The following is a 72,089-nucleotide window of genomic DNA, read 5'->3' on the forward strand; positions in this document are numbered from 1 at the left end:
TCTTGTTTTTGCTGACTGTATAGAGCTTCTCCATCTTTGGCTGCAAAGAATATAATCAATCTGATTTCAGTGTTGACCATCTGGTTATGTCCATGTGCAGAGTCTTCTCTTGTGTTGTTGGAAGACGGTGTTTGCTATGACTAGTGCATTCTCTTGGTAAAACTCTATTAGCTTTTGCTCTGCTTCATTCCATATTCCAAGGCCAAATTTGCCTATTACCCCAGGTGTTTCTTAACTTCCTACTTTTGCATACCAGTCCCCTATAAAGAAAAGGACATCTTCTTTGGGTGTTCTAAAAGGTTTTGTAGGTCTTCATAGAACCGTTCAACTTCAGCTTCTTCAGCATTACTGGTTGGGGCATAGGCTTGGATTACTGTGATATTGAATGATTTGCCTTGGAAGCCAACAGAAATCATCCTGTCATTTTTGAGATTGCATCCAAGTACTCCATTTCTTCTAAGGGATAGCTGTGAAAAGAAGAGAACTGAAAAGCAAAGGAGAAAAGGAAAGATATAAGCATCTGAATGCAGACTTCCAAAGAATAGCAAGGAGAGATAAGAAAGCTTTCCTCAGTGATCAATGCAAAGAAATAGAGGAAAACAATAGAATAGGAAAGACTAGAGATCTTTTCAAGAAAATTAGAGATACCAAGGGAACATTTCATGCAAAGATGGCCTCAATAAAGGACAGAAATGGTAGGGACCTAACAGAAGCAGAAGATATTAAGAAGAGGTGGTGAGAATACACAGAAGAACTGTACAAAAAAGATCTTCATGACCCAGATAATCACTGTGGTGTGATCACTCACCTAGAGCCAGACATCCTGGAATGTGAAGTCAGGTGGGCCTTAGAAAGCATCACTACAAACAAAGCTAGTGGAGGTGATGGAATTCCAGTTGAGCTATTTCAAATCCTGAAAGATGATGCTATGAAAGTGCTGTACTCAATATGCCAGCACATTTGGAAAACTCAGCAGTGGCCACAGGACTAGAAAAGGTCAGTTTTCATTCCGATCCCAAAGAAAAGCAATGCCAAAGAATGCTCAAACTACCATACAATTGCACTCATCTCACACACTAGTAAAGTAATGCTCAAAATTCTCCAAGCCAGGCTTCAGCAGTACATGAACCGTGAACTTCCAGATGTTCAAGCTGGTTTTAGAAAAGGCAGAGGAATCAGAGATCAAATTGCCAACATCTGCCAGATCATCGAAAAAGCAAGAGAGTTCCAGAAAAACATCTATTTCTGCTTTATTGACTATGTCAAAGCCTTTGACTGTGTGTATCACAATAAACTGTGGACAATTCTGAAAGAGATGGGATTACCAGACCACCTGACCCACCTCTTGAGAAACCTGTATGCAGATCAGGAAACAACAGTTAGAACTGGACATGGAACAACAGACTGGTTCCAAATAGGAAAAGGAGGATGTCAAGGCTATATATTGTCACCCTGCTTATTTAACTTCTATGTAGATTACATCATGAGAAACGCTGGGCTGGAAGAAGCAAAATGGAATCAACTTTGCTGGGAGGAATATCAATAACCTCAGATATGCAGATGACACCACCCTTAGGGCAGAAAGTGAAGAGGAACTCAAAAGCCTCTTGATGAAAGTGAAAGAGGAGAGTGGAAAAGTTGGCTTAAAGCTCAACATTCAGAAAATGAAGATCATGGCATCTGGTCCCATCACTTCATGGGAAATAGATGGGGAAACAGTGGAAACAGTGTCAGACTTTATTTTTGGGGGCTCCAAAATCACTGCAGATGGTGACTGCAGCCGTGAAATTAAAAGACGCTTACTCCTTGGAAGGAAAGTTATGACCAACCTAGATAGCATATTCAAAAGCAGAGACATTACTTTGCTAACAAAGGTCCGTCTAGTCAAGGCTATGGTTTTTCCAGTGGTCATGTATGGATGTGAGAGTTGGACTGTGAAGAAAGCTGAATGCCGAAGAATTGATGCTTTTGAACTGTGGTGTTGGAGAAGATGCTTGAGAGTCCCTTGGAATGCAAGGAGATCCAGCCAGTCCATTCTATAGAAGATTGGTCCTGGGTGTTCATTGGAAGGACTGATGATTAAGCTGAAACTCCAATACATTAGCTACCTCATGTGAAGAGTTGACTCATTGGAAAAGACCCTGATGCTGGGAGGGATTGGGGACAGGAGAAGGGGACAACAGAGGATGACATGGCTGGATGGCATCACCAACTCGATGGACATGATTTTGAGTAAACTTCATGTTTGATGATGGACAGGGAGGCCTGGTGCGCTGCGATTCATGGGGTTGCAAAGAGTTGGGTATGACTGAGCGACAGAACTGAACTGAATATATATCTGGTAAGTTCTACCTCTAACATTAATATATATTTAAATTATACACATAAATTTTTGTGGTTGCTTAGTTGTGTCCTACTCTTTGCAACTCCATGGACTGTAACCCACCAGGCTATATCCATGGGATTTTCCAGGCAAGAATATTGAAATAAGTTGACATGCCCTCCTCCAGGTTTTCTTCTCAACCCAGGTCTCAAACCTGCATCTCCTGTGTCTCCTGCATCTCATGCACTGGCAAGAGAATTCTTTACCACCGAGTTACCTGGGATGCCTATATATGAATTTAGATGAAACATACAGTACTGCTATCTATAGACTCTATCTATAGTAGGTCTTCAGAATCTATTTATCATTCATGGCTAAAACTTTGTACCTGCTGTCCCTGGCAAACACAGCCACAGTTCTATTCATGCCTCTCTAACTGTGATGAATTTAAATTTTACCAATAAATGAGATTCTACAATATCAGTCTTTCCGTGTCTGACTTATTTCAGTTAGCGCAGTATCCTTTAGGTCTATCCATAATGTCTCAAATGGCTAATTGTCTCTTTTTTAGGGCTGCTTGTTCTTAGCGGCTCAGTCATGCCCAACTCTTTGTGAACCCATGGATTATAGCTCACCAGGCTCCTCTGTCCATGGGGATTCTCCAAGCAAGAATACTTGAGTAGGTTGCAATGCCCACCTCCAGGGGATCTTTCCAACCCAGGGATTAAACCCAGGTCTCCTGCATTACAAGCAGATTCTTTACCAGCTGAGCTGCCGGGGAAGCCCTTTTTAATTCTAAATATAATAATATATATTTTAATAACATCTATAAAAATAGATATATTTATTTTAAATATAATAATGTCTATTTCATGTGCATAATACATTTTCTCTCTCCATTCATGTCTCAATCCACATTCAAATTATTTCTACATCTTGGCTATCGTAAACAATGATGTGAAGAACATGAAAGGACACATCTAACTTGGACACCTTGATTTAAATTCTTTCAGATAATTACTCAGAAGTGGGATTATTGAATCAGATGTTAGCTTTATTTTTAATTTTTTGAGGTAATTCCATAATATCTTCCTTAGGGGTTGTACCAACATATATTTCTACAATACCCCAGAGCTCCCTTTTCTACAGTCTCAATCACATTTATTTTCCTTTTTTAACAGCCATATTCATAAGGAATCTTAGATATTAGCCTTCAATTTTCCTCCTCCAGTGGTTTGTGGTGATGTTGTCATATACTTTAACCCTACTTTTATTAAAACACACACCATATATACTATTACTTTTATTTTTTAAAATTTTACCTTTTTAAGAGTTTTCAAACATAGAAAATTGAGGCATTTCCCATTCATCCCCATATTTACCATTTTCAATGTCTTTCTACTAAGGAGCTAAAGATTCCCATGTGTTATTACTTTACTTCTGCCTGAAGGACTTTCATTAAATGTTACTTCTAAGGCTAGCATAATGATCATAAATTTGCTCAGGTTTGTGATCTGAAAAATGTTTTTTTGGTCTCCATTTTAGAATTATATTCTCACTCATAGAATTTGTTTGACAGATATTTTCTTTTCAGTACTTAAAATATTCCACCACCTTTTCTTGGCTTATTTTGAGAAATCAGTTATCATTCAAGTGCTTGCAGCCCTGTATAACACATGTACTTTTTTCACTATATACTTTCTTTTTAAGACTAGTAGAGGAATTCCCTGGAGGTCCAGGGTCCACGCTTTCACTACTGAGGCAGGGTTTGAGTTCAGGTTCCATCCCTGTCACCGAACTAAAACCCCATAATTCACGTACCACAGTCCAAAGAAAAAGATGGCTAGGAAATTGTTTGTTTGTAACGTGTTTGATGTGGTCTTTTTGATGCTTTGCAGTTATAATTTGTTGTGCTCTTGATCTATGAGTTGCAGATTTCCTAACATTTGGACATTATTTGTTCACTGATTTATTCAAAGATTTTTTCTTCCTTCCCTTCCTCACCTTCAGCACAATTATATATGTATTATATATGTACTATACAAAACATATGGGTTCCTTTTGAGATTCTCGTTGAACCAGCTCACTGAAGCACTGTTTCTTTCCATTCTTATTTTATTCCTCGTGATTTTTTATAGTTTTAGTTTGGATATTTTCAAGTTTCCTAGTCTTTTATATTCAGTTTTCTTTCAGGTTCCCTCATCTTTTTTCCTAAAACATGTTGTTAATTACTATCAGTGTACTTTTCTTGTCAAAACAATATTTTCAAGCAAGCTCATGCTTTCCTCTACTTGAATGTATAAAATATAGTTTCACTAAGCATTTATATAATTTTTTTCTAATTCTATTATTTCTGTCATATCTGAGTTTGTTTCTATTCATTGATTTTTCTCTTCATTGTGAGTTATTTCTTCCTTTTTTGGCCCACGCTGGCTAATTTTGATTTGGTGTCAGACATTGTTCTTTTTCCTTTTAGAGAGTAGTAGATATACTTTTATTCCCATAAATGCCATTTTTTTCCTGAGTTATTTAACCAGAACAATAAACCCAGTCCCTGATATGCAATCAGCCCCAGAAGCTGAATTCCAGAGCAGAAGTCCTTTAAACTTCTCAAAATGCCCTTAAAATCCTTCATAATCGGGCTGTTTTGATTTCTCTGATCTCAGTTCCAAGAAAAGTCTCAATTTAAACAACACTGTCCTATTTGCTTGAATATCATTATTAAGAGTATTATTATTTTAGTATTGCAGGCTGCTTCCATCTCATGGTCTAGATTACTCTTCTCACAGCTGTCGATAACATTGACTTCTTTATTTCCTTCAAGTTTTCACTTTCTTGCTCAGGAAGACATTTCCTAGAACATTAATATTGAATATTCCATTTCTAGAAAAATTTCCTATCCCTTTCCTCTAATTCTATTTTCTTCGTAGTATATATCACTATCAGACCAATGATTTATGATTTGATTATCATGTTTTATCTTACCTTCCAGTTAACATATAGTATATCTTCCATGAAGACTGAGGTTTCTTTTTCTTCATGGCCCAATTCTATTTGGATAAAAGAGTTCCTGACACACATTAGGCAATCAATAATTGCTTGTTAAATATACTATACTTATATTTTTTAAAGGGAAAAAACATTTACATAAACACTCTAAGGGATGTATTCTATAATATTTGCAGGCAATTTTTTAGCTTTAGTCAAATTTGAACGTGATCTAAAAATAAACATAAGGAATATTAAATGCACTGTCTGTGAAAATCTGAGGGAGGAACATTCTTGAGCAGAGGAAAAATGGAAATCAAAAACACATGAAACTTCATGGTGCTTTCAGGAAAGTTGCAAATGAGACAAAGAGTAGTAAAAAATGGAATGACAAATGTCTGCTGTGTGAAATTTGAATGCCCTTGAATTATATGCTATAGATTGTCAATATTACCTTACTCAGGATGAGAAGCCAGAGAAAACTATTGAGGCAGTTAAATTGCCTGATACATCTATTATTTTTTTCAAATGTAAAACTGTTGTGGAAAATGTATTTTGGAACTGACAGATAAACATTAGATTTTAATTTATGAAATTAAAGATACACTGCATATCTTTATCCATGCAAGAGGATGAACTGACTTACAAAAACAGTGCATTAAAGACATTTGGAAGAAGAAGTCATAAGTAGGACATCTTTCCAAAAGCTTAGCCGTCATTGTGAAGAAGCAATGTGATTTATTGGTAGCAGAGAATGAAGAGATGGTATCTGAAAAATAAGTGATAACTAAAGATAATAGTTGGAGAAGGAAATGGCAACCCACTCCAGTACTCTTGCCTGGAGAATACCTTGGACAGAGGAGCCTGGTGAGCTACAGTCCATGGGGTCACAGAGTCAGACACGACTGACACACACACACACACACAAAAATCATTGTAGACCGAGGGAATAAACAAGTGCAAACAAAACAAGTTAAGATATTTAAGAGAAAGAAACAACCACAAAAATAAGGTCTTAGAAAAGGAGAGGGAAGAAGATGGATACTCATAGTAGTAACTGGCCACTCATAAAAGCTTATCTAGAATTCAAAAATTTTAAAAAGCATGGTTATATGATTTCCAGTCTCTTTGAAATTAGCAGTAACAACTAAGAATCAAAGGGTGGCTGCTGAATGCAATGAATTCTGTCTGCAAAATTAAGGATTTACTGAACTCCATGCCACTCCAGATATTAAGGGTAGTTGTTGGAATGACAAAGTTGGTTTAAGTCAGGTCACCTCCACTGTGGAAGAAAAACTGATTTGATGAAGTAGCTCCATAGGTGAAAATAATTTGCTGGCAACAATTAAGAACAGATAAAGTCAGACATTATTTTTAAAAATGCATGTTGTTAAAATGTGATTTTATTTTGGTTATGATTTCTACTCCTCTTGTGTGAAACCTATAGGATGAAGCTATCTTAAGACATGTTCAGTTCACTTCAGTTCAGTTGCTCAGTCGTGTCCAACTCTTTGTGACCCCATGGACTGCAGCACACCTCCCTGTCTATCACCAACTCCTGGAGTTTATTCAAACTCATATCATTGAGTCGGTAATGCCATCCAGCCATCTCATCCTCTGTCATCCCCTTCTCCTCCTGTCTTCAATCTTTCCCAGCATCAGGGTCTTTTCTAATGAGTCAGTTCTTTGCTTCAGATGGCCAAAGTATTGGAGTTTCAGCTTCACAATCAGTCCTTCTAATGAATATTCAGGACTGGTTTCCTTTAGAATTGACTGGTTGGATCTCCTTGCAGTCCAAAGGACTCTCGAGAGTCTTCTCCAACACCACAGTTCAAAATCATCAATTCTTCAGCACTCAGCTTTCTAGTCCAACTCTCACATCCATACATGACTACTGGAAAAACCATAACCTTGACCAAATGGACCTTTGTTGGCAAAGTAATGTCTCTGCTCTTCAATATGCTGTCTAGGTTGGTCATAATTTTCCTTCCTAGAAGTAAGACATGTTAGCTAGTTTAAAATTGAGCCCCAGTGGCCAATGTGGACTTCCACATTAGTCGTTCTGAAATATCTGTGTAGGACTGGTAGTGTGTTGGGGTGATAAACTAAAGTCAAATCTTTAGATGGGAAGTTTGATGGCCAATGTACCACACTGGAACAGAAAGAACAACCAAAATCAAGACCTCTCCTCAGAGATAACCATTGCTCCTTAAAAAGAGCTCACCAAGCTGAATGACTTGAGAGCTCTTCCCAGGAAAACCCAACTTTTTGCTGTTGAGAGTTGTTGCAGAGACCCTGCCCTGGAAGCTCTGGGAGAACAGAGGGTGACCTCCCACTCATACTTGTTCCAAACCCATTGCCTGACCAGAGGCCACTGCTCCTGCTGAGATGCCTCTTTCTGGAATCCTCCTTGGTGTGGTTCTTACTTCATTGTCTCTACTTTGACAATTCTGTGTTGTATGCTAATAGTGTGTAATAAGCTAAGTGATTCACAAATTGAATGTTTGCTACTCTTTCATATACCTCCAATATATGATTCTTATCTGTATTACTTTGAGAAACACAAAATATCTGATTTAGGAGAAATTACTTGGTCAGTGGCTTCTAAATTCCACGTGCTCTAATCGTTCCTTATTGTTTGAAAGCAACGGTCTGTGTGCAGTAAATCTTACACAAGTGCATGTATTGAAGATAAAACTTCTCATAAACAGCTAAATAGCAAAAAAAAAAAAAAAAAAAAAAACCAACAACAGCAGAAACATGAATCCAGGAAGCTGGCAATTTATTTTAAACAAGTTAAGTTTTAGAATCAGAAGGGTCTGTTCTGCCACAAACAACTTGTACTTGACTTTTCTGGGCACTGTATGCTTTTTATATAGATAAAATTCTGAGGTAATAGAGAAGCAACAGAAAAAGCAACAGTGAAAACCAAGCATTTCAGACTGTGGGTTTAAATATTAATACCTTAAAAATTATTAAATCTTGGTGGGACTATTCATTTTAATTTAAATATTTCTTTCTTTGCTTTTTAAGAGACACTTATAAGCCTTGAGTTCATATTTTCACTTGTCATTTGTTAAATTCTTTAAACTGAGAACTTAAGGAACTATTGTGTTAGATATTTAGATAAAAATGCAAAATCAGACAGTCATGTTGAAACAACTTGATATTTTTACAACTTTTAGTATGATCTGTGATTCATGGGGTCGCAAGGAGTCGGACACGACTGAGCAACTGATCTGATCTGATCTGATGAATTTGCAGTTCCAACAAGCTCTTGGTGATACTCATTCTGACAGTCTCATATACCACACTGAGTGAAAGTGGATTAGAAAATATAACTTGTTTAAATTTTATATATGATACCATGATATTCAGATTTTAGTACACTTCATTATTCAACTACTATCAAAAAGTTACATTTTTATACAATTTCCTTAGAAACAGTAATACCAATTTTTTTCTACTATCCTGTATAATCATATTGTCACACAGCTTCCCTTGAGGAACACAAAACCCTAAAGATTTAAAGAAAGCAAATTCAATTCCAAAAAAAATACATCCAGTTACTATATGAAATATATAGTACTGAGCTCCATGGTCATTTGACTTTGAAATAAGAATTTTTTAAGTACAATCCTAAAAGAGTACCAAATTTTCCTGAAAATTTGACTATACATTAAGACTTAAAATATTATAACATTATTTTAATAAAAGTGCAATTTAATAATTTGGATATGTTTATAATCAATGATGATTCCAAGTTACTATGCCATTTATCATCATTTATTAGACAATGGTAACATTTTTATTAGCTGTTATATTTTTGGCATAGACTTATTCCACCTTGGGCATGCATTTTATGAAGTAGGATAGATGGTATTCTACAGAAACATTTTTTACTATTCCATTTATTTTCTAACTTGGATAACTCAAGCATAGTTTTCCCTTTGTCTTATTCACACATGTCTAGGCTAATGCTGGGATTAACTTTTGATAACTCATTTGTTATTTGGTCACTCTACCAAACTATCTTTTATTGTAAAAATCATCCTGTTAAGTTCATTTATAAATCTGTTCATTTGGTTATTTCTTCTAATTATTTTTATGGAATGTTTTCACCCAAATATAACATTAATGTTCTACGGTTATTACTTTAATTATTATCTCACTGCATTTTCCCTATGTATCGCCAATCCTGTTCATGATGCCAATTGTCTTCCTGTATCACACTGTGCATATTGTTCGCTGAACCCAGGGAAGGCAAGGTGAAAGCTAAGATGCTGGAAGAAAACGGGGAGCCATAGCAACTGCAGACACGTTTATTCTCTCCTGGCTGGCATGGCAGCCACAACACAGCCTCTGTCCTGGCTGATGCAGCAATTGTAGCAGCAGGCATAACAGAACCATAAAGGAGTCATAAGAGAGCCATAACATAACCTCATATAACATAACCATGATGTCACTCCAATGTAGTCCCAATGCAGCAGTAGCTAGGGCTTTCATGGTGAAACTCATACAGACACACACACACAGCAGCCCATGGCCAAGCGTACCTCAAGACATGCATGTGCAGTGCTGTAGGTGATCTCAGCTGTTACATAATCATTATTTACAAAACACGGACAAAGAGTGAGAAGCCAAGGAGCAAGAGAACCTGACCATGCTATATTGGCTAATTTGCTCTTTCCCTGCTGCTGCTGCTGCTAAGTCACTTCAGTCATGTCCGACTCTGTGCGACCCCATAGACGGCAGCCTACCAGGCTCCCCCATCCCTGGGATTCTCCAGGCAAGAACACTGGAGTGTGTTGCCATTTCCTTCTCTAATGCATGAAAGTCAAAAGTGAAAGTGAAGTTGCTCAGTCGTGTCCGACTCTTAGTGACCCCGTGGACTGCAGCCTACCAGGCTCCTCTGCCCATGGAATTTTCCAGGCAACAGTACTGGAGTGGGGTGTCATTGCCTTCTCCTTGCTCTTTCCCTACACCCTATTTATCTTAATTGTGTTCATTATCATCTATATACTATGATGCCCTAAGACACTTGACTATATCCCAGTAGTCATGTACAGATTGGAGAGCTTATACCATAAAGAAGGCTGAGTGCTGAAGAATTGATGCTGTCAAACTGTGGTACTGGAGAAGACTTGAGAGTCCTTTGGACAGCAAGGAGATCAACCAGTCAATTCAACCCTGAATATTCATTGGAAGCACTGATGCTAAAGCTGAAGCTCCAATACTCTGGCCACCTGATTGTGAAGAGCAGGCTCGTTGGAAAAGATCCTGATGCTGGGAAAGACTGAGGGCAGGAGGAAAAGGCGGTGACGGAGGATGAGATGGTTGATTGTCATCATCAATTCAATGGACATGAGTTTGAGCAAACTCTGGGAGATAGTGAAGGACAGAGAAGCCTTGCATGCTGCATTCCATGGGATTGCAAAGAATTAGACACAACATAGAGACTGAACAACAATCTCCTGAAAGAAAGTGTTAGTCACTCAGTTGTGTCTGATTCTTTGCAACCCCATGGACTGTAGTCTGCCAGGCTCCTCTGCCCATGGAATTTTCCAGGCAAGAATACTGAAGTGGGTTGCCATTCCGTTCTCCAGGGGATCTTCCCAACCTAGGGATTGGACCCAGATCTCCTGCATTGCAGACAGATTCTTTGCCATCCAAGCCATCACAGAAGCCACATCAATTTCATAGACATCTCTATATATTCATTTGTTTCCCAGATAATGTATAAGCACCTTAGTATAGCGTTAATATAATTTTCTTTGAATCCTCTGAAGTCAAAACCAAATCTCCAATCTAATTGCACTAAAAGCTTTTTTCAAAATTGTCATCTCATATTACATTAAAGTGAAACTGTAACATAGCATACACCTAAATCCCTTGATGGCTTAAAAAAATTTACTTCAAGAATCCTTCAGGGATTCAGCTTTGGGTTTCTCTCATTAGTATAAATTGATAGTTAAAGATCATCTTGTCTTTGGAGGAGACTGAAAACAGGAAAGTGCATATTAAAGCTGGCTCTGGATTGTATCCTTATGGCACCATGCTCATGAGATAGCAATATCTCTTTGTTGTGCTATGTTGTAAAGGAAACATCTTGACATTTTCAAGAGCCTGATATTTGGCTTTGGAGAACATTCTATCATTCTTTCTTTATATAAGGATAGAAAAACAAGCTCTGGTCTATTAGTTTTATAAAGCCATCTCCCTGTCATGAAGTTTAAGATTATAGACAAAATAAGAATGCCACTCTAATGAATACAGTCAGCAGTTTTTATTTTGAATGTCACACATATTTCACAACTTTCTATCTTGTTGAGTACGATTTTAATACATCTTGTTGAATATATTAATATAACACTTTAATGTACTATTTCAACCTAAACTATAGGATATGTTAAATTTCAGTGTGGTTTATGTTTTCATTTACATTACACTCAAGTAGGATCATTTACATTTTTATTCAAAATCTCTTGTATTCACTTGAGCCATATTATTGCTTTAAATCCACTCCGTAATATCACCAATATCTATAAAGTTTCTATGTTTCAAAGAATAAGGAAAAAATAAAAGTAAGAAGAAAAGAAGGGGAGGTAGGAGGTGGGAAAAGATGGGAGGAAGGAAAAAGGGAGATACAAAAGGAAGGAAGAAAGAAAAATGCAATCAAACATGTTTGAATAAACCTTTCATGTGACTTAGCAAAGTAATTCTTAAAAGCCAGACTTATTCCAACGGTTATTTAGAAAGAGTCTCCATAGCTATGATACTTAGAAATCAAAATGCCAAAATCACTTGAATTATCTAGCTGTCTCAAACATACTTATTTCTCTATGATCCAAAGAAAAAATACAAACAAACAAAAAAATACAAACAAAAAGAGGATGTTACTAGCTTATTGTTTGAGTACCTAGAACCTTATTTATTGTCTGAAAGTCTAATATGTACTCATTAAAATTAATTGTATTTTAACCTCAAGATAAATTCAGAATTTATGTGTTATTTCTAACATGGTGGTTTTGCAAAATTACTTTGTCTTTAAGGTTGACATGAACTTTCCTATGTTATTTTATTCTCATATCTACCTTTGCCAACTCTTTACATTTTTATTTCCATCATTAAAAACTTTATTTTACATAAATAATGCTCACATTAGTTATTCATTCCTATTTATTCAATCATTTTATCTACTATCTCAATTGCTGAAAAAGGAAAATTTAATTTTCAAAAGATTTTAAATGTATTCTTTGAATTTGATTTTCCAAAGTTCAGTTCAGTTCGGTTCAGTCACCCAGTCGTGTCCAACTCTTTGCAACCCCAAGAACCGCAACACTCCAGGCCTCCCTATCCATCACCATCTCCCAGAGTCCACACAAACCCATGTCCATCAAGTCGGTGATGCCATCCAACCATCTCATCCTCTGTCATCCCCTTCTCCTCCTGCCCTCAATCTTTCCCAGCATCAGGTTCTTTTCAAATGAGTCAGCTCTTTGCATCAGGTGACCAAATATTGGAGTTTCAGCTCAGCATCAGTCCTTCCAATGAACACCCAGGACTGATCTCCTTTAGGATGGACTGGTTGGATCTCCCTGAGGGTCAAGGGACTCTCAAGAGTCTTCCCCAACACCACAGTTCAAAAGCATCAGTTCTTAGGTGTTCTTTCTTTATAGTCCAACTCTCACATCCACATATGACCACTGGAAAAACCATAGTTAGCAAATAGTATATTTTGGCAGAAAAAGATCACTTTCTCTAGATCTCTTTTCTATTCTAATTTTAACACTATACTAAAGTAAAATAAATGTGATTGCATCTTTTCCTATGTCATGACATGGTTTAAAGATCTGAACAGTGCCTGCATCTTGGAAAATTTCATTCAGTTCAGTTCAGTCACTCAGTCGTGTCCGACTCTTTGCGACCCCATGAATTGCAGCACACCAGGCCTCCCTGTCCATCACCAGCTCCCGGAGTTCACTCAGACTCACATCCATCGAGTCAGTGATGCCATCCAGCCATCTCATCCTCTGTCATCCCCTTCTCCTCCTGCCTCCAGTCCCTCCCAGCATCAGGGTCTTTTCCAATGAGTCAACTCTTCACATGAGGCGCCCAAAGTATTGGAGTTTCAGCCTCAGCATCAGTCCTTCCAATGAACATCCAGGACTGGTCTCCTTTAGGATGCACTGGTTGGATCTCCTTGCAGTCCAAGGGACTTGCAAGAGTCTTCTCCAACACCACAATTCAAAAGCATCAATTCTTCAGTGCTCAGCTTTCTTCATAGTCCAACTCTCACATCAATACATGACCATTGGAAAAACCATAGCCTTGACTAGACAGATCTTGGTTGGCAAAGTAATGTCTCTGCTTTTCAATATGCTATCTAGCTTGGTCATAACTTTCCTTCCAAGGAGTAAGCGTCTTTTAATTTCATGGCTGCAATCACCATCTGCAGTGATTTTGGAGTCCCCCAAAATAAAGTCTGCCACTGTTTCCACTGTTTCCCCATCTATTTCCCATGAAGTGATGAGACCAGATGCAATGATCTTGGTCTTCTGAATGTTGAGCTTAAAGCCAACTTTTTCACTCTCCTCTTTCACTCTCATCAAGAGGCTTTTTAGTTCCTCTTTAATTTCTGCCATAAGGGTGATGTCATCTGCATATCTGAGGTTATTGATATTTCTTCTGGCAATCTTGATTACAGCTTGTGCTTCTTCCAGTCCAGTGTTTCTCATGATGTACTCTGCATAGAAGTTAAATAAGCAGGGTGACAATATACAGCCTTGACATACTCCTTTTTTTGTTTGGAACCAGTCTGTTGTTCCATGTCCAGTTCTATCTGTTGCTTCCTGACCTGATATAGGTTTCTCAAGAGGCAGGTCATGTGGTCTGGTATTCTCATCTCTTTCAGAATTTCCCAAAGTTTATTGTGATCCACACAGTCAAAGGCTTTGGCATAGTCAATAAAGCAGAAATGGGTGTTTTTCTGGAACTCTCTTGCTTTTTCCATGATCCAGCGGATGCCGGCAATTTGATCTCTGGTTCCTCGGTCTTTTCTAAAACTAGCTTGAACATCTGGAAGTTCACAGTTCACGTATTGCTGAACCCTGGCTTGGAGAATTTTGAGCATTACTTTACTAGCGTGTGAGATGAGTGTGATTGTGTGGTAGTTTGAGCATTCTTTGGCATTGCCTTTCTTTGGGATTGGAATGAAAACTGACCTTTTCCAGTCCTATGGCCACTGCTGAGTTTTCCAAATTTGCTGGCATATTGAGTGCAGCACTTTTACAGCATCATCTTCCAGGATTTTAAATAGCTGAACTGGAATGCCATCACCTCCACTAGCTCTTCTAAATACTTCACATTCTGAATAACATCCAGTGTTCTTTATGTGAATAAATAAGAGAAACTGACAGATAAAAAGCAAGTAAAACAACATACTGTGCTTCCCTGGTGGCTCAGTGGGTCTCAGAAGAGTCGGACATGATTTAGTGACTAAATAGCAGCAAAAAACAACATAGAAGTCACTATATCACTCTTCATGTCTTTATTAAATTTTTAGCAGAGATGTACTATTTACTTTTCAGGTGCAATATGGTTCTGCAATATTGTATCATTCTTGAGAGAAAAAGTTCAAGAGAAATCTATTGTTTCTTTTACATTTTTCAATTGTTAAATATCAATTTTATAAATTCTTTAATTATTAAATATTCCTCACAATATATTTTAATTTTTATGTGTATAATTCAAATATAGTTCATATTTAACTTGCTGGCTCTGAATTCACTGGCATACAATTGAGCGAGGGGATTATAGCAAATAGAGCCAGATTAAGCTCTTATTTTCTTTTTAATAGAATTTTGGGACAATTTAATTGTTTCATCCAATTCCATTTCTTATAGCAGACACACAAAACAGCCTGCATTTTTGATTGGTTGTTTAATAGTCTGTCGTTTATTCTTTTAAACATTTCTTCAATCTGTTCCTTAATCAACATCATCAGTGATTTCAACAAATCAGTCCTTATAATTGTACTTTCTTTCACACACCCCCATAAATGGCAATGCTGTCTGCTATTTTACTCCACTTTAAATCTTTCTCTGTAATAATTTTTCAGTAATTAATACAAAATTCAGTGCTTCCACCTCACATGCTGATGAAGAGTCTTCCATGCCACTCTCAGCCCCCAAGAGGAGACATAAAATGTTTTGCCTCCCAGAAAACTCTACCCTCAATTCTTGCCTCTCTTTCTCTTGAACTCAAAATTTTTGCTCCTCATTTGGCTACCCTCTCATTTTCCTGTCTGTTCAGGCTTCTGACACCTTCCTCTTCCTCACCTCCTTCCTCTGTGACTCCCCTCATTTTGTAGGACATAGCACTACATTTACTCTGATCCTTTCCTAGATGTCCCTGCTTATCTGATTTGGTTGATATGAACATTTTCCATATTCTCATAACATTTTGAATATACTACCACTACAATATTTTGTTTAACTTATCTAGTATGAGTTTATTAGAAAATATGTTCCTGAAATCAGGGAATATAATCTTAATTTTCTGTATATCACTAGTATCACAATTCTTTAGCACATTGTATGATCCATACAAGTTTGACAAGGAATGAATGAATTATTACTTTATTATATCTACTTTATCAGGATTCAAATAAATTTAGGTTTTTATTCACTATCTTTATTTTTGTTCTGGTGGTTGACAAGGTGGTCCTCATATAAGTATATGACAAAATTGAAAAGATAAATTCTTATTAACTACACTGATGGGATCTAATTCTTATTAATTACAATAAAATATCTAATATATTTGTGTTCTAAGCTACTTTTTAGTAACCCCTAATGTTGTCTATTAAATTTTTTCACACAAATATTTTGCTCAAGTTAGATCACAAAATTTTCTGGTGAAAAATATACTTTCATACACACATACTGAGATGTATTTGGCTCAAAATCAAAATCGAAAAAGATTGCTCAATAAAGAAGTGGGGTAACAGAACGGAGTACTCTTGAATATAAAAATCACTGGAATAAAAGTCAATGCTTCCTGACTTGAGTCCAATGGTGTCTTTATGCCCATCACACGACTTCCTTGAATCCTCTTCCTCTTCTGGTAAAATTAGAGAACATTCCACCTTGAGTATACCATGTATCTAGTTACTAGGAAAGTCATACAAGATTAGTGGCTTTACTCCAAATGCTAACATATGCTCTATTCTGAGTTTAAAATTGCAAGTAACTGTCTGACATGCTATGAAAATATTCAATGTGCATCTACCATATGATAAGGTTATACCATTCCTCTGTCTTACCCGAGACAAAAAAAAAAAAAAATTGTCTTCAAAGATCCTTGTACAAATAATATTATAGTATCTTTATTTATAATAGTCCCAAACTAGAAACAGCCAGGGTGTCGTTCAATAGCATTTTTATAATAGATGAATCAGCAATAATTGCAACAACATGGAAAAACCTCAAAAACATTATGTCATGAGACAGAAGCTAGATGTCATACAGTATATGCTCTATGATTACATACAAATGAAAACAGAAAAAAAATGAATTATTGATCATTTCAGATTAACTGACATTTTCTGAGAGAGGTGATCAAGTGGGACAGGGCAGGAGGAAACTTCATGGGGTGATAGAAAAGTAACACACTTCGACCCTGGTAAATGATCCACCTGTACAGTTAAAACATGTACATTTCATCACACATAAATAATACTTTATTAAAATACTTTAGTTCATGAATAGAAAAAAGAAAATTATCACTGCAACTGAAGCTTCATTGTTGTTATTCAATTTCGTTCCCATCCATAGCTCCTCAGAGGTAACAGGATTTTTAAATTTGTATGTAGGCCTCCAGGCATTATATTATGCCTGTGCTATACATGCATACAGTTCTTCCAATATATAACAGACATTTAGTTTAAAAGGGATTTTTCTGCATAATAAAGTAATATTTTGACACTAAAAATAGAGATTAATATATTAAATATGATTTGAGTTTCCATAAGAGACATTACTTTGCCAACAAAGGTCTGTCTAGTCAAGGCTATGGTTTTTCCTGTGATCATGTATGGATGTGAGAGTTGGACTACAAAGAAAGCTGAGCACCGAAGAATTGATGCTTTTGAACTGTGGTGTTGGAGAAGACTCTTGAGAGTCCCTTGGACTGCAAGGAGATCCAACCAGTCCATTCTGAAGGAGATCAGCCCTGGGATTTCTTTGGAAGGACTGATGCTAACGCTGAAACTCCAGTACTTTGGCCACCTCATGCAAAGAGTTGACTCATTGGAAAAGACTCTGATGCTGGGAGGGATTGGGGGCAGGAGGAGAAGGGGACGACAGAGGATGAGATGGCTGGATAGCATCACTGACTCGATGGACGTGAGTCTGAGTGAACTCCAGGAGTTGGTGATGGACAGGGAGGCCTGGCGTGCTGCGATTCATGGGGTCGAAAAGAGTCGGACACGACTGAGCGACTGAACTGAACTGAAGATTTCATTCATAGGTTTCTCAAAGCATATCAAAAATACATTGAATTAAAATTCTTTTTAGAAATAAAGATTAGATACATTTCTCATGTCATTCCTCATAGCTCACATTGCTAGTGTTGTTTTTTTCTGCCAGAGACCACTTTGTTTTAGACAGAAATTACTGAAATTTTCCATGTTATTTCCAATGAGCCAGTATTCACTAATCAACTAGTAACATTTATAAGATAACATATCTTAAATTATCTTTATTTCTTATTAACCTGCATTCAAGTTCTGTTTCCATCCTCAGGGTTGTTGACCTTTTTGATTACTTATGACCTAACTCTCTGTTCCTTCAACTTTGCACAAACTCCCTCTATACATTATCTTCTTTCTGGACTACCTGGTTCTTATATTTAAGGACATTTCTGTCTATAAGTGTCTTAATGAACTACTGATATAATCATTGCAATGTATTGAACATATGACAACACATATATGCCCACTGAAATAATATAGGACTTTCAGTATTTTAGAATTTCCTTTCTTTCTTTCTGTTTATTTATATCCTACAAAACTCATCTACTCCAGGTCTTTTATTTCTAAGTGTGGTAAGAGCTTCCTTTTCTTTATGTTCTCATTTTAGCTGTACATCAGTTCAGTTCAGTCACTCAGTCGTGTCCGACTCTTTGAGACCCCATGGACTGCAGCATGCCAGGCCTCCCTGTCCATCATCAACTCCCGGAGTTTACCCAAACTCATGTCCATTGAGTCGGTGATGCCATCCAATCATCTCATCCTCTGTCGTCCCCTTCTCCTCCTGCCCTCAATCTTTCCCGGCATCAGGTTCTTTTCAAATGAGTCAGCTCCTCACATCAGGTGGCCAAAGTATTGGAGTTTCAGCTTCAACACCAGTCCTTCCAATGAACACCCAGGACTGAACTCCTTTACGATGGATTGGTTGGATCTCCTTGCAGTCCAAGGGACTCTCAAGAGTCTTCTCCAACACCACAGTTCAAAAGCATCAATTCTTCAGTGCTCAGCTTTCTTTGTAGTCCAACTCTCACATCCATACATGACTAGTGGAAAAACCATAGCCATGACTAGACAGACCTTTGTTGACAAAGTAATGTAATCAGTAGCAATAGAAAATACTGAAATCATGATAGTAAGATCTTTGTTGTCTGTTCTTTAATCATTCTTCAATGATTAAAGAAATCAATCCCACTAGATAATTTTGTATTGTTGTATACTGTTTATATTTCAACCTAAACTTCTACTTGGAACTTCAAAGTTAACATTTATAAAACTAAGCTTCTAAAAGTATGCTGCTGCTAAGTCACATCAGTCGTGTCCAACTCTGTGTGACCCCATAGACAGAAGCCCACCAGGCTCCTGTCCCGGGGATTCTCCAGGCAAGAGTACTGGAGTGGGTTGCCATTTTCTTCTCCAGTGCATGAAAGTGAAAAGTGAAAATGAAGTTGCTCAGTCGTGTCTGACTCTTCGCAACCCCATGAACTGTAGCCTACCAGGCTCCTCATCGTAACTCCAATATAAAGGAAAATTTTAAAAATAAAAAAATAAATTAATTAAGAAAAAAACCACTAAGCTCCTAATGGTTTTCCCACAAACCAGATCCTCCCTCAACATCTGCCATACCAGTAAGTAGTAACTACATTATTCTAGATGATCAAGCCAAAAATCTGGAGTAATTATTGACCTTTTCCTTTCTCTCACACCTCACCTTTAATCTATTAAATTCTACATTCTCTAAGTTTCAAAGTATATCTAGAATGCTACCATTTCTCACTATTCCATCTGCTGACATAATCACATGCCTATATTATTACAGTAGGCTCCAAAGTGATCATATTTCTTCTCTTGCCCCTTCAGTCTACTTTTAGTAGATAATCCCAAATTGTCTTCTACTTGACAGCATCTTCCAATCAGTGTAACAGTTTTCTTAAAATCCTTTCAATATTGAAGAACCTTGCCTTATGGGTCCCATTTTCCCCTCTGACTTTGTTTCAACTAAATTTACTATTTTTCAGCCATGTTGCTTTATCCAATATTTTTCAAATTTGCCAAGCTGACTCATAAATCAGGGCCTTTGCAGATGTGTTCTTCCTGAACTATCTACAGTAAAATGTTTACTTCCTTCAAGTTTTTGCTGTTTTGCTTATGGAGACATTCCTTGGTCACACTATCTAAGAGTGACCACCTCATCCCTATTAATACTTCCTATACTCTTTCTCCAATTTTCCCCTTACCATGCATGATGATAAAACCAATGATGTGTTATTTGTCATGGAATCATCTCTCTCAGCCAGTTGAAATATAAGCTCCTTGAAAGCAGAGATTTTTCATTTGTTTATGGCTTTCTCCTAGATGCTTAGAAAATTCCTGGCGTGTACTCAAGAATTACTCATGAAATAAAGAAAACAATCTTAACTACATTTCCAACTTCAGTATCTGTTCAACTATTTCATTTGTCACATTTATTAAAAAGTTCAAGTATGTTGAAGATTTGGGAGACCTTTTCACAGATAGTTCAAATCTCAACCAAATATTTAGGAACAGATTGTCATTTACAAGGTAGATAATGTGATAGAAAGGCATTTCCAGAATGATCATGGACATTTCATGGTGCCCTGGAAAGATTGTGGAATATGACAAGTCGAGAAATGAGGGCAGAAAAAATTCCTGAAAAGATTTTGAATGACCTTGAATTCTACGTTAAATATCTTGAACATTACCCTGGACAGTATACAAAACCTCAGAAATATTTTGATTCAGGAAAAATGATTGTTACATTGAATTTAGAAAGAAAATATTTTTGAGGAAGTTAATGGAAAATGCATTTTGGAGAGAACAGATGAGAGGTTACAAGATGTATTAGAAAGCTGTTGATAATTATCTAAGCAATAGAAGATAAACTGGCACGAAAAAATGTAGGTAGCATGTAGTTACCAATTCACTTTATATAAATTATTTCTAATTATTTTAATATTGGTTTTCCTGGTGGCCCACCTGGTAAAGAATCTGCCTGCAATGCAGGAGACCTGGATTTGATCCCTGGGTTGGGAAGAAACCCTGAAGGGAAAGGCTACCCATTCCAGTATTCTAGCCTGGAGAATTCATGGACTGTATAGTCCATGGAGTCACAAAGAGTCAGACATGACTGAACGACTTTAACTTAAGACTTAAGACAATATTATAAATTGGATTAAATATAGATAGTATTATTTGACAGATTCTGAAACTAATGAGAAAAGTTAAAAAAGTAAATACTTATAAAATTTACTGCTAGCTAGTAGGAGAGCTGAGTTTCCCAGTGTATTACACAGACTTGCATATGGCTAATCCTATTTTTAGAGTTGGCAAATGATAAGCAGTGAATAGGAAGAATGTATTTTTCACTTATTAATGAAATTTTAATTAACATTTCCAAAATACAATTTTAGATGCTTATTTAAAGTGGTCGTGACTAGAAGAGGTTCTGTGGTACGTCTAGGCAAAAAATAAACAAAAAAAGCCTTATGCTGAGCCTCATAGCTAGTATTAAAATGTGGAAGAGCTGAGCTACACAAACATGAAATATAGATAATCATGACATATTATAAATCCCACATTACCTGATATCATGTTCTAAATCAAACTGAGTAGAAGCATTCTGAGGAATATGGGGTACAAAAATTCGATAGAAAAGCAATTCTAATCGTCATGACTTCTTAGAATTCAAATTCTGTTCAGGTATTTCAAACCACAGAATTACCATATTATGGAGGAACAAGGTATAAATAGTGTTGTGCCAATCCATCAGAGATATTCCATTGCCTGGACTACTTGTCTTCCTTTTAGGAAACGAGGTAATATTTTCATTTATCTTTTTGTTATTCTATGTACCTTGTAATATTGTAAAACCTAATAGCATTGTTCCAAAAAGTATTTTTTAAAGAACTAATGTCAGTGTACCTTAAGATTCTTTGAGAAATTGTTTGATAGCTAACATAGCTAATGATTTATCTCCTTTTCAGTGCTTCTTAAAAAAATTAACATACAGATGCTAGAAATTGTTATACTGCTCTATCTTATGATGAAATGCCACAATCTTATTTTAAGGATGAGCTAATCATCATGAGGTTTTTGAAAATCCAGGGTGCTGCACATTAGATGTATGACCTCCTGGATCACTTTCCTCATCTGTTAATCAGACACGTGTACCTAACAAAGTTGTTCCCCAGACTAGAGAAAGAATTTACAACATACCTAGCACAATGTCTGACAATAGCAGATGCTTCATAACTACCACTATTTCTATGGTTCTCATTTATCAACATGATATAAGCATTTCTTTAACTCTTAGTTAATATTTGTCCATGTTCCAGTTTCTTTCATCCATGGAAAATAAAATATCTTAAGTAAAATTGAGGTAAGTGGCTATATATAATGAACTTATTTCAAAAAATTTAAATTATAAAATTTAATATATTTATCATCTTATTTTAAAACATTGTCATTATGAAATGCTTATAAAGTGAATGTCATGTGCATTATCCTGTAAGAGGAAACAAGAATATCTGGGATTCTTTAGTAGGAATGATAAATTAATAACAAAAGCAGGCAATGCTAATCTTAAGACAGAGAATAATTCCCATGCATACACATTCTCTAAATTTGCACAGGCAAAGATCACCAGCAAATTTAACAATTTTGAGTCAAATAAAATCTTGCTGTTTAAAAATAATTGATTTCAAATTTGTAGATCTACAGAGTAAAATACTATTATATGTCAAAAAGTCATTAGAATAACTTTATTTCACTTTTCAGTTCTTTGTTTGTGCACTGGAAAAGTTGCATTGATACGTAGTCAGCAAACCTTGGGGACTTATATGTGGTCATAGTATTAGAGATTGAGCTGGAGGGGATCTTAGAAATCAAATCTTCTTAGTTAAAAATCTCGTTTGGTGGTTATTCTGTCAGGTTCAGTGATGTTCAGTGACTTGCTCAAGGTTCAGAAGCCTGTCCCAGGCTGAGCTGGGATCAGCAGGCTTCTGAGCTGGGATCAGCAGGCTTCTTGTCCCCACCACAGTGTTCTTTTCACCTGCCAATTCTTCCCCTTATGAGGGAGGCAGGCTCCAGGTTTTGGCTCACCTGAAATCTGATTTTAAAAAGATTTCTGTTGTTTTTTGCATTTCTGATATGATTCTCCATAAGATTTAAGAAGAATTGTAAAAAAAATATATGGCATTTTGGTATAAACATCATTATTTTTCATCACTGTATCTTTATGTCTGGAATAGTACCTGACATAGCAAGTAGTCATTGAATAAGTGGATAAATTAATAAATAATTTAGCTATTTATACACAGGGTCAATTATGCCACTAATTTGGTATGCCCAAATGAGCCTCCACAATTTAGAAATTAAGATTTTACATTTCCTTCTCCAGGTTTTACATTTTGTTGTGTTAATTTCTTCTTGTAAAGAACTCATCGTATTCAAATCCATGTGTTTCTCAATGAATCTACTTTTATCAGTCTTCATTGCCCTTTTCTAATTATCTGAAGATAATTTAATACATAATTAATGAGGAAATGTGTGATTATAAGGAGAGTAAAACTGTTATTAATTAGCTTCTTGTCTATCTCACAGGACAAAGTAAACATGAAGTTCTTCATCTTTACCTGCCTTTTGGCTGTTGCCCTTGCAAAGAATGTAAGTATAATAAGATACAGATGAGAATATATTATGTAAATATAAGAATATTAAATTGTTTATAAGGATAATGTCAGGGGTAGACAGCAGGGAATAGAGAGGGAGTGTATAAACTTTGAAACCTATAATCAAAGACGGCCTTGGCCCTGCCTTATGTAAGTTATGAAGATGGACAAAAATACCACTTCTAAAGTGTTCTCCTCCTACGATTGGAAAGAGTTTTAGTTCAAAGTTAAAAAACGTACACTTTCTTCCGTAAACATTTGAATTTATTGGGGAAATATTTTCACTCCAAGAATCACTTCTTAAAAGTAAGAAACATGGAACCATAACAAGGACTTCTTTTAAAGTTCAGGAGAGTCACAGAGAAAATGTAGATTCCCAAACCGTCTCAAGCATATGTCAGAATTTCATCATTCTTGACTGCAGAAGCTCAGCAACAAGGATCCTTTGCAAATGATGTGTTGAATAGTGCTAACTTTAGGAGTTGGGCTTCCCAGGTGGCTCAGTGGTAAAGAACCCACCTGCAATGCAGGAGACTCCAGCTCCATCCCTGAGTCAGGAAGATCCCATGGAGAAGGAAATGGCAACCCACTCCAGTATTCTTGCCTGGAGAATTCCTTGAACAGAAGAGCTTGGCAGGCTACAGGCCGTGAGTTGCAAAGAGTCAAACACAACTGAGAGACTAAACAGCAACACTTTGAAAATGACTTGCCAGATAACCTAATGCAAAGTCAACCCTTCATTTCTCAAAGCAACATCTTCTAGTGAGAATGTTACAGAAATATTCATATCATACAATGATAAAGAAGGACTAGATGCTTCACATGAAGCGCTTTGAAGATACAGGCTTGTAATCTGTTAGCTCCCTCAGGAGCAACTGGGCTTCTTCCCTTACCCTGCAGTGTGTGCTGCCAACACCTCTCCCATGCCCAGTTCTCACTCAGTTCAGATTGGGCTTTTCTTGTGGCTCAGTTGCTAAAGAATCCGCCTGCAGTGCTGGAGACCTGGGTTCGATACCAAGGTTGGGAAGATCCCCTTGAGAAGGGAAAGACTAACCACTCCAGTATTCTGACCCGGAGAATTCCATGGACTACACAGTCCAGAGGGTCGCAGAGTCAGATGCTTTCATTCACTTTCACTTTTCAGATGTACGGTATCGTCAGGGTGACCAGAGTTCTTTGCTTCCTTTCCATTTCCACACCTCACACATCAATCTTGAAAACTTTGTTAGTCTCTAAAGCCAAGCCAAGAGCTTAGCTACAGTAAGAATTCCTGTTAGATGAATATAAGATAAAATAAGCTTCAGTGGTCAGTTTTACACCAAGTTTCATTGTTTCTTATTTATAATCTCCTAGTCTTAATTACTCTTCTCTGTAAATCAGTAATTGTCCTCAGTCTTTCCCTTAAGAGTAACTAAATCTAGCAATTAACAAAAACTAAATAAAACAAAATATCATGGTATTATAAACATTTTAAGATTCTGTAGCTCATGTGCACATAAATTATATTTTAAACTGTAATAGGGTAAACTAAGAACCCAACACTTCCTAAAAGCAAGAACTACATTAAGCTATAAAAAGGATTTGTTTGACATACAAAATGATTTGCTGGTAATATTATAGGATATAATGTTATAATAATAATGAAAAAATTCAACTAAACATCATACATTTCCAGAAACAAATTCCTAAAAGTCTCTTGCCATCAAAACAAACAGGAATAATGATAAAAACAAAACAAAATAGTGAGATACCTTGGCATTTTAAATCTACCATAAAACTGAGAACTGTATTTGCTTTTGTTTGTAGACGATGGAACATGTCTCCTCCAGTGAGGTAAGATACTTTAGTATCAACAGAAAATCTTTTAGGTTAGTAAAAACAGAATATGACCTAAACTATTGTCTTTAAAATAATTTTTCTCCAGTGAGTCTAGAACTGTAGAATTAGAGAAAACTGGAAGTGCGACCATAACGAAAAGGTATATAGAGAGGAATAAAGACCAAAAATCTTCACATTCAAGTCACCAAGATTAGATTAGTGCATTTTTTTCTGAAGATGTCTCAGTATTAATGAGGTATGTTCACAAGTCATGATGAATATTTTGGGAGTACAGTGACAGGGATCCATTCTATGTTTCTGCAAAAAGGACTAAAGCTCTTCTGGAGCCATATTCCATGCTACTTCCTAAATGACTTCCCAGCTATGGGTACATAATAGGTTCCCACCGTTACCTCCAGTGTCACCTAAGCAGTTTCTTGTTTTCCTGTGATGTGTTTAATCTCTCTTCAAGAGACAGAAAAAAATGTGATAATAATAATATGAAAAAAACACTGAAAATTGTACAGAGGAAATAGAAAACCTATTTTTTCTTCCCTGTGGATGATACTTAGTAAAGTTTTTGATTCAGATATTCATAACCCAAAGCACAACGCAAAATGAGTTAGGTATATGAAATATAATAGTTATGTAGAGGGTGTGAAACATCAGTTAATTTTGTTCAGTAATTCAGGAAAAGACTAATATGTTATCTACTCCATAGATAATGGTTGTAGATCGATATATTATTAAGCTAATATGAATTCAATTTAGGTAAATGAGTAATGTTGTCTTTCTTTTTCTAAGGAATCTATCATCTCCCAGGAAGTAAGTACCAAATTCTTAAGTCAAATATAATATATTTTAACTTTCTTTATTTAATCAAAGTTATAAAATAAATTTATTTATTTTGTAGACATATAAGCAGGAAAAGAATATGGCCATTAATCCCAGCAAGGTAAAGTTTGATTACTTTAGACTATTAATCTTTCACTGATGAGACAGCTTTTCTATCAAACATCGATCTCTTTCTCATTCAGTCAAAAAGAGAATTATGATTGTGATTGTGAAAATGGTGATGTTTTCATTGTTTTGTTTAAATGCTATATACTAATGAAAGGAATTCTGGGAAAAGATTTGAGAGCCATTTTTGAGCCACAATGTTAAAGCAGAATATCTTTGAAAGAATTTCTTGTTAAAGATTCATCATCTTTACTTTTCTTCCTTAATTCTGTACTCTTTTGTTCACAAAATCATATTTTCTTTGCTATAACTGTATGCTCAAGATGTATGTATTACACTACATTTCAATAAATGTTATATCCTTTTGGCTTTGTTTTCTTTTAGGAGAACCTTTGCTCCACATTCTGCAAGGTATACAGATTTCACATCTGTAGCATAACGTGAAGTAAAATATTATAGTATTTGAACTACACTGAAATTAACCTCTATTTGGAAAATATATTTCAAATCAATCAAACTTGAAAACCAAGATTATCTTTAAACAATGAGACCAAAATTAGTCTTCTCAATTCTATGACTAAATTAAATGAAGAAAATATATCTTTGCATGAATCAACTAACACATTTGATTCCCAGAATCTATGAAGAATGAAGAACTTATCTTTTAGTGTTTTTCAGTATCAAACTTATTTTATTCTTTTTTAAAATTCTTTTTCTGTTGCAATATTTTCTTAAAACTGACTCAATCAATTTATTATAGAAACAATACATATTTGCTTCCTAAAGCATGTCAGTTGGCCTAGTGATGTATTTTTCCTAATACACAATAAGAAATGACTATTAAAATGAGAAAGAAAAACCTATCCATGCCCTGCCTAAAGGTATCTTGTATATTCATTCATTCACTTGATAAATCTTTTATTCAACAAGAACTATGTCCCCAACATTATCTCAGTCTGTAGGAATACAATAATAATTATGAGACTCGCTGCGGATACAACAATAAGCACAGTAAACAAAAATAAATACCACTGTCATCAAATAGGAAATTCTTTTATAACTTATACAAAACTCATACAATGAAAGCGAATCCAGTCTAATGCATCTCTTACTGAGAGAGAAATTTTTCCTTTTATATTCAGGAGAAATTAGTATAGCAATGCTGTGGGGAAATACATCTAATTATTTTTCTTCTCTCTTTAAGGAAGTTGTAAGGAACGCAAATGAAGAGGTGAGAAATTTTTATACATTTGAACATTTTTTGTTCATATTACCAATATGTAATATTCTAAAAAACATGTTTAAATTTCCTTTTTTAGTAAACTGAAAAATGATTTATAAGTTGCTTCAAAATGACAGTTTTTCCCTGTCCACTTGAGTAATGTCCACCTAAATCACTGTGTATTCTCTTGAGCCACTTACATTTAAATATATGATCATTTTTATCTCTTCCACTTATTTGCTAAAGGTGATTAAAAACAAGCAGCCAAGAAGCCTGGTTGCATTGCTTTTATTTTAATCCTTTTAACTTATCATACTAATGATCATGTTTGTAATAAGAGACATATCCTGAGTAAATATTAACATGCAAAGAATAATGTTTGCATTTCTTCTGGTAACCAGATTTATATTGTATATATTATTTTTTTCAAGGAATATTCTATCGGCTCATCTAGTGAGGTAAGAGACCTTTTCTTTTAACATCAAATAGCAAGTTCATCCAAAATAGATTTTCAGCAGTGTGTAATAATTTGTTGTTAACATCGCAAATAGGGTGAGCAATGGAGAAATCATTTACCCAAACTTAATGTCATACTGGGGAGACTGGGAAGTGACTATCTACACCCTGGTGTACATAGGTGTTCTTTCACAGAGATATCAAATATCTGACGCCAGAGGAAAGAAGTAAAGACATGCTCTGGTATTGATAGAAATAGCCAAGCAATGAGTACAATGAGGAAAGCTGTCTGGGAAAGGGAGAACCATAGCCTTGGCTCAGAGCCTTGAGGCACAGCCTGAAGACTTCCTACTTAACATCTAGGAAGCCTGCTTTAGTGTTTTTCTAGGCCACGGGTCTGTCTGGAATGGAGAGCCAATGGCCTCCTATAGATACCAATGTGTCATCTAGAAAGGGTATGCTGGATTCAGTTTGCCACATCTCACTAGGCCGACTTTGTAACCTTGTTTGTCACCTGTCTACACTGCTTAAGCATTTGATATTGAATGAATAATGTAGAGTTGATGAAAACTTTAAAATTAAACATGTTTTCAGTCACATGTTATTTCTTTGAAACTGAGGACTCTGAATTTTCAATTTATTGAATCTCTAATAAACACTGTAACTCCAATATTTTGGCCACCTCATGCGAAGACTTGACTCATTGGGAAAGACCCTGCTGCTGGGAGGGACTAGGGGCTGGAGGAGAAGGGGACGACAGAGGATGAGATGGCTGGATGGCATCACCGATTCTATGGACATGAGTTTGGGTAAACTCCGGGAGTTGGTGATGGACAGGGAGGCCTGGTGTGCTGCGATTCATGGGGTCGCAAAGAGTCGGACCCGACTGAGCTACTAAACTGAACTGAACTGAATAAATACTGTAATTTCTCAGTAGTAGTAGCTTGGATTCTAAATATACTTAATGAATTGCCCTTTCTACTCTAGTACAATGCTAAGACTAAATCATGAAAGTTAAGTTAATCCTCCTTTTCTTCCCCTGAAGGAATCTGCTGAAGTTGCCACAGAGGTAACTAATTTTCATTCAAATAAAATGAAATTCATATCGCCCAGATTTGTTTTCTTTTTGTATATTTTTATAACAAGTGTTTTGTTTTCTTAACAGGAAGTTAAGATTACTGTGGACGATAAGCACTACCAGAAAGCACTGGTAAAGTTCTCATACAAATTATAACTTCAAGTAAACAGTCATCGTACCACTGCTTCTTCTCAAATGTTCACATAACTATTCCATCCCAGTTACAGAAAATTTTATGTTACTAAACAACCCTTGTTAGGTAAATTTGCCATGTTGTATAAATTATCTAATTAAATAAAGTTCTAAGAAACTTGGTTCTTCTATAATCTACTTTTGACACATAGAGAAGATTCAATACTGGAATAAATATTGATAATTTTCTTTCTCTCTAGAATGAAATCAATCAGTTTTATCAGAAGTTCCCCCAGTATCTCCAGTATCTGTATCAAGGTCCAATTGTTTTGAACCCATGGGATCAGGTTAAGAGAAATGCTGTTCCCATTACTCCCACTCTGGTGAGTGCTGCTTTTTTATATGTTGTTTCTTGTTTATTTGTTTTTCTTTTTGTTTTTGGTGAGGGATGAGTTCAGGATAAAGATTTGTAAAATGTCTAAAGATAAAATGTCCCAAAGAGACAAGTTTTAACTTAGAAAGTAGAACAACTGTAAAAATCTTATAGTCCAGAAATTAAATCACAAACAAAAAATAGCTCAAGTAAAGTAACAAATAACAATAGCAACCAAAGTGACAAATAAGTAATTTAATTTAAATTGAACATACCTGTCTTAAGAGTATGCTTCTATATCATTTTGCTTGGCTTCTCAAACAATTCTCTAAGAGGAGATAGTAATCATTAATTTCATGTAACAAAAAGATTGCTTTGTTAAGAAAATATAAAGAAATGAAGTAATTTACCTAGGTTCCAGGTTCTCTCTACCACTTTCTTTCATAAAACAGTCTGTTTTAAGGAATGTTTTCTCATATGAGGAATAAATAATGAAAGTTTTCATGGTCCTTTTTTTTTTTTTTTTTGGTTATAGAACAGAGAGCAGCTCTCCACCAGTGAGGTAAGGCATTTACCTCCAAAGGCAATAATCTGATAACTAGTAAGATATTATTGACTTATTATACACTGTACTAGACAGTCTTTGATGTAGTTGCTTAAGCAATAAATCTGGATTTACATAAAAATTGAAAAAATCTTTCCGATTGAAAAACTGGAACTTTAGATCCCTAAGAAAAATCTGGGGAAGGCAGAACAAAAATGTACACATTGAAGGATACAAAGATTGGATCTGTGCTAGTATACTTTGTCAAAATGCTATTACTACTTCTCTTTTTATAACTCACCATTAATATTGCTATCACACCATGAGACCTGGTATAGATCTTAAATTTTAGAAACAGAGTGGGAGAAATCCAATGTATTATTCTGAAATAAGAACTCAAATTAATTCACATCCATATAAATTGCTGTTATCCAAGTGTCTTCCTGCACATCACACATAATTAAACACATTTTCACATCACACAAGAAATTGCCTAGTTTTATTCCTACTTCATAACGAATAAAATATTTGAGAAAAGAGAAATAGAAATTTCATGCTGCTAAGTCACTTCAGTCATGTCCGACTCTGTGCGACCCCACAGACGGCAGCCCACCAGGCTCCCTGGTCCCTGGGATTCTCCAGGCAAGAACACTGGAGTGGGTTGCCATTTCCTTCTCCAATGCATGAAAGTGAAAAGTGAAAGTGAAGTCGCTCAGTCGTGTCCGACTCCTAGCGACCCCATGGACTGTAGCCCACCAGGCCCCTCCGTCCATGGGATTTTCCAGGCAAGAGCACTGGAGTGGGGTGCCATCGCCTTCTCCGAAATTTCATAAGTAAGACTAAAATGTATCATTTCAATTTTTTCTTAAGGTATCTGCCAACTCCTCTCAGGAAGCAAGTCAAAACCACTTACATTAAATACAGTTAAGAAATTACTTTTTATGTTGTTAGTTATAAAATATTATTTATTTGCATAAATATAATCAGGAGACAATGTGGTTATGCATACCAGTCAGATAAAATGTATTTATGTATTTATTGATTCATTGATGAGATATGTCATTCATCATTCACTTAAGAAATATGCATTTAGCCAGCATTATGCCCTTTACATTATGTTAGATTCTTGGGATACAACAGTGATTTACAAAGCAATAAAAATAAATTGAATTATTCTTTATAAAAGAGGAGTATTTCTAAATATAGTCAAAAGGAAATTATGTATAGACAATACAGTGGGAATTAAATGTCTAATTCTTTTATTTTTTAAGGAAAATTCAAAGAAGACCGTTGACATGGTAAGATATTATTTCTATAGAAGCTATTTTAATTAATATTTTCAAAATCTAATATCAATAATTAGGCTTATCTGAAACATTCTGCTTTTAATAAAATAGAGTTATATTTGTAAGTTATTTAAAAATATTATATTTCTCCAGCACTTAACTCTGTTCCTCTCAATTGTCTTGAATTCTTTCAATTAAGGCCTTCCATGTGAACAAGACTTTTCTATATCACAAAAGTTTTATATTATTTCCACTGCTTCTTTCTTTTTTTAATCAAATTTTTACTATTTTTGAACTAGATATTTTACTTCAATTCTTTTTTACCTATTATACTATTATTCTTTTTGTAAAATGAGAAAGAACTAAAACTCCACAAATGTTAAAATTATACTGCTAAAAATTCAATTGTCTTGGTCCCCAAATTTTGACTATTTTTTTATTTCTCCCAGAATCTTCTAATAGTTCATCCAGTGAGAAAATATATACTTTTAAAATAAACAACCAACTAGCTTATTGCACTTTTCTGCTGTTAATTATTTTAAGCACATTAGGTATTTGCTAATACTTAATTTTTTAACAGAGCCACATCAAAATAGCCAATAAAATAAAGAAAAACACATGTAAGAAAAATACACAGATTCAGAGTCATTTTAGAGATCTGAAAGGAAGTACATCCAAAGGGTTGAGTAGCTGTTCTAGCCATGCTTTTAACAATGTTCAGCTGGACCCTGATTCATTAATAACAGGCATTTTTCAAATAAGCCAATGCCAAATAAACATCCTGTCAACTGCCTTCACCATAGTTCTACCCTGAATCTCTCTGGTTGTTTAGGGGGTTGAATACTGGATTGGGTTATGAGTTGTGTAAATCACAGTTACAAGAACACTTGCTGTGTTAGAATGAGTCTAGTGGAAAAACGCAATGGGAAGACATCCCAGGAGAGGATGAAACATGGATTGTGGCCCACAGTCTTATGGCCTGAGGCACAGTCCAACATCAACCTCATTGAGAGCTTTAGGAGCATGCCTTACCTTTTCTTTCAATTTGGGAGTCCATACTCATTAAAAAGGGCTTCCCAGATGGCGCTAGCGCTAAAGAACCAGCCTGCCAATGCAGGAGACAAGAAACACAGATTTGATTACTGGGTTGAGAAGATTGACTGAAGAAGGGTATGGCAACCCATTCCAGTATTCTTGCCTGGAGTATCCCATGGACAGAGGAGTCTGGCAGGCTATAGTCCATAGAGTTGCAAAGAGTCACATAGGACTGAAGTGACTTAGCACGCAGGGAGGCACAGCCATTAAAAAAACAATGGTCTTCCCAGAAAGGATATGCAAGCTCTGCTACATACCTCAAGAGCCTGCTTTGTTTTAGTTTTCCCTCCTTCTCTCCCTCTCTCCTCTACTCCCTTGCTTTGCATCTGCTATACTCGATGAGAATTTGACATTATATGAAAAATATACGTAAATGGAAACTCAAAACATACTTTCAGTCAATTGTCATATGGACACAGAGAATGCTCTGATAATGCATATTCAAACTCATTAAATTCATAATAAATTTCTATAAAATAGCACTTTGTTACTTGATAGCAGTGATTTAGCCTTGAATTGTTAAAAATAATTAGCTCTAGTTCTCTACTGTAATGATGCAGACAAAATTACTGGTGGGCTATTCAAGTAAAGCTGATTTTCATTTTTTTTTTCCATAAGGAATCAACAGAAGTATTCACTAAGGTAAGTAATTTCTCTTCAAACAAAATTAATTACATGCTATCCTATAATATTTGCTTTTGTATTTATTGCAGTTTATTTTTATTATTAACAGAAAACTAAACTGACTGAAGAAGAAAAGAATCGCCTAAATTTTCTGGTAAGTTTTTATACAAACATTTGAGCACACTCAGACTCAGCTTGGATACCACTGAACCACAATCCTCTCAACAACAACAAAGCAAAACAAAAAAACTCACATTTTTTTAAACAAATTCTAATTTCTATAAGTCTTCCTTATACTTTATGAAAACTATTGCAAAAACATTCTCCCATTGTAGCAACTGTACTATTGCCACGTATCCACCCAACCCGTCATTCTAAAAACTCACTGACTTTTCATTTTGTAAAAATAGGAAATTATCCCGAAGACAGGTACCACTGTGTTTAATCTCTATAATAATCTATAGTTGTACCCATATAAATGGTTCAAAATAGAACACAGAGGAGAGGGATATTTAATTACAGAATGCTGCTGCTGCTGCTGCTGCTGCTAAGTCGCTTCAGTCGTGTCCGACTCTGTGCGATCCCATAGACGGCAGCCCACCAGGCTCCCCTGTCCCTGGGATTCTCCAGGCAAGAACACTGGAGTGGGTGGCCATTTCCTTCTCCAATGCATGAAAGTGAAAAGTGAAAGTGAAGTCGCTCAGTCGTGTCCGACTCTAGTGATCCCATCTACTGCAGCCTACCAGGCTCCTCCGTCCATGGGATTTTCTAGGCAAAAGTACTGGAGTGGGGTGCCATTGCCTTCTCTGAATTACAGAATAGGTGACAGGCAATATATTATCATTTACTTCTATAAAATAAATGACACTCAGAGATTAACAATTGGCTCAGTGTTGCAGATTCTACTGAGTTAAATCACACATTCTATATGACTCTAAGGACCAAGGTATTTCCACGAGGTATGGAAAAGAAGCTGCAATCTAAGACACTGTTAAGAAATTATCCCCTTGCCTTCTTACACAAATATTTTTTTTCTTTTTTTCCCACTTAAGCATTTTGGCACTAGAGATTGAAATAACCAAAGAATATTTTTAAACCTACCATTTATTTTATAAAAGTAAACATAATTTTATATGAATAAACTTTACTTTGCTTAAGTCTGTTTGGTATCATTTAGAATTTATCCAAGTAAAACTTTATTTGGTTAGGTCCAGGTGTTCTGACACATGGGATAATGGAATAATTATAATTTTCCTAGAAAAAAATCAGCCAGCGTTACCAGAAATTCGCCTTGCCCCAGTATCTCAAGACTGTTTATCAGCATCAGAAAGCTATGAAGCCATGGATTCAACCTAAGACAAAGGTTATTCCCTATGTGGTGAGTTCTCCCTTTTATTTTTAATTTTAAAATTGAGTTGTCTTTTGTAATAAAAATAAGATAGGGAAATGAAATATGGAAATAAAATTCTAAGTTCTAAAGTAAAAGCTAAAACAAAATTAAATGAATGTTCTAGGCTGGAAATTGAATTATAAATCATATAGGATGAATAGAGCTACAATAAGCAGAGAGAATTAACATGATACATTGTGCTTGCACTGGATTTAAATTTCATAAGTATTTGCTTATTTCAGTTGATTCTAGAGCATTTCCTGAAGGTGGGTCAGCATAGAAAATATTACTTCCATTTCACAAAAGTATCTGAAATTCCAAAAAGTAGCCCGACCAAACTCTAATTAACATTTCTCCTTTGTTTCATTTTTTAAAAAATGTGACTGAGGAAATGTATTTTAACATAAGGAATAAGGGAGAGAGCAGGAAATTGAACCTAGAGAACCAAGAATTTAATATAAAAATATAAGATTGGAATCCAGAAGACCGGACATAAATGAACTTTTGATTTGGGGCAAGTCGCTTCATTTATATGGATTTTTAAATATGATTTACTTCATTGGATATACATATAGCATTTAAAGATATCTTCCCCATGATTAGAGAAAATAAGAATTTAGTATCTGTAGTTTGAATATAATGTGCCAAAATTTTTTCTAAATATTTCCACAGAGTTGTAAATATTCTTTTTGTTTGTTATTATAAGCAGTTAGCTAAAACATGTTATTTCTTTCTCTTTTAAAGAGGTACCTTTAAGATTCTGGAATTAACTGCTTCTACCTGGTTATGGTAAGTAGCTTTAGTCTTATAATTTAAACAATAATTGGGATTTTTGTGTGAAGGATGACTAATATTAAGTAATATACATGCATGTTAAATTGCTTCAGTCATGCCTGACTCTGTGTGATCCTATCGACTATAGCCCACCAGGCTCCTCTTCCATGGTATTCTCCAGGCAAGAATACTAGAGTGGGTTGCCATGCCCTCTTCCAAGGAATCTTCCTGATCCAGGGATCGAACCCATGTCTCTTACATCTCCTGCATTGGCAGGCAGGTTCTTAACAGTAATGCCGTATGGGAAGTATATAGCTTCAACTTTAAGTCATACTTGGTTTATGAAATATTTTAAATTTTGCTTATACCTCCTGGATTCACAAATGTAAGTGATCTGTATATTTGCATGCATTTTATAAATATTTTGAAAATAAATTATAGAGAAGGTTCTCTATAGCTGATGATAAATTCAGTCAGAAGCAAGAGTTCTGGGTGGAAATTGTCACAAGCATAATGGTCACAGGGATGTTAACCTGTCACCTTAGAGCTCAGACCCAGAATTTCAGTTTGGTGAAAGATATGCACTACAGTTTTCGTACACGAGTTAGCTTAAAACAAGCATTATTTTCTCTGGAAAAAATCATTATTTTTTTAAACACATAAAACCTACTTCTCCTAGTGATTCTCTTTGACATTTTAAACATTGCCTGAAAACCATGATGAACAGTCATGGAAACAAGTATACATCAATGTTGCTTTTTTGTGTAGTCACTTTTTCCTTGATATTGTCCTTGCAGTATATAAGTCATCTCCAATCTCAGCATTCTGTCTCACTCAAGATTTCTTGTTCTTTGTATGTGTTCTGCAATGGGACAAAGTAGGTTTCAGAAAAACCAGTAGTAACAGTGGTAGTAATTTATTGGCCTTGCAATGCTTGTCACAATCCTAAGCCCTTTGCCTATATTAAATTTCATGTTCACAAAAACCTACATCAGATCAGATCAGTCGCTCAGTCGTGTCCAACTCTTTGTGAGCCCATGAATCGCAGCACGCCAGGCCTCCCTGTCCATCACCAACTCCCGGAGTTCACCAAGACTCACGTCCATCAAGTTAGTGATGCCATCCAGCCATCTCATCCTCTGGCGTCCCTTTCTCCTTCTGCCCCCAATCCCTCCCAGCATCAGAGTCTTTTCCAATGAGTCAACTCTTCACATGAGGTGGCCAAAGTACTGGAGTTTCAGCTTTAGCATCATTCCTTCCAAAGAAATCCCAGGGCTGATCTCTTTCAGAATGGACTGGTTGGATCTCCTTGCAGTCCAAGGGACTCTCAAGAGTCTTCTCCAACACCACAGTTCAAAAGCATCAAATCTTCGGTGCTCAGCCTTCTTCACAGTCCAACTCTCACATCCATACATGACCACAGGAAAAACCATAGCCTTGACTAGATGGACCTTTGCTGGCAAAGTAATGTCTCTGCTTTTGAATATGCTATCTAGGTTGGTCATAACTTTCCTTCCAAGGAGTAAGTGTCTTTTAATTTCATGGCTGCAGTCACCATCTGCAGTGATTTTGGAACCCAGAAAAATAAAGTCTGACACTATTTCCACTGTTTGCTCATCTATTTCCCATGAAGTGGTGGGACCGGATGCCATGATCTTCGTTTTCTGAATGTTGGGCTTTAAGCCAACTTCTTCACTCTCCACTTTCACTTTCATCAAGAGGCTTTTGAGTTCCTCTTCACTTTCTGTCATAAGGGTGGTGTCATCTGCATATCTGAGGTTCTTGATATTTCTCCAGGAAATCTTGATTCCAGTTTGTGTCTCTTCCAGTCCAGCGTTTCTCATGATGTACTCTGCGTAGAAGTTAAATAAACAGAGTGACAATATACAGCCTTGACGAACTCCTTTTCCTATTTGGAACCAGTCTGTTGTTCCATGTCCAGTTCTAACTGTTGCTTCCTGATCTGCATACAAATTTCTTAAGAGGCAGATCAGGTGGTCTGGTATTCCCATATCTTGAAGAATTTTCCACAGTTTATTGTGATCCACACAGTCAAAGGCTTTGGCATATTCAATAAAGCAGAAATAGATGTTTTTCTGGAACTCTCTTGCTTTTTCTATGATCCAGCGGATCTTGGCAATTTGAACTCTGGTTCCTCTGCCTTTTCTAAAACCAGCTTGAACATCAGGACATTCACGGTTCACATATTGCTAAAGCCTGGCTTGGAGAATTTTGAGCATTACTTTACTAGCATGTGAGATGAGTGCAATTGTGCGGTAGTTTGAGCATTCTTTGGCATTGCCTTTCTTTGGGATTGGAATGAAAACTGACCTTTTCCAGTCTTGTGGCCACTGCTGAGTTGTCCAAATTTGCTGGCATATTGAGTGTAGCACTTTCACAGCATCATCTTTCAGGATTTGGAATAGCTCAACTGGAATTCCATCACCTCCACTACCTTTGTTTGTAGTGATGCTTCCTAAGGCCCACTTGACTTCACATTCCAGGATGTCTGGCTCTAGGTCAGTGATCACACCATCGTGATTATCTGGGTCGTGAAGATTTTTTTTGTACAGTTCTTCTGTGTATTCTTGCCATCTCTTCTTAATATCTTCTGCTTCTGTTAGGTCCATACCATTTCTGTCCTTTATCGAGCTCATCTTTGCATGAAATGTTCCTTTGCTATCTCTGATTTTCTTACAGATATCTCTAGTCTTTCCCATTCTGTTGTTTTCCTCTATTTCTTTGCATTGATCACTGAAGAAATATTAAATTTCTTGTTCACAAAAACCTACATAGCCAATATTATTAGCCACGTTGAGATAAGGAAACTGCTGCTGCTGCTGCTAAGTTGCTTCCGTCGTGTCCAACTCTGTGTAACCCCAGAGACGGCAGCCCACCAGGCTCCCCCATCCCTGGGATTTTCCAGGCAAGAACACTGGAGTGGGTTGCCATTTCCTTCTCCAATGCATGAAAGGAAAAATGAAAGTGAAGTCACTCAGTCATGTCCAACTCTTCGCAACCCCATGGACTGCAGCCCTACCAGGCTCCTCCGTCCATGGGATTTTCCAGGCTAGAGTACTGGAGTGGGTGCCATTGCCTTCTCCTAAGGAAACTGAGCCCCATGGAAATTAAATAACTTGTTCATGATCATCATGTAAAAGTGGAAAAGCCAAGACTCCAACACAGATTTCCAGTTCTAGGATTCAAACACTCCACTATTAATGTCAAGCTACAAACAAAGTCCAACTAGGGGATTTTTTTAGAACACTTTTTTGGCTTTAGGTTATGTTGTCACAAACTTGATTTGCTTTGTCATATCATTTTTTCCCTCCATATGATGAAAAGGATCAGACTACTTCGCAAAATAATTTTCTGTGAAAAAAAAGAATAACCATTATGAATATGAGCTGAATATTCAGTTGTGTTTAATAAATAGCCTTTTTCACTTTGCTATCATTATTTATATACTTATTCTGCATTTAAAAACAATGATTATGTGTTCCATAATGTGAGAGACATGAAGGAGACAAGAATAAGGTACCAAACTTATCCTCATTAAGCTCTATTCTAGACAAAGTCACAGAAATGCAGTACAAGGTACCAGATGCTAAGTTAGAGACATCAGAAATATGTGGTAGTACAAAAAGATCCAGTGATGCACCAAACATAAGTCCTAAAGTAAGTCCTTTCAGATAATTAGAAATAGGCTAAGCAAAGCAATGGCAAAGGGAAAAAAAAAGGTATCAAACTGATAGAAAAATGACAAAAGAAACAGAGAAACCAAAACTGCAAGTCAGTTTTAAAGAATTTAATAATTTTAGCAATTTCTTAACGTATCAGCCCATTGTCATTTTGCATAATGATTTTGTTTTATTAAAATCTAGATTTCAATTAGGCTAAAGGGTTTTAGGTGCAGGAAGCAATAACATTTTATGTTTAATAAATTATTTAGAAAATAAGAATAATTAAATGTTCCTTCAAAGTTGCTGAAGTGTAAATATTTACCACTTTATAAATAAATATAAATATTAATACTACTTTTATTTGTTGGGTTAAAGAAACTGGCTATCAGTTTTCACTCAAACATTAAATTATTTCACAAACAGTTATTAAAATCCTACCATGTGCTAAGTTATCATATTGAACACTAGGAAATATTAATAATAGTTACAAATAATAGCATTTTGGATACATATGTATGCGTGGCTGAATCCCTTTGCTGTTCACTTGAAACTACCACAACATTGTTAATCAAATATATCCCAATACAAAATAAATTTTAAAGTTTGAAAAAAAATAATAACATTCTGCTAAACTAGTATGGATGAGTATGTGTGGGTTCTGTATATAGACATACATTATTTCTTGAATATAGATCAATAGGTAATGTAGTATTCTGTTTTCCTTTTCAGGTTGGACTGGAAAATCTATCTTCTACAGTTTCATATCTACCACTTTACTTCATACAACCAGCATGTTTGGAGTGGCGCATCAATAAGACAAATCGCAGAGTATTTCCTGAATTATTTATACTCTCCCTGTTAGTTTATATTGAATATACTGGGTTTATATGGTGGTTTCATACAAACTTAGCTGATGATTATTTAAAATCCTTTCCCTACTCTTTCTGAGTTATAGAAATATTTTTCTTTCCCTCTGAAAATAAAATTTCAAGTGCATTCTTTGGTGTGTAATCATCATTTCCATCGTTCATACTGGCCCATGAGGCTGTGGATTATAATATTGTTTATTGTTTAGTTGCTAAGTCATGTTCAACTCTTTGAGACCCCATGACCCACCAGGCTCCTCTGTCCATGGGATTTCCCAGGCAAGAATACCGGAGTGGGTAACCATTTCCTTCTCCAGGGGATCTTTCTGACCCAGGGATTAAACCCTGGTCTCCTGAATTGCAGGTAAATTCTTTTCTGCTGAGCCACCGGGGAAGGCTTCATGGATTATAATATAAAGAGTCTTATAATATAAAAAAGTCCTAGCAGTAACTCTGAACCACCTTGACTACCATCAAAAGAACCATACACTTTCTGAGTAATTCAATTTTATTTCTCATAAATATTACTTATTATATTCTCCAACCACAGCTAGGTTTACAGTATTATTAAATCATCAGTCTACCTCTTTTTTTTTTTTTTTTTTTTTTTAACTTTGTGCTCATCATCTGCCACAGTATTAACCCCAAACGTTCACCAGCGGCTTCAGTCCTCCTGTCTCTGGTCACCTTGTCACACTAAAGTAGGGAGTCAGGCATTGGAAACATAAACCTTCCAAAGCCCCCTATTAATGGTATTAACAACTGGAGAAATAGCAAAAACAAATGGATTCATGCATGGAACATAAGAAAACTCTAGAAGGGTGACATATCCAAAGAAGACAGACGGATAGGGAACTTAAAGGAAAGTGAATTAAAGAGGAAAGAATAAAGATGAAAGCTATTTGAGCTTAGAAATTTCTGTGAAATATTTGCTTGTGATGGGAAGACATTGGAGGAGTTTTCATAAGCAAGTGACATTATATGATATGTATCTTTGATGAAAAGATTTGAAAATTGGAGATTTCTTTGATTCAGTAGACTACTCCTGTCCTTTAACCTTCTCATTGTACTCCATTCTATCCAAGCCCTCTTAACCCCACTTTTTTTCCTATTCAGGCTGAACACTGAAGGGTTTCTCAGAAGAAGGGTACACATGCCATATATTTTGAAAGAGTGGAAGGGGTAGAAGCTAAGAGAATTTTACTTTGTCTTCATAGAACACTCCATCCCTTAACACTCTGAATATATTCCATTCTATTTCTTATTCTCCTCACTTCCTTTCTTACACAGCCCAGACTTAACCCTTGATTTTTTTTTAATATCATTTTGATAACTCATGTAACTCTTCTGTCCCTCTGCACTTAGTGCTACTGGAAAGCATACAACCATGAACTAAATTTCTACTGCTACTTCATGCAAAGCAGCTGAATACTAAAGTAAGTTTGTTTTTTAAACATTTCTAAACATGTTAGTCATGAAAGACTGCTTACCAATCTTTGTTGTCTTGGCATTAGAGTTAGCTGCCTTCTTCAACTCTCTCTAAACTCCTAATTATCTTACTGAAAAAAAATTACCTTTCTACTGTATTGACAAATATTGAGTTTATCAATCCTAGACACTATCCACCTCACTAGCATTACACTTCACTAACTTGATCTCAATCTGAACATAACTTTAACTGTCTCCTTCAAATCTCAAGGGCTGTGGTGATCTTTCTCTGGTTCAAAACTAATAGCTCCTCTGGTGCTTTTTAAAATTTCCCTGTACTCTATCCTGTTCAGTGTTGTTCACTGGGCAAAGTAATAAAAATGATTATAACATCTGAAACTTATTGAACAGCTTATGTGCAGACTTCCCTGGTGGCTCAGATGGTAAAGCATCTGTCTACAATGTGGGAGACCTGGGTTCAATCCCTGGGTTGGGAAGATCCCCTGGAGAAGGAAATGGCAATCCACTCCAGTACTACTGCCTGGAAAATCCCATGGATGGAGGAGCCTGGTAGGCTACAGTCCATGGGGTCGCAAAGAGTCGGACACAACTGAGCGACTTCACTTTCACTTCCACTTTCAATTATCTTTATAACTATTAACAATACTCTTATATTACTAATAACTCTTAATACTATTATACCTTATGGATGAGGAAATTTTAGCAAAAAAAAATATGTTGTCTTCAGGGGCAACATTCTATTTGGATCTATTGATATTTATGTCCTGGTGATTCTTACAATTGTCTTTATTTAGCTATTTCTTACTGGAAATACACCATTTCTTTCTCCTACACAAATATCAATGCTCTCTAGGCCTCTGGCCACAGCCACTTCTTTTCAATTTCAACATATTTTTCCTAAATCATATTGTCCACTTTAAACATTTTAATTGCCACATACAATCGGCTGATTAAAATCAGCTCCTAATTATTTAGATAAATTCAGCTCTAAATTACTGTTCCCCAAATTTAAACAGATATACCCAGTTGACTTCTAAAACCCTGTCTATATTTGTTGGCTTTCCAAATTAAAATGTAAGCAATATCAGTGGCAATGTGTAAGCAGACATCAAGTCCTCAGTAATCAAAACATTATCTGACACTTGAATGAATTCCATATATTCCGTATACTCCACACCTAATATTTTATTTGTTTTGTTGTTTTAGTCGCTAAGTCGTGTCTGACTCTTTCTGACCGCATGGACTGTAGCCTGCCAGACTTCTCTAATCATGGGATTTCCCAGGCAAGAATACTGAAGAGGGTTCCCATTTCCTTCTCCAAGGCATCTTCCGGGATCAGGAACCCAACCTGAGTCCCCCGCATGGGCAGGTGGATTCTTTACCACTGAGTCATTAAGGAAGACTGATGGTAATATTTTATTACCACAGATTAAACTGGAACACAGTATTCATTGTAGCTGCTTTTTTCAATCAACAAACAATCTTCAAGGATTTGTCAAACACTATCTAGATGCAAGTTTATATTATGGGTACAGATAGATACCTAAAGGGTCTCCTATAATTGAAAAAGACTTAAAACATATGAAAGCAGGAAAACACATTACAAAACTTTGGAGATGGATTGCATACTTATGGTAACAATAGTTAGTGACATATCTTTGTTAAGTATTTCTCTTGTAAATTAAACATCTTGACATTTCCAAGAGCATAGCAGTCAATAACAACGAATAAAGTATCCTATTTCCATTATTACAAAATAGCAAGATATGTTCTGCTCTATCTGTATTCTGGTCACCTAGCATTTGTGGATATTAGCTTGTACATAACAGAAGAGTACTCTCATGTTTATTCATGTCTATTCTTTCCACCTGTCAAACATAATCTGCAGATTTCCTAACTTGTTGACTCACAAAGTAATGGACTTAATAATACTAATTTTCAGTGTAACAGTCAGAAATAGAGGGTCAATGAAGTTTACACGTGGGCTTCCCTGGCGGCTCAGATGGTAAAGAATCCACGTGCAATGTGGGAGACCTGGGTTTGATCCCTGGGTTGGGAAGATCCCCTGAAGGAGAATTCCAACATCTATATAACTGACTCTGGTCTGATGGCTTCTTTTTATCTTCATAATTTTTTCTTGACTTTCAGTGTATCTTGTAACTCTCTTTACTGAATGTCAGACATATGTTATAGCTCAGAATAAGATGAGGAAAATATTTTATGCTTGTATATGAGCACTTTTTGTTTCTTCTTTGAGGATTTTAGTAGTGGGATTTGTATTAATTGACTCCACAGAAAGAATATTATGCACTTGAAGAAAGGATTCTCTTGCTCTGAATAAACACTGCAGCCAATATTATGACTCAAGAGTGTATCAAGCTAAATAACTTCATGTTGCTCCGATGATTACTTGAGCACTGCCAACCAGTATGATATTGTCACACGAGTGTATGTTCCTTGGTTCTTTGTCTCGTCACAACAAAGATTTGGAGCAATGGACATTAAAGCCCTTGGTGCGTCACAGCTCTCGGTCTTGGACAAACCATGTTACAGCTCTTAGGCAAATCAGTGTTACAGCTCCATTTTATTTAGAAGATAGCAGGAGAATCCAAGACTTGAAAATAAGAGAGTGGAGGAGTGCGTGGAGAGGGAGGGAGAGAGAGAGAGTGAGGTGGGAGGGCGGGGGCATGCACGCGGGAGAGAGTCCGTGAGAAAGTGCTTTGGCTCCTCCTTTTATATGTTTTTTTTCTCCACCTGGGCCTGCCCTATGCAAATTGGGCTTAGCCAGGAGTGCTGTTTGTTCTGCCTGAAGTTTTCACTCTGGTCCTCGGACCTTCCTTTGACCTTCCTTGTCTTTTAGCCACCGCCATTTTGGATTCCTTTTCCCTATTCTACCTACCTAACAATATCATATTGCCATTTCTTATTCAGTACTATGTATAACTGGAGATACTGTGGTCAATAATAAATTCACAGGATGGAGGGGCTCTTCTAAGTTTTAATGATTATAATTATTTTGGTAGGTAATTAATATTTGTAACACTCACAATAAACTGTGGAAAATTCTGAAAGAGATGGGAATACCAGACCACCTGACCTGCCTCTTGAGAAACCTGTATGCAGATCAGGAAGCAACAGTTAGAACAGGACATGGAACAATAGACTGGTTCCAAATTGAGAAAGGAGTACGTCAAGGCTGTATATTGCTTAATTAACTTATATGCAGAGTACATCATGAGAAACGCTGGGCTGGAGGAAGCACAAGCTGGAATCAAGATTGCTGGCAGAAATATCAATACCTCAGATATGCAGATAACACCACCCTTCTGGCAGAAAGTGAAGAAGAACTAATTAGCCTCTTGATGAAAGTGAAAGAGGAGAGTGAAAAAGTTGGCCTAAAGCTCAACATTCACAAAACTAAGATCATGGCATCCAGTCCCATCCCTTCATGGCAAATACATGGGGAAAAAGTGGAAACAGTGGCTGGCTTTATTTTTGGGGGCTCCAAAATCACTGCAGATGGTGATTGCAGCCATGAAGTTAAAAGACACTTACTCCTTGGAAGGAAAGCTATGACCAACCTAGACAGCATATTAAAAAGCAGAGACATTACTTTGCCAATAAAGGTCCGTCTAGTCAAGGCTATGGTTTTTCCAGTAGTCATTATGGATTGAGAGTTGGACTGTGAAGAAAGCTGAGTGCCAAAGAATTGATGCTTTTGAACTGTGGTGTTGGAGAAGACTCTTGAGAGTCCCTTGGACTGCAAGGAGATCCAACCAGTCCATCCTAAAGGAGATCAGTCCTGGGTGTTCATTGGAAGGACTGATGCTGAAGCTGGAACTCCAATACTTTGGCCACCTGATGAGAAGAGCTGACTCATTTGAAAAGACCCTGATGCTGGGAAAAATTGAGGGCAGGAAGAGAAGGGGACAACAGAGGATGAGATGGTTGGATGGCATCACCAACTCGATGGACATGGGTTTGGGTGGACTCCAGGAGTTGGTAATGCACAGGGAGGCCTGGCTTGCTGCGGTTCATGGGGTGGCAGAGTTGGACATACCTGAGCGACTGAACTGAACATAAGAAGAGAGACTATACTGTTAATTTTTAAACAATTTGTTTTTCAATTGTATTCTATACTTAAAATGAAATAAAGCATAAGATTCCTTCACTGCAATTACCAAGTGATGCAAAAAAATCAGATAAGTAGTGCATATTTGGTCTTCCCAGGTGGCTGCACTGGTAAAAAAAAAAACCCACCTGCCAATGCAGATTTGATCCCTGGGTCCTGGGTTGGGAAGATTCCCTGGAGGAGGGCATGACAACCCACTCCAATATTCTTACTTAGAGAATCCCATGGACAGAGGATCCTGGCTGGCCAAGGTCCATAGCGTCTAACAGAGTCAGACGTGACTGCTGTGATTCAGTACACACACACCTAATACATATTTGCAAAGTGCGTTTTGGAATTACATTTAAACTTCGCTATTTTTATGGTTCTGAAATAAGCAAGTAACTTAAAATCAAATCAGAGAATTGATAGGTTTTTATTTTTTTAGTTTTCAGTTCAGTTCAGTCTCTCAGTTGTGTCCAACTCTTTGCGACCCCATGAATTGCAGCATTTCAGGCTTCCCTGTCCATCACCAACTCCCGGAGTTCACCAAAAGCCATGCCCTTCGAGTCAGTGATGCCATCCAGCCATCTCATCCTCTGCCATCCACTTCTCCTCCTGCCTCCAATCTTTCCCAGTATCAGGGTCTTTTCCAATGACTCAACTCTTCGCATGAGGTGGCCAAAGTATTGGAGTCTCAGCTTTAGCATCAGTCCTTCCAAAGAACACCCAGGACTGATCTCCTTTAAGATGGACTGGTTGGATCTCCTTGCAGTCCAAGGGACTCTCAAGAGTCTTCTCCAACACCACAGTTCAAAAGCATCAATTCTTCGGTGCTCAGCCTTCTTCACAGTCCAACTCTCACATCCATACATGACCGCTGGAAAAACCACAGCCTTAACTAGACGGACCTTCGTTGGCAAAGTAATGTCTCTGCTTTTGAATATGCCATCTAGGTTGGTCATAATTTTCCTTCGAAGGAGTAAGCATCTTTTAATTTCATGGCTGCAATCACCATCTGCATATCTGAGGTTATTGATATTTCTCCAGCAATCTTGATTCCAGCTTGTGCTTCTTCCAGCCCCGTGTTTCTCATGATATGCTCTGCATAGAAGTTAAATAAGCAGGGTGACAATATACAGCCTCGACATACTCCTTTTCTATTTGGAACCATTCTGTTGTTCCATGTCCAGTTCTAACTGTTGCTTCCTGACTTGCATATAGGTTTCTCAAGAGGCAGGTCAGGTGGTCTGGTATTCCCATCTCTTTCAGAATTTTCCACAGTTTATTGTGATCCACACAGTCAAAGGCTTTGACATAGTCAATAAAGCAGAGACAGATGTTTTTCTGGAACTCTCTTGCTTTTTCCATGATCTAGTGGATGTTGGCAATTTTATCTCTGGTTCCTCTGTCTTTTCTAAAACTAGCTTGAACATCTGGAAGTTCACACTTCACGTATTGCTGAAGCCTGGCTTGGAGAATTTTGAGCATTACTTTACTAGTGTGTGAGATGAGTGCAATTGTGCGGTAGTTTGAGCATTCTTTGGCATTGCCTCTCTTTGGGATTGGAATGAAAACTGACCTTTCCAGTCCTGTGGCCACTGCTGAGTTTTCCAAATTTGCTGGCATATTGAGTGCAGCACTTTCACAGCATCATCTTTCAGGATTTGAAATAGCTCAACTGGAATTCCATCACCTCCACTAGCTTTGCTCATAGTGATGCTTTCTAACACCCACCTGACTTCACATTCCAGGATGTCTGGCTCTAGATGAGTGATCACACCATCATGATTATCTGGGTCATGAAGATATTTTTTATACAGTTCTCCTGTGTATTCTTGCCACCTCTTCTTAATATCTTCTGCTTCTGTTAGGTCCATACCATTTCTGTCGTTTATCGAGCCCGTCTTTGCATGAAGTGTTCCCTTGGTATCTCTAATTTTCTTGAAGAGCTCTCTAGTCTTTCCCATTCTGTCAGACTAATAAAGCCATAGATACTTTTATTATTCTAAAGAAGAAAAATATGAAATATATTGTATGTTTTCTGAAACAATCAATTTATAACATTAATGTTCGTAGGGTCAACCAACATGAAGTTTCTCCTTTGGGCCTGCCTCATGTATGTTTCTTTTGCAAGGGTAAGTAAATGGACTTTTAAAATTGCAGCAATAGTATAATCATCAAATAAGTGTAGACAGCTATTCTACAATTGTATATTGTAGTTATAGTGTTGATAATGATGCATAGACATGTTAATGAGTATGCAGTTTACTGTGCCAAACTTTTCAAAAGAAATTTTCAGATGCCAAAATAATAAAAGTTGTGTAATCTGAAAATGAATAAGCAGTAAGGAAAAGAAGTGAATTCAGAAAGGCAGTGGGTTGGCGGAGAATAAAATTATAGGGAACCAGAATTCCAGGCAGATGATCTTAATAGTTTACATTTTCAAATTATACAAAACTGGATTAGGCTTCCTCTGGAAGTGAAGTCCCATTGCTGGAGGTCTGATGTAGTTGTTGTTTTTCAGTCACTATGTCTGACTCTATGACCCCATGGACTGCAGCACTCCAGCTTCTCTCACTATCTCCCAGAGTTTGCTCAAACTCATGTCCATTGAGTTGGTGATGGCATCCAACCATCTCATCCTGTGTTAGCCCCTTCTCCTGCCTTCAATCTTTTCCAGCATCAGGGTCTTTTTCAATGAGTTGGTTCTTTGCATTAGGCGGCCAAAGCATTGGAGCTTCAGTTTCAGCATCAGTTCTTCCAGTAAATATTCAGGGTTAATTTCTTTAGGATTAACTGATTGGATCGACTTGCAGTCCAGGAAACTCTCAAGAGTCTTCTCCAACACCACAATTCAAAAGTATCAGTTCTCCAACTCTCACCCTTCTTTATGGTCCAACTCTCCCATCCATACATGAATACTGGAAAAACCATAGCTTTTACTATACGGACCTTTGTCGGCAAAGTGATGTCTCTGCTTTCTAATATGCTATCTAGGTTGGTCATAGCTTTTCTTCCAAGAAGCAAGCATCTATTAATTTTGTGACTACAGTCACTTTCCAGTGATTTTGTAGCCCAAGAAAATAAAGTCTGTCATGGTTTCTATTGTTTCCCTGCCTATCTGCCATGAACAGACGGGACCAGATGCCATGATCTTAGTTTTTTCAATGTTGCGCTTTAAGCCAACTTTTTCTCTCTCCTCTTTTATATTAATCAAGAGGCTCTTTAGTTCCTCCTTGCTTTCTGCTGTCATAGTGGCATCATATGCACATCTGAAGTTGTTGATATTTCTCCCAGCAATCTTGATTCCAGCTTGTGCTTCATCCATCCTGGCATTTCATATGTCTTCCCTGGTGGCTCAGACGGTAAAGCGTCTGTCTACAATGCAGGAGACCTGGATTCAATACCTGGGTCCGGAAGATCCCCTGGAGAAGGAAACCCACTCCAGTACTATTGCCTGGAAAAATCCCATGGAGAGAGGAGCCTGGTAGGCTACAGTCCATGGGGTCGCAGAGTCGGACACGACTGAGCAACTCCAATCTGCATAAAGGTAAATAAGCAGGGTGACAATATACAGCCTTGATATACTACTTTTCCAATTTTGAATCAGTCCACTGTTCCATGCTCAGTTCTAACTGTTGCTTCTTGATCTGCCTAAAAGTTTCTCAGGAGACAGGTAAGGTGGTCTGGTATTGCCCTCTCTTTAGGAATTTTCCACAGTTTGCTCTGCTCCACACAGTCAAAAGCTTTAGCATAGTCAATGAAGCAAAAGCAGACATTATTTTGGAATTGCCTTGCTTTTTCTATGATCCAGAAGATGTTGGCAATTTGATCTCCAGTTCTTGTGCTTTTTCTAAATCCAGCTTGTACATCTAAAAGTTCTTAGTTCACATACTGTTGAAGCTTAGCTTGAAGGATTTTGAGCATTATCTTGCTAGCATGTGAAATAAGCACAATTGTATAGTAGTTTGAACATTCTCTGGCATTGCCTTTCTTTGGTATTGGAATGAAAACACCTTTTCCAATCCTGTGGCCACTGCTGAGCCTTTCAAATTTGCTGGCATATTGAGTGCAGCACTTTCACAGCATCATCTTTTAGGACTTGAACTAGCTCAGCTGGAATTCCATCACCTCCTCTACCTTTGTTCTTACTAATTCTTCCTAAGGCCCTCTTGACTTCACACTTCAGCATGTCTGGCTTTAGGTAAGTGATCACACCATCATGGTTATCAAGGTCATGAAGACCTTTTTTGTATAGTTTTCTGTGTATTCTTCCCACCTCTTCTTAATCTCTTCAGCTTCTCTTAGGTCCTTGCTGCTTCTGTCCTTTATTGTACCCATATTTGCATGAAATGTTCCCTTGATATCTCCAACTTTCTTGAAGAGATCTCTAGTCTTTCCCATTCTGCTGTTTTCCTGTATTTATTTGAATTTTTCACTTAAAAAGTCTTTATTATCTCTCCTTTCTTATCTCTCTGGAGCTCCATAATGAATAACCATAGTGAATTAACTTCTTCCTTTGTTTTAGAAATGCTTCCGCTTTATTGATGAGGTAAAACTTTTTTTTTCATCTATGTATAAATGTATTTCGGAGGAAAAGGAAACCCACTCCAGTATTCTTGCCTAGAGAAATCCATGGACAGAGGAGCCTGGTGGGCTACAGTCCATGGAATTGCAAAGAGTTGTACATGACTGAGTGACTAACATGCACAGAAATGTATTTGTTTCTACCTTGAAGTATATTTTACATTTTAAAACTCTCTGATTTTTTGTATGCAATTTTGTGACTAATATTGCTGTTAAAATATCAATCCTATTAAACTCATATTTGATAGAAAAATGTTTATTAAGTATAAATATATTTGTGCTCGACATATTTACTGTAAGAATTTTATTTCTTTTCAATGAACAGAAGCATTAAGCAAGTATATCCCCTTTATAGTGGATATAAGTTTTGCTATGCCCAGGTTTCCTCCTCACGCTTTGACAAGATTTTATAACAATACTGTAATGAGTTTACTTCAACAAAATAAATGATGAATCTGAGAAGATTTTGCCTATATGAAAGCATAGCAGAAGAAAGGGTGATCTAGGAATTACTAGCAGGAGGAGTATGTCCCAAATTGTTAGGTGACTTCTGTGCAGCAAATACTCAAAGTATCCCTTTTACTGCCATTAGAATTTTTGTTTAGTTCTGTGTCATTTTTGCCTTAATTCTGATGACAGGAGAGTGTTAAGAAAATAACAATAATATCTACCCACAAGTATGCAGTAGATCAACACAACAATCTATCAAGGAAAAGCCAAGACATATGATCCAGATGTGTACAGTTTTAACCAAATACCATTAGACATATGGCAAAGGAATGGAAAATAATTTTAAAAATGAAAACAATATGGGATACTACTTTTAATTTCTTACAAGAATTAAGATTTTAATCATAAGAATTAGAACTCCCTGATCACAATATGAATCACTGTTATGTGTCTGTCTCTGTGAACACTCTGGATGTCTATTGCTTGTGTATCATGCATCTTACCTTCATGATCCAGGAGCAAGTATTTTAACTCAGTAATTCAGGAATGGACCCTAAAATTGGAAAGAATATTATACACAATATTAAATTTTAATGAAGAAGCTTCCTACCTGGGAGACAGCAACCCTGGCACAAGCAAAGAAACCTTGTCTGTTCTATCCACGTGGACACGTGGCACATGGACAGCACAAAGTAGCCACTCATTTGATTCTTTTAAAAAGTTTTTGAAAATCCATCAAGAAAGACAAAGTATCCCAAACCATTGAGGAACAATCTACATTCATTGAGAAGTTATATTGCAAAGTCTTTAGTCCCTGGGGATTTTGTGATAAGCCCAAAAGATTATATAATATAATCTTATTAAATGTCATCACAGTCATAAGTAATATAGAGATAGGATGGAGGTAATCATCTTTAATTGACTACTTTGCTCTCCTTTAGGATTACAGTGACAACATAGGCAGTCCTTACCCAGTTAACCCATCTGCAAGTATTTCTTACCCAGTTACCCCATCTGCAAGTATTCCTTGTCCAGTTAACCCATCTGCAAGTATTCCTTGTCCCATGCCAGACAGAGATTTCACTCATCCTGTCTATCTTACAAAGACTAACCTCCCCAATGACCCTGGGAATCCTGATCCTGATACAGCAGTACCCTCAAATCCCCTGGTTTTCACTGCTCTTGGAGCTCCCCTCTACAGTATTGCTGGTCTTCCCATATCTCCTTTTTCCGGTCAACTTCCTCCTACTGGGGTTTTCCGCCTTGTTCCTGTCTCAAGTAGACCTATAGGACCTTTATACTCACCTAATGAAGCTGCACCTTCTGCAAATACATATATAGTTGAGATTCTTGTCCCACCTACTACACCCCCACATACTGTCCCAGATGTCCAACCACTTACTATCACAGAGCCTGATGAAGCCGAGCCTGCAGCAGATGCCCTCGCTGCCCCAGAACCTCAGTCCTCTATTTCTTTTGACCAGGTAAGTGGCCTCAGTCTTAGTCCTGTGATGCATGAGATTTATAGTAGCAGGAAAGAAACAGTCTCTCTATAAACAAACATATATCCACTGAGATATTTTGAACAGCTTTTTTGAGATAGGATATTAAAAAAACTACCAATACTAAAAACGTATACTTCGATAAGTTTGGGCATGTATATACACACCCATGGTTTGTTGGCACTGCTGACTCAATGGACATGAGCTTGAACAAACTCAGAGAGAGTAAAGGACAGGGAAAGACTAGCTTGCTGCAGTTCAAGCGGTTGCAAAGAGTCCGATACGACTTAGTGAGTGAAGAACAGCAATGAAAAAAAACACCAAGATAAGACTATATTCACAATAGCCGGAAGTATCCTACTGTTTTTGTTGTTGTTGTTGTTGTTTGTTTGTTTTAAATATTCCCACACTCCCCTTTTTCTTGTTCTTGATGTATTTTCTGTTAGTACAGATTGGTTTGCAATTTCCGGGATGCTGTATAAGCAGAATCATACTGTATATACTCTTTTGTGCCTGGATTCTGTCACTAAGCATAATTATTCTGAGATTTATCCATGTAGTTATGCATATCAATAGTTCAGTCTCTTTTTTTGCAAAGTTATGTTACATTATATGGATATATCATAATTTTTACCCATTCATTTGTTGATGAACATTTTAACTTCCAAGCTAAATACCATTTATACCATTTATTTATATCCAGTTACATATTGCATACAATACTGGCTTAAATTGCTTAGTTCAATATTCAATAAAACTTATTAGATGGACAGCCTTGCCTTGCTTCTGATATTGAGGGAAAGAATTTATTCTAGGATATCGTTAGGTTGGTGTGATTTTCGCCTTTAGTAAACAGGAATGGAGAAACATTTTGATCTAAGGATAATTTTTCCCATTGCAGAGATCAAATCATTCTGAGTGCTCAGCCATATGACCTGTGAAAACTAAGCTTTTTTACTCTGGCTGTGTGATCAAGGGCTTCCCAGGTGGTTCCAGTGGTAAAGAACCTGCCTGCCAATGCAGGAGACATAAGAGATGCAGGTTCCACCCCTGGGTCAGGAAGATCCCCTGGAGGAGGGCATGGCAACCCACTCCAGTATTCTTGCCTGAAGAATCTCATGGACAGGGAGTCTGACAGGCTACAATCCATAGGGTTGCAAAGAGTCAGACACAACTGAAGTGACTTAGCACGCATGTGTGATAAAAATGTTTTTTCCTGCCAGATATTGTGCCATTTTGAGCACTAGATACTTTTTCATTTCATCTTTTCAGATGGCTCTTGACCTGACCTGAGGTGGTATCATCATATCTCAGGATAACCTATTTATTTATTTATATTGACTTATAGTTGATTTACAATATTATATTAGTTTTAGGTATACATCATTGTGATTTGATATTTTTAAAGATTATATTCCATGTAAAGTTATTACAAAACATTGACTATACTGCCCTGTGTGGTACAGTATATTCTTGTTGCTTATCTATTTTATACATAGTAGTTGGTATCTCCTAATCCCATACCCCTATCTTCTCCCTCCCACCTTCCTTCTCCCCACCAATAACCACTAGTTTGTGCTCCATAATTGTCTTTTTTTGTTTTGTTATATACAGTATTTTGTTTTAATTTTTAGATTCCACATAAGTTGATAACACAGAGACTTTGTCTTTCTCTGTCTGACTTATTTCACTAAGCATAATACTCGTAGGTCCATTCACATTGTTGCAAATAGCAAAAGTTCGTTCTTTGTTATAGCTGACTAGTATTTGTATATATTTGTATATATATGGAGGGAATGGCAATCCACTCCAGTATTTTTGCCTGGAGAATCCCATAGACAGAAAAGCCAACAGGCTACAGTCTGTGGGGTCGCAAAGAGTCAGACATGACCGAGCTACCAATATATATGGGGTTTCTCTGGTGGCTCAGATGGTGAAGAATGTGCCTGCAATGTAGGAGATCCATGTTCACTCCCTGGAATGGGAGGATCCCCTAGAGAAGGGAATGGTTATCCACGCCAGTATTCTTACCTGGAGAATTCCATGGACAGAGGACCCTGGTGGGCTACAGTCCATGGCTGACTAATATTCCATTGTGTATATACATACAGGTAATCACACCTTCCTTATTTATTCATCTATTGATGGACATGTACCTTGCTTCCATATCTTGGCTATTGTAAATAACGCTGTTATAAGCATGCTATGCTATGCTAAGTCACTTCAGTCTTGTCTGACTCTGTGCGACCCCATAAACAGCAGCCCACCAGGCTCCCCGTCCCTGGGATTCTCCAGGAAAGAACACTGGAGTGGGTTGCCATTTCCTTCTCCAATGCATGAAAGTGAAAAGTGAAGGTGAAGTCGCTCAGTCATGTCCAACTCCTAGCGACCCCATGGACTGCAACCTACCAGGCTCCTCTGTCCATGGGATTTTTCCAGGCTCCTTCCCAGCATTAGGGTCTTTTCAAATGAGTCAGCTCTTCGCATCAGGAGGCCAAAGTATTGGAGTATCAGCTTCAACATCAGTCCTTTCAATGAACACTCAGGACTGGTCTCCTTTAGGATGGACTGGTTGGATCTCCTTGCAGTCCAAAGGACACTCAAGTGTCTGCTCCAACACAACGGTTTAAAAGCATCAATTCTTCAGCAACTCAGCTTTTTTATGGTCTTACTCTCACATCCATACATGGCTATTGGAAAAATCATAACTTTGACTAGATGGACCTTTGTCAGCAAAGTAATTTCTCTGCCTTTTAATATGCTGTCTAGGTTTGTCATAAATTTTCTTCCAAGGAGCAAGCACCTTTTAACTTCATGGCTGAAATCAACATCTGCAGTGATTTTGGAGCCTAAGAAAATAAAGTCTGTCACTGTGTCCATTGTTTCCCCATCTATTTGCCATCAAGTGATGGGACTGGATGTCATGATCTTAGTTTTTTGAATTTTGAGTTTTAAGCCAGCTTTTTCACTCTCCTTTTTCACTTTCATCACAAGGCTCCTTAGTTCTTCACTTTCTGCCATACGAGTGGTGTCATCTGCATATCTGAGGTTATTGATATTTCTCCTGGAAATCTTGATTCCAGCTTGTGCTTCATCCAGCCCAGCATTTTGCATGATGTACTCTGCATATAAGTTAAATAAGCAGAGTGACAATATACAGCCTTGACATACTCCTTTCCCAATTTGGAACCAGTCTGCTGTTCCATGTCCAGTTCTAACTGTTGCTTCTTGACCTGCATACAGATTTCTCAGGAGGCAGGTAAGGTGGTCTGGTATACCCATCTCTTTCAGAATTTCCACAGTTTGTGGTGATCCACACAGTCAAAGGCTTTGGCATATTCAATAAAGCAGAAATAGATGTTTTTCTGGAAATCTCTTGCTTTTTCGATGATCCAGCACATGTTTTCAATTTGACTTCTGGTTCCTCTGCCTTTTCTAAATCCAGCTTGAACATCTGAAACTTCCCAGTTCATGTACTGTTGAAGCCTAACTTGGAGAAGTTTCAGTATTACTTTGCTAGAGTATCAGATGAGTGCAATTACGTGGTAATTTGAGCATTCTTTGGCATTGCCTTTCTTTAGGATTGGAATGAAAACTGACGTTTTCCAGTCTTGTGGCCACTGCTGAGTTTTCCAAATTTGCTGGCATATTGAGTGCAGCACTTTCACAGCATCATCTTTTAGGACTTAAAATAGCTCAGCTGGAATTCCATCACCTCCACTAGTTTTGTTTGTAATGATGCTTCCTAAGGCCCACTTGACTTCACACTCCACGTGTCTGGCTCTTGGTGAGTGATCACACCATTATGGTTATCTGGGTCATTATAGTCTTTTTTGTATAGTTCTTCTGAGTATTCTTGCCACTGCTTCTTAATATTTTCTGCTTCTGTTATGTCCATACCATTTCTATCCTTTATTGTGACCTCATTCTTTTATCCTTTCATAAATCTTTTCTAATTTGACTGTTATAAATATTCGCTAGACAGGAAAATGGCAAGGCTTTATTTGACTGTTAACCACATCAGGATTTCTGCTAAGATGACATCAGTGCTTACAGTAGAATTGAAGACCTAATTTGATAGCTTTTACTATTGTTGATGATGCCTCTTAACAGAAGCTATTACAAAACAAATTTAAGGCTTAAATATTGAGTTAAACCTTTTCTACTGTCATATTCTTTGAGGTTTTTATTTTACTATTATATAAGATAAAAGAGTATTTATTAGTGAATTAGTTCAAGATATTCCAAAATTTTTTTTATTTTATTTATTTTTTAAATATAAATTTATTTATTTTAGTTGGAGGTTAATTACTTTACAATATTGTATTGGTTTAATACAAATTTAATACTTTCATATTTTCAATAAATATTTATATTTCTTTCCTTACTATATTAATGACAATTCATAACAGGTAAAAGAAAGAGTACTACTTTTCTACAAAAGTATTTTAAGACAGAGAAGGAATTCTACTTCAAGTCATTCAGTATCAGGAGATTGGTGATCTGATCCCAACACTCCCACACAAAATACTCTATGTAATATATGCATGCATGCAAATAAATCATAACATTGAATTAACATTGCATTTCAAAATTGTTATGAAAATGCATAATAGCTATAAGAAGATAGAGGAAAACAAACTTGAATCTCTTAAATGTAACTTCTAATAGTAGCATGGATTTATAGATAACCATTCAATATAGTCCCTTACTGTTAAAATCATAATGCAATAAGAGGAATTTTCTATAGCCATTTGATACTTTTTATACAAAACTAATATGTTATCTTTCTTTTTCAGGAATAATTGGAACAAGAATCACTGAAAGCTAAAAAAATTTATTTTCTTTTCAAAAACTACCATTCTGTTACATTAAAAATATATTTCAATAAAAAACATTTAAATAATCAGTCTCACCATACAGGTTTGTTTGTGATTTTTTTCATTGGATTTAATTTATATAGAAATTATATTTATGGTTTTTTTTTTCCAATTCACAATTTTAAAAGGTTACTTCTTAACTATGTAAATAATAATTGTCAGAGATTTAAACATCTGATGGCAATATGTGCTTTTCTTTTGAATAAACCCTATATAAAAAATACAACAAAAAAAGAATTTTTTTATTTTGTGTTTCCAATTTGTTTCTTCTGAAAGTAAACAGAAAGGATTTTGTTAAGGAAATTAAAATGGAGGAAGTCTTGTTCAGGCTTCAGAAGTAGGAGACCTGACTTACTTCTGACCTGTCTGGACACTGTCTGGATTCCATGCCTATCTGTAAGCACAGCAAATCAAGTGGTACTTTAGATAAGAAAGGGAATAGGTCTTGAAATTTGAGTCCCTGAGGGTCTGGCCAATCCCCCAGGGGTCTAATGAAATCCTTTGACTTACAGAGTGAAACACAGTATTTTAAAAAGATTAAAGTAAAACCAGAGCTGCATTTTTGTGCACTATCTGGTAAAGACAACACTTTGTGGCCTGGGGTAATAAGTGGGAGCTCTTGAAATTGCAATCCAAAGTCTCACCCATGGGATGGATGCACTGCCTGGGACCCTTTCCTGTCGGGAGCCGTGTTAGGCATTACTGACAAAATGGAGGCATGGTCCCCAGCCCCCTCTCCTCATTCCGCAGGCACGGATCCCGGGATGAAGGAGTTAGGCCTTGTAATTCTGACTTGTCTTTTCCTCTCCTCAGCTGAGTTGACTGAAAAGGAATATTAAGGTGCTTATTGGTCTTGAGAAGAGCATGAGAAGGCACAAAGCCTTCTGCAGCATTGCTCAGAAAATAATTCATAAAGTTGATCATTGACATTTGTTCAAGGACTTTCACAAAAGAGTGATCCAGGATGAGCACATAGGCCATAGCTTGAGGCCATGGGAGGGGTTGATATCTGAAGCCTATTTGTGAGGAGAATGTTTATGGCAAAGGAGTTTATTGAATTTAGGCTTAGAAATAATTAAAATAGTTAGAAGTTAAAGATTTAAGGAATGTTGTAAAGTTAGCATATTTTACTATAGCTTATAGAAGTTAGGAATTTTTAGAGACGCTATAGCTAGAAGCTTTTTTAAGAGATATCGAGCTCAGGATATTACAGGCAAACAGGATTTAGGAAGATAAGTAGTAAACTGAGGAATGCAGCATGAGTTACAATGTAATCACAAGTTAACTATAGGACACATTAGAGGAAGTAGATAATAGATGATAAGGCTGATTCCAAGAGAATCACTGAAGCAGGAACTCTGTTTGAAAAGCAACAATGATTTATGGAGATAATAAATCTGGGAGAGGGGGAACTGAAAATGTCAAAGCTCTGGCCGAATGTTTTTGTAAAAGTATAAAAGAGAATCTTAAACTTGAAATCAACAGGCAGTCCATAGAAAACTGAGAGGCTGTCTCATTGGCCGACACAGTCATCTCTTCAGGTTGAATCCCTGGTTGCTGGAGTTGGACTCCAGCAGTTTCCCAACTAGGGCTCCAGATTGCTGTGAACAAGGGACTTCCCAATGCTATTTAACTCTGTATGTCATTCAGCTCCATTTGGTGATGTATGTGCTGTTACTTTTCTCTATTGCATCTGTTTCTTTACTTGTAATGACTGTGTATTTAAATTAAGTCCAATAATCCTCTATTAAATATTAAAATTGCTTATTATGTGTGATGAGTGGTTTCTTTAGTTAACAAATCCTTTGAACTTAAAACAAAAGTAAAACTTTCAACAAAACATAAAGAGGAGACAAGCATCATTCCATGGCTATCTCCCCATTTACCTTCCCCTAAAATGTTTCACCTACTTTTTAAACATTTATCTACCATCAATTTACATAGTACTTCACAGTTCTAGACACTGTTCTAAGCTCCGAACAATATAAGTTTATTAAGCCCTTATAAAAACCCTGCAAGTATATACAATTATTATCCCCATTTAAATGTTAGGCAACTGAATAACAGAGAAGATAAATGATTTGCCAAGATTACACAGCTGAAATGTATCAGAGGCAGAATGAGAAAGCATACCAAGGAAACATAGAGTTAGAACTTTACTGGAAATTATAAAATAATACAAACTAACATGAAATTAAGCATAAGTGTGCTAGTTTCTTTTGGTTATTGCAACAAATTACAAAGTTGGTGGCTTTGTAATAAATAAATAATTCATTCCCTCACATTTCAGGAGGTCCAAAATCAAGTTGACTGGGCTGAAATTAATATGTCACAGGGTCAATGGTCCCTTGATATGCTTTTGGGGAGCTGTGACCCTCCCAGTTTCTTTCTATAGCTATTAGCATCTCATAACTTGTGGCTGCATCATTCTAATCTTCAGGGAATAAAGCATCAAGCCTCTGTCTGATTATTTTTTACAGTATTTTCTCCCATGTATGTTTTCAAATCTTACCTTTGAAAGGTATATGTGATTGCATTTGGGGCTTCCCAGGTGGCTCAGTGGCAAAGAATCTGCCTGCCAATGCAGGAGACACAGGAAACCCAAGTTCAGTCCCTGGCTCAGGAAGTCCCCCTGGAGGAGGAAATGTCAACTCACTCCAGTATTCTTGCCTGGAAAAGTCAAGGGACAGAGGCGCTTCGCAGGCAACAGTCCATGGGATCACAAAGAGCCGGACACAACTAAAGATTGCATTCAGGGCCCACCCAGGTAATACAGTATAATCTCTCCATTTTTGAACTCTAAACTTAATCACATCTCTCAAAGATGCTTTTTTTTTTTTTTTTTCTTTTTTGCCAAATAAGTTAACATTCAAAGGTTCCAAATATTAGAACAAAGAAACCTCTTGGGGAGGCCCCAGAGGCAATAGACAGAATTCAGACTGGAGTTAGATATCAAGTTGATGAGAGAATAACTCCTTGTTAAATCACCCTACTCAGACATGGGAAGGAAGGTATTTGAGCAATGAATAAAACCTTTGGCAAACTCATAACTCTGTATGTTTAAATATATATATCCTTATAAGTCAGATTCTAGTGAAGTCGGTTTGAATCTGAAAATCAAGAGAAAGAAAAGGAAAAAGGCTGAGATCCTACAAACAGAATTGGCCCTACATGAAGCAGAAAGAAAGGAACTTAAGGAGTAGATTAAGGGGTACAAACTTTTATGTATAAAATAAGCTACAAGGTTATATCTTGCAACACAGGGAATACAGTTAATATAATATTTTTTAAAGCATAAATCACAATACACCCGTAACTTCTATAATATATCCGTTATACTTCAATTAAAAGAAACATAGCAAAACATACTAAAAACAAGACTTTCATTTTTTAAAAAAATGAGGAATAGGTTAACATATTTAAAAACTCACCTGGGACTACTTACAAAGAGAGGAAGGAAAACTGAAGACAGAGGACCCTGGAACCATGTCCCTTGGCTTGTGGAAAGGTGATGGCAGGAAGCATGGACTGGCTGCTAGTGTGATGATACAGGTTACCAGTAGCCTGGAAAATTCAAAAGCTAAGAAAAAGTTTTGAAGTTTTGATTCGTTGGGGCCAAATAAAACACAAACTTTGACATCAGTAGAATTTTGACTTCAGGAAGTAGTTAAGGATGATTCACAGAGTACTAGTTAACAGAAACACTGCATCCTAAGTCAGGGTCCCGGCTATAACAACTGTTAGCTTCAGGACATTAGCCACTTAACCACTTTAGGACAAACTTTCAGCTGTTGAAAAAATAGCTGCATAATAATCTCAACCCTTTAAAAATTTGTTGTCTCTAAAATCATAATATCTAAAAGAATTGATACAGTTAAGTTATTGTAGCCCAGATGCCAGACCTCTAAATCATCCAGTAACAAAGCCTGAACACAGGGGTTCAGTTCAGTTCAGTCACTGCGTCATGTCCGGCTCTTTGCGACCCCATGAATTCAGCACGCCAGGCCTCCCTGTCCATTACTAACTCCTGGAGTCCACCGAAACCTATGTCCATCGAGTCGATCATGCCATCCAACCATCTCATCCTCTATCATCCCCTTCTCCTCCTGCCCTCAATCTTTCCCAGCATCATGGTCTTTTCAAATGAGTCAGCTCTTTGCATCAGATAGCCAAAGTACTGGAGTTTCAGCTTCAACATCAGTCCTTCCAATGAACACCCAGGACTGATCTCCTTTAGGATGGACTGGTTGGATCGCCTTGCAGTCCAAGGGACTCTCAAGAGTCTTCTCCAACACCACACTTCAAAAGCATCGATTCTTCAGCGCTCATCTGTCTTTATAGTCCAACTCTCACATCCATACATGACTACTGGAAAAACCATAGTTTTGACTAGACGGACCTTTGTTGACAAAGTAATGTCTCTGCTTTTTAAAAACCAGCTTGAACATCTAGAAGTTCATGGTTTGCTTACTGCTGAAGCCTGGCTTGGAGAATTTTGAGCATTACTTTACTAGTGTGTGAGATGAGTGCAATTGTGCGGTAGTTTGAGCATTCTTTGGCATTGCCTTTCTTTGGAATTGGAATAAAAACTGACCTTTTCCAGTCCTGTGGCCACTGCTGAGTTTTCCAAATTTGCTGGCATATTGAGTGTAGCTCTTTCACAGCATCATCTTTTAGGATTTGAAATTTTGAATTTTTAGGATGGTTTCAATAGAGCTAGGGAAAAAACTGCAGTGAAATTAAGTAAGTTTTTCTGCAAGGAAATGAGTCATGCCTGATAGTAAAGAAGCAGTGTTATGATTAGTTGGTTGTAATTGTGGCTAAAATCATCAAATAATTATGGAAAAGAGTAGATTCACTCAAATACAAAGGAAAATCAGGACAATGCACATGATAAGGGGATTCAAGTAGGATCTGCATATCCTTTCATTTCCATCCAATAGTGTTATTAAATGTTCATAGATGCAAATGAATTTTCACATTAAAAGATATGAAATGTATTTTGTATTGTCTAATTTCAATCCCTGCCACTTCATTATAAGCTCTATTGTATTACAAATTCTTCCTGAAGAAAGGAAATAAAGCCTACAATGATGGCTCTAGAAAAATATCAAAAGTAAGCTTCAGACTTTAAGTAGGGTGATATATATGGAGAAGAGGTACATGCCACCACTTTAATTTTGTGCAATATAATTTCTAATATTTACAATAATCCGTGATCCTATGTGGTCCTATTTAACACAAACCAAAAGATTTAAGTCCTTTACCCTACATAAAAAAACCAATTTCCCAGACATTCAATTATCTCAGTTGTTTCTCTAAGATGCCCTACAAATCCTCCATACACCTAAATTACACATCAAGACACAGTAATATAAATAGTTGGCATTTATTTGCCTAATTTAGAATGAAATGATGCTTATCTCAGGATAGGTGCTTTTTAGCAATCCGAAGGGTTAAGAGCTCAACATTCAGAAAACTAAGATCATGGCATCCGGTCCCATCACTTCATGGCAAATAGATGGGGACACATTGAAAATAGTGGCTGACTATTTTTTTGGGCTCCAAAATTACTGCAGATGGTGATTGCAGCCATGAAATTAAAAGACGCTTACTCCTTGGAAGGAAAGTTATAACCAATCTAGATAGCATATTAAAAAGCAGAGACATTACTTTGTCAACAAAGGTCCATCTAGTCAAGACTATGGTTTTTCCAGTAGTCATGTATGGATGTGAGAGCTGGACTATAAAGAAAGATGAGCCCTGAAGAATTGGTGCTTTTGAACTGTGATGTTGGAGAAGACTCTTGAGAGTCCCTTGGACTGCAAGGCGATCCAACCAGTGCATCCTAAAGGAGATCAGTCCTGGGTGTTCATTGGAAGGACTGATGTTGAAGCTTAAACGCTAATACTTTGGCCACCTGATGCAAAGAAATGACTCATTTGAAAAGACCATGATGCTGGGAAAGATTAAGGGCAGGAGGAGAAGTGGATGACAGAGGATGAGATGGTTGGATGGCATCACTGACTCAATGGACATGAGTTTGAGTAAACTCCAGAAGTTTGTGATGGACAGGGAGGCCTGGAGTGCTGCAGTTCATGGAGTCGTAAAGAGTTGGTCACAACTGAGTGACTGAACTGAACTGAACTGTAGGGTTAAGAAAATGACAATACACAAAGGACAATTTTTAATGATGCCATCTTCCAGAATAATTATAAAATAGTCAAATGTCTTTATTGTCTGTAGGCTCATAAACCTATTCCCTTCTAACCTAACATATGTTCACTCTCATCCTATTCTATTCCTATCTAAACCTGGTCTTTCAAAGACACCTTAGCAATATGAGTGACCTTTCCCAACCACTTCTCTCTGAAGGCAACCTGCCCTTCCATCTCTAACCTTCTGAAAATCTAAATCCTTAGCACGTACTCATTTAGGTAAATGTTTAAGCATTCTTTGTCAAAGAGTAGCATTTAAAAGAGCTCAAAACTTTGGCTGCATTTGAACAGCGTTCACAAGTTGTAATAAAAATGAAATCACACTCTTGGAGAAAATTCTGGCATCAGGGAGCAGCTGATAAGGAGAACTCATAGGTGAAAAAAATTCTGGCTCTTGAAATTGCCCAAGCGCATAAACAAGTGAAAAAAAGACAACTTATAGCTATGCCTTTTCATATGTACACAGGTGCCTGGCCCCTGGCCTGCACTTTTAAGCTTTAGTGAACCAAATGTCAGCTCTGTTCACAGGACACTTTGAATAAGCCACTGTTTATCTAAGGTGAACTCTTGACTCCCTCCTGACTCTTTCCCATGCCTTTGTTTCCCTTGGTTTTGCAGTGATTGACAAACAGCATGACTCTGTTCCTGTTTGTGAATGTCATTATTGGTTCTGTAGTCACATTTATTTTCCTTGTACTAAACTTTAATCTCCCTGGTATATCCCTTGCGAAAATCATCCTTTGTTGCCACAAATGACTTTAGTCCATGCCCTTCTTAGTAGAATTTTTATGGAAGTTAGATATACTTCATAATGCTATCACAGGGATGGAGGGATTATTTTGTAAGCTTCTGAGTTGGCATCTAAAATTCCTCTAGCATTTAACATTCTAAAGTGTGTCCCATTTTAAAAATATATATATACGTCTAGATTTTAACAGATTCTCACTGCAAGGGATACCACTAGATCGCCTTATCTTTCAAATGGTCTTTTATATTGGTGTGACTTAATAAACAGTAAAGGTCAGGCAGATGGTCCCTCTCCCTCACATATTCAATTTCACCAGATACAGAGCTCTTCTGGCAGAAGTAGTCTGAATATTTTTCTGATATTTACACCGCCATACTTACCTACAGAAAAATACCAGGTATACATCTACATTTATGATTACCAGTGAGCTCCATAACCACAAACCCACCCAGCAAGATTTGGCCTTTCTCCTCAGCTTCTGTAGCCTTTCATATTCATCAACATATCAGACTGGTTAAAATTAAATTTAAATTATCTACAGTTATTTGGAGTACATTTCATACTGTATGGATCTTGTATGTCTGGGAAAGTTAGAGCGTAGTGTGATTAATTACTTTATGTTAGGAAAAAGTGGGTTTCCCAGGTGGTTAGTAGTAAAGAATCTGCCTACCAATGCAGGAGATGTAAGGGAAGCACGTTGGATCCCTGGGTCAGGAAGATCACCTGGAAGAGGGAACAGGCAACCCATTCTTGTATTCTTGTCTGGAGAATTCCATGGACAGAGGAGCCTGCCAGGCTATAGACCATAGAATCACACAGAGTCAAACACGAATGAAGAGACTTAGCAGGCACACACACACATTTGGAAAAAAAGAATTACACTAACAGTTCAGTCAAACAGTCGTGTCCAGCTCTTTGCAACCCTATGAATTACAGCACTCCAGGCCTCCCTGTCCATTACTAACTCCCGGAGTCTACCCAAACCCATGTCCACTGAGTCAGTGATGCCATCCAACCATCTCATCCTCTGTCGTCCTCTTCTCCTCCTGCCCTCAATCTTTCCCAGCATCACGATCTTTTCCAATGAGTCAGTTCTTTTCATCAGGTGGCCAAAATATTGTAGTTTCAGCTTCAAAATCAGTCCTACCAATGAACATCCAGGACTGATCTCCTTTAGGATGCACTGGTTGGATCTCCTTGAAGTCCAAGGGACTCTCAAGAGTCTTCTCCAACACCACAGTTCAAAAGCATCAACTCTTTGATGTTCAACTTTCTTTATATTCCAACTCTCACATCCATACATGACCACTGGAAAAACCATAGCCTTGACTACATGGACCTTTGTTGACAAAGTAATGGCTCTGCTTTTTAATATGCTGTCTAGATTGGTCATAACTTTCCTTCCAAGGAGTAAGCATCTTTTAATTTCATGGCTGCAGTCACCATCTGCAGTGATTTTGGAGCCCCAAAAAATAAAGTCTGACACTGTTTCCACTGTTTTCCCATCTATTTCCCATGAAGTGATGGGACCAGATGCCATGATCTTCATTTTCTGAATGTTGAGCTTTAAGCCAACTTTTTCACTCTCCTCTTTCACTTTCATCAAGAGGCTCTTTAGTTCCTCTTCACTTTCTGCCCTAAGGGTACTGTCATCTGAATATCTAAGGTTACTGATATTTCTCCCAGCAATTTTGATTCCAGCTTGTGCTTCCTCCAGCCCAGTCTTTCTCATGATATACTCTGCATAGAAGTTAAATAAGCAGGGTGACAATATACAGCCTCGATGTACTCCTTTTCCTATTTGGAACCAGTCTGTTGTTCCATGTCCAGTTCTTACTGTTGCTTCCTGACCTGCATACAGGTTTCTCAAGAGGCAGGTCAGGTGGTCTGGTATTCCCATCTCTTTCAGAATTTTCCACAGTTCATTGTGATCCACACAGTCAAAGGCTTTGATACAGTCAATAAAGCAGAAATAGATGGTTTTCTGGAACTCTCTTGCTTTTTCCATGATCCAGTGGATGTTGGCAATTTTGTCTCTGCTTCCTCTGCCTTTTTAAATCCAGCTGGAACATCTAGAAGTTCATGGTTCCCGTATTGCTGAAGCCTGGCTTGGAGAATTTTGAGCATTACTTTACTAGCATGTGAGATGAGTGCAATTGTGTAGTAGTTTGAGCATTCTTTGGCATTGCCTTTCTTTGGGATTGGAATGAAAACTGACCTTTTCCAGTCCTGTGGCCACTGCTGAGTTGTCCAAATTTGCTGGCATATTGAGTGCAGCACTTTCACAGCATCACCTTTCAGGATTTGAAATAGCTCAGCTGTAATTCCATCACCTCCACTAGCTTTGTTTGTAGTTACGCTTCCTAAGGCCCACTTGACTTCACATTCCAAGATGTCTGGCTCTAAATGAGTGATCACCACATCGTGATTATCTGGGTTGTGAAAATCTTTTTTGCACAGTTCTTCTGTGTATTCTTATCACCTCTTCTTAATATCTTCCTCTTCTTTTAGGTCTCTATCATTTCCGTCCTTTATTGAACCCATCTTTGCATGAAATGTTCCCTTGGTATCTCTCATCTTCTTGAAGAGATCTCTAGTTTTCCCATTCTGCTGTTTTCCTCTATTTCTTTGCACTGATCCCTGAGGAAGGCTTTCTTATCTCTTCCTGCTATTCTTTGGAACTCTGCATTCGAATGGGTATATCTTTCCTTTTCTCCTTTGCTTTTCTCTTCTCTTATTTCACAGCTATTTGTAAGGCCATTTCTCTTTTTTGCATTTCTTTTTCTTAGGGATGGTCTTGATTCCTGTCTCCTGTACATGTCATGAACCTCTGTCCATGATTCATCATGCCCTCTGTCAGATCTAGTTCCTTAAATTTATTTCTCACTTCCACTGTATAATCATAAGGGATTTGATTTAGGTCATACCTGAATGGTCTAATGGTTTTCCCCACTTTCTTCAATTTAAGTCTGAATTTGGCAATAAGGAGTTCATGGTCTGAGCCACAGTTAGCTCCCAGTTTTGTTTTTGCTGACTGTGTAGAGCTTCTCCATCTTTGGCTGCAAAAATATAATCAATCTGATTTCGGTGTTGACCATCTGGTGATGTCCATGTGTAGAGTCGTCCTCTGTGTTGTTGGAAGAGGGTGTTTGTTATGACCAGTGCATTCTCTTGGCAAAACTCTATTAGTCTTTGCCCTGATTCATTCCATATTCCAAGGCCAAATTTGCCTGTTACTCCAGGTGTTTCTTGACTTCCTACTTTTGCATTCCAGTCCCCTATGATGAAAAGGACATCTTTTTTGGGTGTTAGTTCTAAAAGGTCTTGTAGGTCTTCATAGACCCGTTCCACTTCAGTTTCTTCAGCGTTACTGGTTGGAGCATAGACTTGGATTACTGTGATATTGAATGGTTTGCCTTGGAAACGAACAGAGATCATTCTGTCGTTTTTGAGATTGCATCCAAGTACTGCATTTCGGACTCTTTTGTGGCCATGATGGCTACTCCATTTCTTCTAAGGGATTCCTGCCCACAGTAGTAGATATAATGGTCATCTGAATTAAATTTACCCATTCCAGTCCATCTTCGTTCATTGATTCCTAAAATGTTGATGTTCACTCTTGCCATCTTCTGTTTGACCACTTCCAATTTGCCTTGATTCATGGAACAGCAATATGCTAGCAGTATGGGCACTTACCGACCTGGGGAGTTCCTCTTTCAGTGTACTATCTTTTTGCCTTTTCATGCTGTTCATGGGGTTCTCAAGGCAAGAATACTGAAGTGGTTTGCCATTCCCTTCTCCAGTGGACCACATTCTGTCAGACCTCTCCACCATGACCCTCCCTTCTTGCGTGGCCCCACACAGCATGGCTTAGTTTCATTGAGTTAGACAAGGCTGTGGTCCATGTGATTAGATTGACTAGTTTTCTGTGATTATGGTTTGTGTGTCTGCCCTCTGATGCCTCTTGGAACACCTACCATCTTACTTGGATTTCTCTTACCTTGGACATGGGGTATCTCTTCAAAGCTGCTCCAGCAAAGCACAGCCGCTGCTCCTTACCTTGGATGAGGGGTATGTCATCACAGCCATCCCTCCTGACCTTGAACATGGAGTAGCTCCTCTCGGCCCTCCGGCCCCAAAGCAGCCACTGCTCCTTGGATGTGGGGTAGCTCCTCCCGACTGCCGCCCCTGACCTCAGGTGTGGGGTAGCTCCTGTCAGCCGCTCCTGCACCGTCGCAGCCTGGCACTCTTGGCCACCGCCCCCGACCTTGGACGTGGGATCATTGTTAGTACTCAATAAATGATATCTGGATGAAGAAATAAAGTCATCTGCATTTTAATAGGGGATACCAAGATTTAGTATAAAGAACATATCATAATTAAGCTATCATTAATTAATCAGGGAAGGTTTGAAAAAATATAGGAGAGCAGACGATAGGCATATTGGCAGTAACTTTTTATCTTTTATTTTTAAAACTAACATTTTTCTAAATAATCATTTTTTTATGCAACCTGGTGGCTTCAGATTGGAGTGGAAGGTCACATATATATGAATAGTTTGTGAAGCTTTTATCAAATGATTGTTATCTCTTAGAGACTTCTTCCTAGAAAATCAGATGTTTCAAGTTTTCCTTAAAATAATTTGTTGAGAATTATTACTATGATGAGCAATGAATTTTCCCATCTAGTAGCATTCACTCTCTGTAGATATGCTGTTAATGTGTCCCATTTTACAGACAAGGGTACAAGTTCAAAGAAGCTAGTTAATGCCCAAAATTATATGGCTGGTAATTGCCTGAAATGGGATTCAAACAAGACTTTTTGATGATGAAATCATGTTATTAATCATGCCATTGGTGCAATAAATGAGATGAAATGAATAAATTTATCATACTTATTCATGCATTTATGATGTTCTAATAAATCACCCTATGCTTTGCCTTATCAGAGAGTCTTCCTTTCACAATGTTTTAGCCAAATAGCATTGTTATAAACTTCAGTTTTTATCACTGTATAAGTCATAGTTTCAGTTCACTTCAGTTCAGTCACTCAGTCGTGTCCGACTCTTTGCCACCCCATGAATCACAGCACGCCAGGCCTCCCTGTCCATCACAAACTCCCAGAGTTCACCCAGACTCACATCCATCGAGTCAGTGATGCTATCCAGCCATCTCATCCTCTGTCGTCCCCTTCTCCTTCTGCCCCCAATCCCTCCCAGCATCAGAGTCTTTTCCAATGAGTCAACTCTTCGCATGAGGTGGCCAAAGTACTGGAGTTTCAGCTTTAGCATCATTCCTTCCAAAGAAATCCCAGGGCTGATCTCCTTCAGAATGAACTGATTGGAACTCCTTGCAGTCCAAGGGACTCTCAAGAGTCTTCTCCAACACCACAGTTCAAAAGCATCAATTCTTCGGCGCTCAGCCTTCTTCACAGTCCAACTCTCACATCCATACATGACCACAGGAAAAACCATAGCCTTGACTAGACGGACCTTTGTTGGCAAAGTAATGTCTCTGCTTTTGGATATGCTATCTAGGTTGGTCATAACTTTCCTTCCAAGGAGTAAGCATCTTTTAATTTCATGGCTGCAGTCACCATCTGCAGTGATTTTGGAGCCCCCAAAAATAAGGTCTGACACTGTTTCCACTGTTTCCCCATCTATTTCCCATGAAGTGATGGGACCAGATGCCATGATCTTCATTTTCTGAATGTTGAGCTTTAAGCCAACTTTTTCACTCTCCACTTTCACTTTCATCAAGAGGCTTTTGAGTCCCTCTTCACTTTCTGTCATAAGGGTGGTGTCATCTGCATATCTGAGGTTCTTGATATTTCTCCAGCAATCTTGATTCCAGCTTGTGCTTCTTCCAGTTCAGCGTTTCTCATGATGTACTCTGCATATAAGTTAAATAAACAGGGTGATAATATACAGCCTTGACGTACTCCTTTTCCTATTTGGAACCAGGCTGTTGTTCCATGTCCAGTTCTTACTGTTCCTTCCTGACCTGCATGCAAATTTCTCAAGAGGCAGGTCAGGCGGTCTGGTATTCCCATCTCTTTCAGAATTTTCCACAGTTTATTGTGATCCACACAGTCAAAGGCTTTGGCATAGTCAGTAAAGCAGAAATAAGTTTTTTTCTGGAACTCTCTTGCTTTTTCCATGATCCAGTGGATGTTGGCAATTTTGTCTCTGCTTCCTCTGCCTTTTCTAAAACCAGCTTGAACATCAGGAAGTTCACGGTTCACATATTGCTGAAGCCTGGCTTGGAGAATTTTGAGCATTACTTTACTAGTGCGTGAGATGAGTGCAGTTGTGCGGTAGTTTGAGCATTCTTTGGCATTGCCTTTCTTTGGGATTGGAATGAAAACTGACCTTTTCCAGTCTTGTGGCCACTGCTGAGTTGTCCAAATTTGCTGGCATATTGAGTGCAGCACTTTCACAGCATCATCTTTCAGGATTTGGAATAGTTCGACTGGAATTCCATCACCTCCACTAGCTTTGTTTGTAGTGATGCTTCCTAAGGCCCACTTGACTTCACATTCCAGGATGTCTGGCTCTAGATGAGTGATCACACCATCTTGATTATCTGGGTCGTGAAGATCTTTTTTGTACAGTTCTTCTGTGTATTCTTGCCATCTCTTCTTAATATCTTCTGCTTCTGTTAGGTCCATACCATTTCTGTCCTTTATCGAGCCCATCTTTGCATGAAATGTTCACTTGGTATCTCTAATTTTCTTGAAGAGATCTCTAGCCTTTCCCATTCTGTTGTTTTCCTCTATTTCTTTGCATTGATCACTGAGGAAGGCTTTCTTATCTCTTCCTGCTATTCTTTGGAACTCTGCATTTAGATGTTTATATCTTTCCTTTTCTCCTTTGCTTTTCGCTTCTCTTCTTTTCGCAGCTATTTGTAAGGCCTCCCCAGACAGCCATTTTGCTTTTTTGCATTTCTTTTCCATGGGGATGGTCTTGATCCCTGTCTCCTGTACAATGTCACGAACCTCATTCCATAGTTCATCAGGCACTCTATCTATCAGATCTAGGCCCTTAAATCTATTTCTCACTTCCACTGTATAATCATAAGGGGTTTGATTTAGGTCATCCCTGAATGGTCTAGTGGTTTTCCCTACTTTCTTCAATTTAAGTCTGAATTTGGCAATAAGGAGTTCATGATCTGAGCCACAGTCAGTTCCTGGTCTTGTTTTTGCTGACTGTATAGAGCTTCTCCATCTTTTGCTGCAAAGAATATAATCAATCTGATATCGGTGTTAACCATCTGCTGATGTCCATGTGTCGAGTCTTCTCTGGTGTTGTTGGAAGAGCGTGTTTGTTATGACCAGTGCATTTTCTTGGCGAAACTCTATTAGTCTTTGCCCTGCTTCATTCTGTATTCCAAGGCCAAATTTGCCTGTTACTCCAGGTGTTTCTTGACTTCCAGGAGCTACCCCAAGTCTGAGGTCAGGGGTGGCGATGAGAGGAGTTACCCCGCGTCCAAGGTCAGGGGCAGTGTCTGGGAGGAGCTACCCTACGCCCCCATGCCCGGGGCCAGGGGCGGCGGCTTGGAGGACCAACCCCACGTCCAAGGAGCTGTGGCTGCGCAGGCACAGGAGGGCCTAGAGGAGCTATCCCACGTTGAAGGTCAGGAATAGCAGGGGTGAGGAGATACCCCTCATCCAAGGTAAGGAGCAGCAGCTGTGCTTTGCTGGAGCAGCTGTGAAGAGATACCCCATGCCCAAGGTAAGAGAAACCTAAGTAAGATGGTAGGTGTTGCAAGAGGGCATCAGAGGGAAGACACACTGAAACCATACTCACAGAAAACTAGTCAATCTAATCACACTAGGACCACAGCCTTGTCTAACTCAATGAAACTAAGCCAAGCCCATGGGGCAACCCAAGATGGGCGGGTCATGGTGGAGAGATCTGACAGAATGTGGTCCACTGGAGAAGGGAATGGCAAACCACTTCAGTATTCTTGCCTTGAGAACCCCATGAACAGTATGAAAAGGCAAAATGATAGGATACTGAAAGAGGAACTCCCCAGGTCAGTAGGTGCCCAATATGCTACTGGCGATCAGTGGACAAATAACTCCAGAAAGAATGAAGGGATGGAGCCAGAGCAAAAAGAATACCCAGCTGTGGATGTGACTGGTGATAGAAGCAAGGTCCGATGCTGTAAAGAGCAATATTGCATAGGAACCTGGAATGTTAGGTCCATGAATCAAGGCAAATTGGAAGTGGTCAAACAGAAGATGGCAAGAGTGAATGTCGACATTCTAGGAATCGGTGAACTAAAATGGACTGGAATGGGTGAATTT

General features: G+C 37.5%; 1 protein-coding gene across 1 annotated transcript; it reads left to right on the forward strand.

Moving 5' to 3' along the window:
• Window positions 1–23,474: 23,474 nt before the first annotated feature.
• Window positions 23,475–56,738, forward strand: PRR27 (proline rich 27). The gene is made up of 17 exons (XM_070371895.1): window positions 23,475–23,525; window positions 25,337–25,363; window positions 26,153–26,173; window positions 26,262–26,303; window positions 26,693–26,719; window positions 27,513–27,539; window positions 27,962–27,988; window positions 29,032–29,055; window positions 29,152–29,196; window positions 29,457–29,579; window positions 30,105–30,131; window positions 31,385–31,411; window positions 33,113–33,136; window positions 33,228–33,272; window positions 34,377–34,496; window positions 51,373–51,915; window positions 56,733–56,738. Exons 1-17 carry the CDS (start codon window positions 23,475–23,477, stop codon window positions 56,736–56,738), a joined length of 1,206 nt encoding a protein of 401 aa, XP_070227996.1.
• Window positions 56,739–72,089: the final 15,351 nt, after the last annotated feature.

The sequence above is a fragment of the Bos mutus genome, chromosome 6 (genome assembly GCF_027580195.1).
Source record: "Bos mutus isolate GX-2022 chromosome 6, NWIPB_WYAK_1.1, whole genome shotgun sequence".
NCBI classification, from domain to species: domain Eukaryota; kingdom Metazoa; phylum Chordata; class Mammalia; order Artiodactyla; family Bovidae; genus Bos; species Bos mutus.

Excerpts from the sequence above, each read along its gene's own strand:
- PRR27 (XM_070371895.1), top strand. The coding sequence starts at position 23,475 with ATGAAGTTCTTCATCTTTACCTGCCTTTTGGCTGTTGCCCTTGCAAAG. Across the intron at positions 26,720-27,512 it reads TTTGCTCCACATTCTGCAAG|GAAGTTGTAAGGAACGCAAA; the intron begins GTATACAGATTT and ends TCTCTCTTTAAG. Across the intron at positions 27,989-29,031 it reads CTATCGGCTCATCTAGTGAG|GAATCTGCTGAAGTTGCCAC; the intron begins GTAAGAGACCTT and ends CTTCCCCTGAAG.